Source organism: Diuraphis noxia, unplaced genomic scaffold (assembly GCF_037042655.1).
Source record: "Diuraphis noxia isolate RWA-SAM2 unplaced genomic scaffold, SU_Dnox_SAM2 contig0001, whole genome shotgun sequence".
NCBI classification, from domain to species: Eukaryota; Metazoa; Arthropoda; class Insecta; order Hemiptera; family Aphididae; genus Diuraphis; species Diuraphis noxia.
In genome coordinates, this window is record NW_028301711.1 from 93,404,722 (window position 1) to 93,476,810 (window position 72,089).

The 72,089-nt window shown below is 28.6% G+C and overlaps 1 protein-coding gene across 1 annotated transcript; it reads right to left on the reverse strand.

Moving 5' to 3' along the window:
• Positions 1 to 19,931: 19,931 nt before the first annotated feature.
• On the reverse strand, positions 19,932 to 21,289 carry Rsph9 (Radial spoke head protein 9). The gene is made up of 5 exons (XM_015514196.1): positions 21,063 to 21,289; positions 20,602 to 20,893; positions 20,374 to 20,536; positions 20,154 to 20,303; positions 19,932 to 20,089 (listed from the first exon to the last, which is right to left on the reverse strand). The coding sequence occupies exons 1-5, from the start codon at positions 21,287 to 21,289 to the stop codon at positions 19,932 to 19,934; spliced, it is 990 nt and encodes a 329-aa protein (XP_015369682.1).
• Between the last annotated feature and the right edge of the window lie 50,800 nt (positions 21,290 to 72,089).

Here is a 72,089-nt window from a genome sequence, read left to right on the forward strand (position 1 = left end):
TTTTTAAGTTTTTTACTTTTTTGAATGACAACATAGAGTTTTAATTTCATATTCCAAAGCAGAATATTTTTCTAAGTATTTTAATTCATAAAAATCGAATCTAGGACGAGTAGTTTTTGAGTTATAAGTATTTAAAGTTTAGATTGGCAAAGTGGAGAGGTACGGGGTTACCCCGCAAAATGTTTGTCCACTACTCCGCTTGTCTAAACTTTAATTACATATTACTCATAAACTACTAGTCCAAAATTCGATTTTTATGAATCAAAATACTTAGAAAAATATTCTGCTTTGGAATATGAAATTAAAACTCTATGTTGTCATTCAAGAAAGTAAAAAACTTAAAAAATGATAAGGATAAAAAATATTTAAAAATATAATTTTTTAATAAAAACGTTGGTTTTTTAACAACTTGAAACCATGTAAAAAAATATCTTGAAAAAAGTAAATACTTTTCGAGATAAATAGTGTACCCACTTAAAAGAATCGCCCTGTAGCATTTAAAGAAATTATATTTTGACATTTTTGGAATTCTATGACAATGATTGTAATATAGCAAGAGCGCGTGACTAAATTGAATGTGGAAAATTCATAAAATAATTCATATTATAATATATAAAATGGGTAAGAAACTGTAGAAACTATATATCAGAAGCGTCATCAATGGTTTTAGAAAAAATAATAATGATAAAAATTATTAAAATTATTAAAATTATTAAAATAGTAGGTAATGAAAATGTAGTTTATACCAATTACGTAATATAATAGGCGAAGGTATATAAACATTATTATTGTAGTGTTATAGTAATATTCAACTGAAAATTACGTCCTCTGCAGATGACGTACCCGTATAATTAAAAACAATTTTAATTGGATTTAAAATTGAACTTGATTATTGTACATTTGATTGACGTGCAGTTCAGATCAAGAACTTATCTCATATCGACTAATAGACACTACAATAATTATTTAGTATTTAACCAGCTAATGAAATATCAAATAATAATCATTTTCGGTATAAACTATACGGGTATATAGTACATAACCTATGCTATTTTAATGGCCCGAGACGGTTTTTAAAATCTATACTACGTTGAATTGGTTAATGACATTAAATGTCGTTTAGATTTTTTGTTTAAGTAGCTAAATATTATTGATATGATAAAATATAATGCGAGTTTTGATTATCAATGAATGAGTTAATGACAAAATAATTAATATGTACTCGTAACAACACAATTTATTATAATATGTTTATTGGTTTACATCTTACGACCTTTAAACAATATTATAATATCGGTAATGTTATGTATCTATTACTGGAAATTATTATAATTATTATAATAATGTTAAGTGGTCGATTATTTTATAATTGGAAGTCGTTATGAATGAGGACAATAACGCGAAATTAAAGCCGAGCGCTACGTGGCGTCTGATGACTTGATGATGATTGTGTATCGTAAGTTCAAAAATGTTTTTGTTTAAAATATATACCTATATATATATATATATATTTCAGGATCCATAGAATTTATACATAAAATCAGCATAATAAGATTTTTAGTTGTGACTTAAATAGCTTGACAATTTAGTATAAATTTCTTCATAAATTATTATTACAGAAATCTAAAAATTTCAAATTTATAAGTCCACTTTTTTACGAAGGTACATTTCAATTTCGCCAAAACTTAATACTTAACAAAAATAACTGTTTGAATAATTTTGTAATAATTAAAAACATTATTTTTTTTACTTAAAGTTTTACGTTACTGCGCATAATTATTGATTACTATACATAATGAAATTTTAAAAATAATATATATACTTATTTCAAGTAATACAACGAATTTATTTACACCGTTCTACGTAATATTGATTTATAAGTTAATAAAAGCTATAATATAATAATTTTCTATGAAATAATATTGTGATTATTAGTTATTACTATACTGTATTAAAAGCGATAAGTTTTTATCGACAATATTAGTTTAACCTATTATAATAAAATAAAAATATATTAATTATTATTAATTAATATATCAATTAAACATTCAATTTAACGAAGACTCTAAACATCTCGTTTTCCGTTCCTATTCAAAGGTTTTTACCGTTGACCCAGAATAATACAATTTAAATCAATCACATAAAATAAATTATTAGGTGTACTCAACGCCTTAATTTGCACTGCTGAGTGACTTTTTCGATTTTTAATTATTTAAATTTAAAGTACACAGAAATTGGGTCACGTCCTAACCGACGAAGACCACTTTGTTCTATACAGTATGGTTACCATAGATTTTTTCATAATAATAATCTCTTTGCGAAGAGCTCTGGCTATTATGCATCATTTCCCACACCTTTTTATTGACGGGAAAAGTTAATAATAATTGTACTTTATAGTTCAATCGATAACCTTTTACTTATAGATTCGAAGAGATGATGCATAGAATTTTTTGTTATTAAATTGGTGTTGAACAATGTTTATTTTGAGTTTTCGTCGAGCACGTATCTTTGAAATAGAAAAAGGGCTGAACGTGCTTCTGTGTATGTATAAAATTCAATATATAGTGTGTACAATATATTTTGATTGGACGTCGAACTTTTTACATATATAATTCATATGCGTTCGGATTGATACGTTCTTTTTTCGAAATTTACAGTATATAGCTACACAAATGGAAACAAACAGACATATTTTTACCTGCACACAATCTGTGAAAAACATTTTGGTACACAACGAAGACAAATATGTTTATTCAATAGTATCCAGTGGATATTCGTCAGTCACCATTGCCTTGAAAGAAAAATAGTGACAATAAAATTATTATACATCTTCATTTTTTGTCGGTTTGAAATCAAATTAATAAGTTTTTTTTAACAACCAATGGTTATTATAAAAAACTGTATATTAGATAATATTTAAGTTTCATAGATCTATCTAGAGATAGCACCCGAGGAGACAAAATATTTTATTGTTCTCCAAATATTCAGTTTGTAGGTAATTTCCAAAATTCTATAACTTTAATCATATTTTGTTTAATATTTATTTTGAAAATTATACTTAAATCATCGATACTTTACAATATTTTAGTTCATAAAATTGATTTTTTTTATAAATTATTCAATAATAGTTAAATTGTAAACATTTAAAATCATTTTTTTCTACGAAACTGTTTAAAAATTATTATTTAAATTTTTCAACATACTTTTATCAAACTTATCTACTCATCTCAATGGTATTTTAATTATATATTTAATTCCATATCATTTATTATACTGAGTATTTTTTATTTTTTCAACGATATTATAGTTTCAGGTCATAACGCGGTAGTTTACTTAACATTTAAACAATTAAAATGCTGACACAGAATCAAAAAAGTTATAATTTTTTATTGTGTTTATGAAATAAGACTTTTAAAGATACATTTTGGTTAAAAAAAAAAAAATCAAAATTATATAAATTAAATAATTGTATGCATGAGCAAAAACTCAGTAAAAACTGTACCTAATAAGTAATTATATAGGTATACAAGTACCTAAATTTTATTGGCAGAAATAGTCTTTTGAAAAAGAACGAGTATTGCCTCATCCTCACTGCAGTTTTTGAGTAGGTAAAAGTAGTTTTTAATCTCTCAAACACTTATTAAAATGTTTCATAATTATGTTTTACAGCATTAACAACTATTGCCTACATAATTTTAAAGCGGATGGAAAATTTCTTTGACAAAACTTGGATCTGTGTGAATGCACTGAAACGCCGTCGACTGTTGCCACTGTCCATAGGCGCAACTAGACCTCTAAAACGTGTGGTGCTATACTATTAAAAGCATAAAATTGATGTTATTTTATTATAATTATAATAGTTATATCTAAAATATCAAGGGGTGCTAAATTAGAACTTGGGGGTGCTAAAGACCCTTTTTCACCCCCTAGTTGCGCCAATGGGGCTCACCGAAGTTGCTCTCTTCATCAACTTATTTATTATATTATAGTGTCTTCGCACTCCCTACTCTTCTACCCCTCAAATCACCCACATATTCCACGAAATTCATTCTAAAGACAGTAAAGACTGCAGTTATAATACTAAAATATTTTAGTATACTATATACTACCTATGTATAATATGTATATTGCATACTTTAATATTATTATAAACGGCATGACGAGCACATTTTTCTGGAACATAATATTATTAATATATATGCGATATTATTTTAATCAGAGGATCGATGGATATTGTTATTGTTATGTTTCGTGTGTGGGCTGAGTCGGTAAAATTCAAGGACGGCACAATATTTATAATTATTTTATACAATACTCAATACATTGCTGCGATATTATTATTATTATTATTGTACGTTTAAAATAATATGTAACAAATTCACGTTCGCTACGAAAATATTATAATGTGTTTACACAAAGACACAATCGCGGTGCAGAGGCGGGTCATCGTGCGCGCTTAACATAATATTGTTATGTTATTTAGGAATGGCACATTGAACGTAGGTACATCAAAAATAAAATACTAATATCGGCTAGAAAACGGTAAAGCAAAAGAAGTATATTTTAAACAATCGATTTTCCGCCGCCAAGCGCGTCGCGATGGCGGACAACATGTTACAATGTGCTTATAATATTATAACAACCGTTGATTCGCATTGATTTTGTACCGCGATACCTCTATAATATTTGTATTTCATACAACCAGTACTGTAATAATTATTGTATCGTTGGCGCGGAAAAATACCTGGTATATGGTTTGTTAATGGTTAATACTGATTGAATACGATTTCGTATATGCCAATTCAGTCGTGCGTAAACCGATATACACGATTTAATTTTTTTTTTTTTTTTTTTTTTTTTAGGTGTGCCTCGGTGGCGGCGCAGCGGTAACCTTTACCTTATAGATATATTACTGACATGTTACACTATTATCATTGCGTGATATAAATATCATCGTTTGGCCGTCAACCGTTTTGGATCCATTTTAAGCAAAAAAAAAATAATGTGTAATAAACGCAGGGTTTGAAACCGATTACCGGAATTTCTCGGAATCTCCTGGAATTTAAGGAAAATAAAACTACTCATCGTTATTGTAAAACTATTTTATTTTATCGGTTACCGGTCACTGTAATGATTTTTCACTTAACATAAAACGTTATGCCGGATTCACAGTTACGTATAGTCATATGTATCGTGTCGCGTGAGAACGTGGTATAGCTATGGTTATAACTGGTAGCCAATGTGGTTTAAAAGTTGAAAGTCAATTTTCGGGTTTATCGGTTTCGACTATTGGTTATTATATAATATCAAAAAAGTTAATTCGAAACGAAACGACACACGATGACGTAGCTGCAGAGAATCCGGCTTTATTACCTATAACACAACATTATGCTTTAACCGGTTAAGAACCGATTACTGATATTTATATTTATCCACGAGTAACGACTACCGTTACTTACGAACTATGATATTATGTTAAATTTATTTTAGCTACATAAATAATGATAAGCTCGTATATCTACTATGATATAGTTTAATAAATAATAATTAATAACCATACTGCTTAAGTGCAATAGGTGCATGTAACAATTTTTTTTATAAAATCGATATTCAATCGGTCGTCTGTTTCCGATATTTGTTTGAAACAGTTATCGCTTAATCGGTAACTTATTGTCATCTTGAATATAGGTAGTACTGGCATAATAAGCTGCAGATAACATGGCCGGTACACGGTATCAAAAATTGTTATGGTTACCGACAATGTCTATACCTAACGGTTTCAAGCTCTGAATAAACCATTACAAGAAAAATAATATGATACACATTAACTACAAGTCTACACGTCATAAACGTTTTGTATCCATAAAAGCCGATTAACTTATATAGTTATGACTAGGGCTCGGATTTCAATGCATTTGCATATTTTTTTTGGGATATCTTACGCGATGCTTTCCAAGCTACAAATATGTTTCAAGTACTTCGCAATCCAACCACAATAATTTTTTAGGGCATTTTTTTGCTTTTTTTGCATTTTTAGTGGATTTCATCATTTTTAGGGCATTTTTAGACGGTTTTAATGCATTTTTTAATTTTTTAGTACATTTTTGACCTATTTGTCGTATTATGACTAAAACATTTTACATAATATTATGTATTGTTTCCTTTTATATTTCATATGTTTTTGTCAATTATTAATTTATTATCATTTCGATCAATCAAATAATATTATGCATATTACCCATCGTAATAATACCAAGATCGAAAGGTGCCCAGTCCCTCTATTTTGGTTAATGTTAGTTTTTATCACTTGTAAAAAAATGGCTTTGACCTTGGACTTTTGACTTAATCGTGTATCATCAAATTTTGAATGTGTTGGAAATATACATACAACTACATCCGTAAACTAAAGACCATAACATACGGCTGCAGATAGTATCCACTATTTACTTATTAACACGGCTAAAGATCGATGGTACACTTTTTATATATCAGAGATACTTCCTAAGATTACTAATGTGAGGCACATATACATAAAATAAGCGAGGTGTGCACTTTTTCAAGCCAAACGAAACGGTCGTCAATCATGACTATGCAGTGATAGCAATCATATTGTTATTACCATTATGATAATTTCAAAAATACATATAGACCTATTATAGGTACATCTGTATCTATTATTTAAATAGGATATATTAAAATAATATGAATGAGAGGACCTTGACGGTTCATTGTACTCGAACACTGCTGTGACATTCAGTCAAAACCGGATTTCGTTATGATCAATCGATTGTCAAACGCATCATTCATTAATAAGGTTTCGTTTCTTCAACGGTCGCAATATCTAGATGGAGTATCGTAGTACTACGCGTTCGACGTCCGGGACTCGGGTGTGGAATAATTAAAATAGTAATAGTAATAAAAATAATAATAACTATACTCGTATAATAATGACGATGATGATGATAGTAGATGACTTAAGTGTTTTTTTCTTAGGGACTATTGTGCGCTGAAAATCTAAAATTATAAATCACCCGACAAAAACGGTGACACGTCCGTTGGTACGAAACGATCCATACTGTTGTATAATTTACAGCTCGTGCGCAGTGTTCATATTATGTTATTTTAGGTAACATATAATTGGCATGGTATAAATGATAAAAGTAATAATAATATAACATGATATCCTCGCTGTGATCACGGATGTTGTGTTAATAATTACAGTGGAGGATCATAATCATAGCAGGCAGGTGGGCATTATGCCATTATGGTACTAGTTGAAAAGTTCTAAGCCAAGACTAAAATATTATTAATTATTAAAATATTAAATTAACAAGGTAATATGTATTCGTTTATCTTGTAAGACTAATTAATTAACAAAATTCATTGGTAGGTACTTGGTAATTGGTATATCATGAGTTTTGGTTCATCTTACCACGTAATACTATATTATATTAAAAAGAACTATAAGCGCATGATTATTGATCGGCCCTATATTATCGGCTACTCGAAATCTGTAGTACCAGTAATGATATTGTATATTATATTAAGATGAAATTATATCCCATATCTCTATGATATATCTTTAACTTTGTGCATACGTTTACAATGCATACCTATACAATGTGTAAATTGATTGATTATATTAATTCAATTGACTCTATTTATGTGTCGCTGTCGATTCACCAAGCATACTCGTCGCTCGGTGCTCAGTCATTGGTTTAAATATTATAAATCCATGAGCTAATATTTTTCGGTATTTCACTCTCTTTCTAAAGTGAATAATACTAAAACATGGTTCTTTTTTATAATGTATTTTGTATTGCAGCATAAATGATTAACAAAAATGTTTAAAAACATGTGTTCAGTGTCAAATAACGAACGTGGTCCGAAACATTGAACTTTTGATATATTAAAAAACATCCTTTACATTTTTACAATTTTTGTTAATATCGGTTGAGTAGTTTTTGAGTCTACAGGCCTCAATCAAAATATGCACATTGTATTTTATACATCAATAGATGTATCATTAAATAACTGTATGCAAATTGGAAAAATACTACTGTATTTTAGTAAGAACAAAATAGGGTATTGAAAATGTTATGCCTATACAGGAGTAAGGTATATTTTAATAATTTTTAGATATGGGGACATTTGTTTAGTCGATAATAATTTTGAAATTATAGATTAGTTAGATGCAATGTATAAGCTATATGCAAGTCTACGAAGGACTTGTTCAAGCTAGCCTGTGAACAATAATCGTACATTCGTACTCGTACATCATAATAATATACTATAGTACCTAAATTGTGACGTGCCACAAGCTGTTATAAAATTTAATGTGATTTTCGTCGTCATTGATGAGAGTGAACTCAAACAATTTCATTACCGTCGGACCTTCCACACAATAATAATATTATGTTACACGGAATATTATATTAATATATATATACCTATGACAATACCTATGCATAATATTGTTGTGTTGCCACTGATCTGGCTGTGGTGCTAGCGAGCTTCGCATAACTCTTGATAGTGCGTGGGTAAGGGTGGAGTAGGGGAGAGACTTGACGAAATGCACATACAGCGACAGCGAATTGCGTGTAAGTCGAGTAATAATAGTATGATGTATTGTGGCTTGGCGTCGTGTGGTTGTTGCAATCATTCGCGCAATGTGATTGAGTGTAATACGCACTGCCCGCTGCCAATAGTTCCCTGAAGGGTGACCGCACCCGGGTTGCAAATGGCAAGAACTTTGCCACACAAACACGTGTCCCAAATCAACTGTATCTTCCCTCACAGTTAAAAACCTACAAAAAAAAAGTCACATTACGGTCTTTGTTGCAGTGGGTTAATTAATAATAAAAAAAAAAAATACGTAGGCATTGATAATAAGTACGTAATATATTATTATTAAAAAATGTGGTCATATTATACACCACACGCACTAGCCGCTTCCTATTGTATTATCTTTGTGAAATCTGCCACGCCGTCCCGTTCCGCTTTCGGCTCGATCCCTCTCTTATTAACACTCGTCCAATGTCGTCGGCGACCGACTGACTTTGCAGCGATTTTCTGCAGGTCTCTTGACCCCGATAGTTGTCGGGTTGGAAAAAGAAAACATCGTCTTCGGTCGGTCGGGCGGGTCGCGTAATACGATTCGACGGGTCGTTTTACGGGAGACGAGGACTCGCCGTGGTATAGGTTCAAGGTGGTGGTGACCCGTTCTGTAGTCGCTGGCACGCCACTTTTGTTGTTTTAGACCAAAATATATAAGAGCAACACCTTGACCGGAATCGCTGCCATTGCGCTAAAATTTTCGCGACATTTTTTTTCTGTTCACTTCTCTTATTCCACACTATTAACTTTCGTACGACAAGAAAAAAAACATTCTCTCCACCTTGCGTATCATATTACCATGTCAATAATAATAAAAACAAATAACCTCATAAAATAAAATTAGTTATCTATTTCCCTCTTCAGTCTGAACTGATTCCATGATCATATTATCAAAAGCTATATAATTAAACGATTTACACTTAGGTACGTCATGTTGTGCAGCTACATCCGGTGTTGATAAAATAATAGTGTTGACAATAAGACTATAACGAGACAAAAAAAATCACCGAAAATCATAACAAACAAATATTATATTAATTACCCTACAGTGAAGCTGGTGTTTCGAATTATGAGTTATTACCATCATCATGATAATCATTAATCATATTATTATTATTATTATTATTATTATTATGGATACCTTTGGTAATTTTCATTCGAATTAAGTATGAAATGAGTCTGTCATCGCGGCACACTTCAAGGGCGTTCTCGGCACACTGGTTGAAAACCACTGGTCTGCACTATCTAGTGATGCAGTTACCAAGGTAGTAGTCCTTTGTGACTTAGAATTACCAGTTTTTCCCATTAAAGCCCAACCAAACGCAGTGTCCGATACCAACTGGTTTAGTCAACAAGTTTTTCCGCGTAATAACGTATAGGAAAACATCTGCACCAAGAAGGAGGTCCACTGGTGTTGGTGCGTTTTATTTTGGATCTACTAGTTGGTATACCTCTACCTTCAAAATGCAGCAAGCAGTGATGGTGACCTCCACATTCCTGACACACTCGTGTAATTTTTTATTTTCAACTAGACTCTCATTAAAACACAAGTAGAAATGATTCAAATCTTTCATCGATTTATGTCGTTCTAATGGTGACTTCTGTCTGAAGACTGGACACGCAATGAGAAAATATCATAAAACATTAAACCCTCAAAAAAGTACAGCGGCACTCTTTACTAACTGTCAATATCAAGTATCTCGGGTGTAATTTTAGACAGAAAACTAACAGGGAATTCACATATCCACCTCCAAACTACAACAACGCTACCAAGGGCTAATAGTTCTATAATCATTGATCAATTGACAAACTGCACTAAGCTGAAGATGTTCTCTTATACTATACAAACAAATCTTTCGTTCGTTACTTTTATACGCAGCCCCTGTGGGGGGGGGGGGGGAGGGATTGTGCTAAAACCCACATTGGAATTTTTTTGTGTGTTTGTGTACACGATAAGTTGTCGAAATAGATGGAATTCGATTTTCAACTTCAGTAGCTTTTCCGGTTGGAGTTCCGGAATTTATAGTTATGGTGCGTTGGGGATGATTTAGATATTGGTGTAATAACAAAAAAAAATTACTGTAGACACATGAAATTTTCACTGAATGTTTATACTGACATTTTCTATACTTGATAAAATTTTATAAATATTTCAAATCTTTCAAAGTTATTTATAGACGATTACAATTTTCAATATTTTTAGTTTTTTCTTTAGTATTTTTAAGTTCAAATTTGGATGAAATTACATATTAAATACCTCAAGAATAACAATTTTAGTCATATTGTTGTAATTTAAAAATATTTTTTGTGGCTACTTAAATGTTTAGCGTATACATATAATATTCTAATATTAATAGTTAATATCGATAATGATTTATATTAATACTTCATAATACATTGTATATACCTACTATGAATGATAGAGTGAGTTGAGTACATAATGAATCTAATTTGATTAATTTGGAATTTATTTTATAGCTACCTATATATATAAATATATTTTTATTTTTTTTGAAATAATAGCAATATAAAAAAAATATATTACCTATAATATATCCTAGACTGACAAACCATATCCACTCAGAATCGTTTTTCGTATACAATGATATTATATCATTGAATTTAAATTATTACCATCCATTACAGTAACCCACTTGTTACCTATTGTACAGCAGAGCGACATCCATTTATTCGCTTTATTTTTTACTAAAATCACTTTTTACATTAAAAAATTAGGTTAAGATTATTGAATTTTTTTTTTGAGCGGTGACTCCTGAAATTGAATTGAATTGGTACTTTATAAGAGGGATTGATACTACAAATTGTCACTGAATTTTTAAATTTGTATTATTTTTACATAGCTGTATCTAAAATACATAACATATATCGATACCACGCATCTAGCGTGGACGTATATTATTTCATATTATTTCACCTAACACGCGTGTATCACAAACTTTCATCGAGTCTGCTAGACAGTAATGTAAACATACGTGAGGTGAAAAGTTTTCGACAAAATTGCGACGTTGTATACATTTCTATATATTGTTTCGATATGCAATATTCATTGTTCAATACTGTGGAAAATTCTGAAGTATAATAATATAATATATAACATCATAAACCCGTATCTAGTCTCAGGGGCGTGTGCGTTGATCTAAATCCAATTATTATCATTACATTTTCGCAAAGTTTTTAGCGCTAAACAGGAATACGGATTAATATGTTGAGTATATGTGTGTGTGTGCGTGTGAGAGGGAAAATAGTTATTTTCCCGTGGTGTGTTTGCATGATATTTGGTATGCAAAATACTAATATATGAACTTTTTTTGTTTATTGTTCATAATTCACATCATCTACAATAGAAATATACTTTTTTACTGATAATAAATGCATTTTTAAATACGTTTTCTTTTCTTCATGTAAGCCTGAAAATAAATTTCAATGAAGTCGTAGTAGTTTGATACACGCGCTATATGTATAGAAATGATTAAACTTAACACTTTTTTCGCTGTTTCAAAGTATAAAGTTTATGTATTATTATTTATGCGGAAATGATTGCCACGTTATTTTCATATATACGATTTTTTCCCAAGAATTTCGCAATTCTAATATATATTTTAATCACACTTTAGCTCGATTTTCATCTCACTGAAAGTCTGTGGAATATAATACAGTATAATATAGTATGCAATATACTGTAAAAGTACTTTTACTGTTGTGCAAAAAGTGCAAGACCCTGAAAACTGCCAAAGACAGGGTGCAAGTTAAACTAGCCTGCATCATAGTCGAATAACAATCAACGGAATTCATATAACTTCCACACTACTTACGCCAACTTTAGAAATTTATAACATGTTTGTTTCTTGTATGTATCATCGAGAAATCACGTTTTTTGCAATATGCAATAAAATATTATATCATATAATTAGTCTTATAGCAGTTTATATTTTTATAATAATCAAAAATCTACCACAGAAAATAATAAAAACAATGTTGAACATTTTAGTTTTTATTAAATACTTTTAACAGGGCGCAATATAACTTGTATGTGTATTGTCTCGGTGGCCAACCAAAGGTAAGACATTATATTATATAATACCTTAGGAGGTCCGGTAGGTGTGTTCAATATTTTAATGTGACTATTTGAGTTGTTTTAATAGGTAGTAACTATTTTTAAGATTGAAATATTGTAGAAAAACCTATATGTTAAAACTCGGATAAGACGGAAACAATACATTTGAATCTGAAATCCTCTTTATACTAATTTTATCATTAAGTTCAGTTGAAAAAATATGTCATTAAGACTTCATAAAAAAAAATAAATAAATAAATAAACCATTGATATTTTTTTGTTTTAAATATAAAATAATCAGTAAAATTAGGGCAGTATATAGTTAAGTATATAATTTTATATAAGTATTGTGATTTCACAATTTTGTCAAATTTAGTCAAATTTTGACTTTTCAATTATTCAAAGTATACCTAATATTTCATATTTGAAGCTCAATGTTTAGATTACAAGAAACGATTTCAAAATTCAGCATTTTCAAATGAGAAATTACCATAAAACCAAGTCCTAAGATGTTTCTTTCATTCTTAAAAATGGTATTTTATCTTTTGGAGTGATTTACCAACGTCAAATAAAACCATGAGCACGTTTTCGGTACTGAAAAATGTCAGTACCTACAAAATAGTGTCTATCCCGATACTGGACGAAACTGAGATCAGAAATTAAAGATGATAATAATATGCTACCTGTTGTAATGGAGTAATAAAAATTTTGTGTTTCATTCAATCGGATTTAGGTTTAAGTTGATTTCCGTTTACATCTCAATTCTCAGTATTTACATTTACATAATAATTTATATGTAAATTAGTTTCTATAGCATTGTTTTGTGTAGAAAAAAAATACTATGTTTGATATGATATTGTACAAATTTAGACTCAAACATCATAATATTATTATCCGCGTACACGGTAAACAGATCGTTATAATAATTATTATTTATGGAAAATAATAATAATATTTCTCAAACAACAACATGTTACGATATAGTATCGTGTAATAATATATATTAGACTGAAGGCCGACAATATAATATAATAATATAACAATACATCGCCATGTCTGGTGACCGCTGAGTGGCAGTGTTCAAATGTTGGACTATTTTATTTATCATCTCAATTATTTGTTATTTGTGTTTGGCCTAAAAACCTCTAACCTAGTAAATTAATAAAATAATAACCATGCTATGTGCTTATCGTTCAAAATCCAAAACTTAACTGAAACAATTAAAACAATATTAAATAATATTTATAAAATGTTTCTAAAGTATTTCAAAAACATTATCCATAATTTTTCAAATGCTGTGTGGTGAATAGCTGAGTTGTAGTTGGTATTTTTTTATTTTAGAAAATTTGCCAAAAAAATATTATCTATTGATGTTATTTTAATTTTGTGGTTATACAATAGTTAATAAGAAAAACTATGTAAAAAGTCTGAATTTATTGTAAAAAATCGTCTCAAATTCGTGCATAAAAAAACTTAATGTTAACACTCACGTTCAGACATTTCTAATGTGAAATGCTTACTAAATATTTTATATTTTCAGCACCTTATATTATATTCCAAAAATTTGCTTAGTATATTCACTAATTTTTCAAAACATATAAGAACTAGATAAAAATTAAAATGCTTACAATGCCCTGTTTGTAAGAAGTAGAACAAATATAATATATTATGGCTGACCCACACAATAAAAATAGTTACAGTCGAATATTGAGAAATTTATTCAAAATTCTGTTCAATTCATCTTGTTGTTTTGATTTTCCATAAGTAGGTAGATTTTGCCATTTTAAGGTAAATATTATGATATTTACTTTTTCAAATTTATAAGGAATAACCATCAAAAGTGAAATAATTTGCATTTTTATCGACTGGTTAACCATATGACTCATCAAAAATTCAATTGGGTTTGATAGCATCGACATTTTTTTAAGACTTTTGGCAAAATTTTTAATAAATAATTATTAGTATACTCATTTTTTTCCAAATAACAATATACATTTTTCCACGTTTATAGGCTATTTGGAGAATAATAACTCAAGTTATAGATCTTATTAATTTTGTAATATAAGCAAATATATATAGTAAAAACAAATGTTTAAAAACAATCAAGTGACGTAGGTTATTGCATTTAAAAAATAAATGTTTCACTTATTTATAATATGTTTTGAACTTTTGGGTTTATGCCCTATATAATAATATTATACTGTCTCAAGGAATTACCGGGCGATTATAAACTCCACCGATTTACAGGTAGTCGATTTTAGGGTTGGATTTATAGCATGTAAATTCCACCGATACATTTTGATCTGAAAGCACGTACAAATTCCATAGATCGACTTTTCATGTTTCAAATTTTTTTGCAATAGAATTAATGTCTATAAAGCCCGAAAACTCAAAATTAACACAATTAGCAGATTATATTTTAGACTACTACATTAAAGAAGATAGAAGAAGCATTATTTCCACCAAATATTTGGGCTCAATGTAGCACTGAATTGAATTTAACTACGAATGCATGCGAGTTGTTTCACTCACATTTAGCTCAATCCTTTGCTAACACACATCCAAATATACATTACTTTACAAAAGCTCTATTAGATATTCAATCATTCTCTTACATTAAATTCAACAGTATTAATGAACCTAATAACCTTAGAAATTCACAATCAAAGACATGCCAAAAATATTAATTAAACACCATCATTTCGTCATTCAAGGCAAACAATATTACCATTATGCAATTCGTCAAAGCTGCATCTAAACATTACCAAACCAAATTTTAAAACCATACACATTTTTTTAAAACCTAAATTTTCTTTAAGTAATTAGTTTTTATTCATTTATTTTAATTAACATTATTTTAACTACGAACTACTGATCACTATTAATTGTTATATTATTTATTTTAATAATATTGTGTAAAAAAAGATATAAGTATCTGAATATAATATATATAAATAATAAATCTGTACATAAATTATGTAGGTATACGTATTACTTACGTAATGTTAATAATTATATATTTTTCTATTATTATTTATTTCTATTTGATTTTTATATGATTTTTTTTTTAATTATTGCATTTAAATACAATAAATATATTATAATTAGGGCCTGGATTTAAATGTACTTAAAACCATACAAATATGCTCTAAAAAATAGCCAAAAATGCCATTTATATTTATTTTTTATACAAATTGTTATTTTAATTTGGAATTTATTATTAAAATATATATATTACTTAAATTACTTTATTGAAAAAAAAAAAAAATTGGAAAAATTGACTTGATGCTGCTATGAAAAAACATACCGGTGGAGTTTACATTTTTTTTCAGGTAAAATAAACGTACCGGTGGAATTTACATGAAAAAAGGTCTAAAAAGGTCGCAATCGGTGGAGTTTACATGCGAACGAATTACCCATTGCAATATTATCTTCTTAGGTAATAAATATATCATAAATCTGTTGTTTTTTTTTATCACTCACATAGAAAAGAGCTACATGTATTTTGTTTTATTTCTGAATTTAATTAAATTTTTTGGTAAAAATGTTTAAAAAAAAGTTGCTTTCTAATGTTTGAAAAATATAAAGATACCTAATTTATACAGTTTATTTTCTTGAAAATGTTGAGCTTTCGACATTTTATTTTCATTAATTTCACGATTTTTAACAGTTTTTTTAGTTTATAAATAAAACTGCAAAAAACTGGTTTTTGTACAGGTGGTGGTTCCCACTCTACGGCTAATGGGTATATCTTTACGGACATCCTGGATGTATATAATATTAAATAATGAAAATTATTAAATTTAAGGCTCAATATAAGTGTCTAGTAGCATTAATGTATAATAGAAATACATAAGAAATCTGTATGATGACGGATTGTAAATATTTTAATTTTTTGTATGAGAGTGCGTAGTGTATATTGTACTATTTTAAGAAAATGTATGATTACAACAATAAAATGCATGAACATACCTAAGCTATTTTTCTGTTCAATAAAACAGTAAAAATAGAAATAAATCATTTAATTTTATGAAAAAGTTATTTGCACCTGTCAAAGATGGTCTCCTATTAAGTATGTGTATTAATCTTTCAATATTAATTTCACATTCCGTCATTGACCATAAATTTTAAATCCAATGTTGTGGTATAATTTCATTACTGACCAATTCTTTGCTGAGTTCTGTTAACACAATGCAATTTTTTGCATCGATCTTATACCTACTATATGAATTCAATCTATAGAATATTGAAATTATGTTTACCGAAACTGTAAAATAACCCTTCAATTTCTACGAAAGAATCTGCCCATTAATTCAATTCATTTTGTTGCGATATTAAATGTTATGCCCCGTGGGTTACTATTTGAAGCGGAGTCTCGATAGTCACTCGGATTGGCTCCACTTTAAACTGAGTTTATATTCGTTGTCATGAGTATAGTGTATCAAAATCAAATAACCTTTTTCTAAATTTCTAATCAATATTTTCAATTTTCCTTTTATATGATTTACAGGCGCTTGCGCTATAATTACAGTTGACAATTTTTTTTATTAAATTGTATTTAGGAAAAAAATAATCGGTTAATAATAAAAAAGTATATTAATTATGTAAAGTAATTTATTTTTAGAAATTTTTGTTTTTGTTTTTTTAGTTAATTAATTCGAAATATACGTTTATTTATTCAAACAATTATTTTTAATAATGTTCATGCACTCATAAGTAAATCTTAAATTATTTACTATTCATATATTTTGATCATATATTTTTTTAATATACGTTAAATATAACTATCTAATATACATTTTTTAATTTTCATCTGGCAGGTATTTCTATCACACCCTTTATGTGGATTAAATATTTATTAATAATACTATACCTACTAATAATAATAAAAACAATTGCACGATTATAGTTACAGCACCGTTTTGCCGGGTGTTTCAAGCACAGGTCATTAACCCGATTCGTCACTAAATACAACCGGTGTCGTAATAAATGATTCCTTGGAACTTATTCGAATGTTACGAGCACGATTTATTTTCGAATACTTAAACACTCGATTTTTGAACGTATAGCTCTAAGTACCTGTTATTGACTGCGAGTCATCAAATAGATCAAACAAGAAATGCTCAGGAATAAAACTGTACATTTTACGGTAAATCGTTTTACTCAACGACCGTCGTATCCAGTAATATATGGATATTACTTAAATTATGATACGTCATAAACGTTTGTCGGAAAAAAATTCGTGATAAAAATATTATGGCAGGAACCTATTCAAATATTGTGTAGGATAATATTGTTTTCTACGAGTATATTTATTTTATAATATTATAAAACGTACCATACCTGGTATACGTTCGTACAATATGATTTCATATTATATCAGTTCCGTTGTTTGATTAATATTGTTGTTGGTTGATGGTAGAGGATGGGACATTGATATATTTATTTTGTATAATATCATATCAGGATTTTCAGAGGTCAATGCGATCCGTTATTATATTGCTGGTATGAAAGTCCACGAAATCTTACCAACTAACGGTTAAATTGTGTCCTAATACACCTAATACAGTCGACATAACTCGAACCTCGATAACTCAAAAAACCACGATATCTCTTATTTTTTTTTAAGTCCCTTGAAGTGTTTTTAATTTTTGTTTGAGGTATGTAACATGAAAACTTCATAAAACGAATTTCTTTTGAGATTTAAATTATCGAGACTCGACAGCATGTATGCAATTTAACATTATCAAAATTATTTTTTGTCCTTTCACCAGTACTACGACGCCATGGTCATTGAAGCAATAATATATGTTACATCATACATATAATTTACAGCTACAGTTAGAGGCATCGAAAATAATTATTTTAAGAAGCGATCGCTCGAGTTAAGGGGGGGGGGGGGTTATTTATAAGTAAGTTTTCAATATCTACAATAGAGAACAGTTAGTGGGTACAGACCACAGGGTTATTGTTTTGAATAGTTGCTTCAAAGAATAAAAAAGTTCACGGCACCACTGACTGCAGTGCGTAACATCTCCAATATTGCACATCGCAGTGTCTTAGGATGCAGCTGCAAAGAAGTATAAGGACATTAGGATACCTGATACTTGGCTAAAGACGATTTTGGAGAGTCATTGAAACTATCGCACTGTTCCAGTCGACGTCCTGTAAATTCTTGAATTTTTATCTTTTTATATTTTGAATTAATTATAAACACTTAAATTTTGTACTGCTCAGCTTCTGACGGTAGAATAGGAGGGATTATATGCTCTTAGAAAAATCTGTTAGGCTCATATGTGACCTGCTACACCACTAAATATAAAATGTTAGCAGTAAAATAAAAGTTTTTGGGGGGGAGGATCTATCACCTTCATCCACTCTTAATTACACTCCTGGTGTGATTTAACTTATATAAAATCATTTATAATATACATAGCTGATACATTACACCGAAGAACTTAGTAGATTAATAATTTGTATCCTCAAATTGCAGTACTTGGGTTTTAGAAAAATATTTTGTACACCTTTCATCGAAATATTAAATTGCGGCACCTAATTTTTGTTGCAAATAGTTTACAATAGAAAATAAGATATATCAATGCTGTGAATAGAATGACATTATGTTATAATCTTCGAATTATACCGTATATACGTTTCCTAATAAAAATAGGTAATATATTATTGTTATAATTACGCATACATTATTAATGATATTTTTACATCCTAAATAATATTAAATAGATAAAATACGTGATTATTGATTTTCTTTAAATGGAAAGTGTGTACAATTATATTATTTTTATAAAATGTTTAAAAATAAATTGCAATTTGTCCACCAATGTGAACGTAATGATACTTCGCACGCTTAAAATGTAGGTATTGTAATTTTTTTCTGTGTTTCTGAGATTTTTTTCATTTTTTATAAGGCGAAAGCAAATTACCTGAAATGATTGGAAAATTTGAAGTTTTGGCTGTATCCTATAGCTGAATCTCGTGAATCATCAATGGGTGGATAATTGGTTTGTAGATTAAAGAGTTTGATATAGAGTGGAAAAGATTGTATTTTAAGAGGTGAAGTAATGTTATAATAATTATTATTTAAGCCGGGAATTTTAATAACATAACGAATAAAATGTATAGATCCATATAATCTATATAAATTATAACAACTCTTACTGAAGTACAATTAAAATTAATTACAAACAACATTTTAATATACCTATAAGAAAACGATATGACATTAGATCATAAACGGCAAATCTAAGTTTTTCAGGCCATATCCGTTGTAGAAGTAACCATGAATACCAGTATTCATATCTTGGACATAAACAGCACCTGGCCATAGTAAATTGTGAATAATAAAATATCGATTTGAGTAAAGCCGAGAAGCCCAACATCCTATTACAAAATTAAAAAATTCTTTGAACATTTTTTTTTGGAAGTTATAAGCCAAAAATGATACCTTTTGGTATATCATTAACGATTGATTGTAAAAAATCAATTGATGCATTGTAATCTAGTCGTACGTCACTTTTTAGATCTTTAGGTTGACAGTACTGTTGATTTATGTGTAAAAAATTGTTTTCATTCCCAATCGCAGAATAATCTAAGCCTGAAAATACATTATATTTTAATTCGTGCAAATAATTTAAAACTTTAATTTAGTAAAAAGTTGTAGGTACCTTTGAAGTAAGGAGCTTTGGTTATGTTTCCATCAGGCAACTTGTACAAAAATCCTCTTGGTACTATGTGACTTTCGTTGTCAATCATTTGAACGGTTATGGCTAGTCTATCCTCTTCTTTTATTGAAAGTTTTAAATTAGAAGAATCATTAATAGCAGATTCCTAATAAACATCAAATTAATACATATTATAATTTTATTCTAACAAAGATTAACTCTGGTCTATACCGTTTCTATAATTTCGTCAGTTTCTGCAGTGACTGATACAATATCATTATAAGTTAAACTTTCTACATTATTCATATTATCTTCTTCTCCACCTTCTCCATAATCATCAAATTTTAATACTACATTGGGTGCTATTGCATATTCTGTTGTTTCTTGTGACTTTTTATTTGAGTTATCTATTGTTTCCACATATCTTGGATCACCATATAACTTGGTTTTTAATTTTTGTACCATATCTGTTTCGAGTGTTGACCAATCGGTTGGCATTATATCCCATTCCAACATGTTTTGACTATTATTATAATAATAAAATTAATCGTTAAGCAAATTGTTGAGTGGGGTGTATACTATATATATATAGTATTTCATTTAAGTAAAAAGTTTAACTTCAATATTGTGATGGACTATGTAATAACTATCAGCTCCAAACTTCTCAGTAGATTATACACTCGTAAACTTACGTATAAAAAAATATTCTATTCTCAATTAGATCCTTTTGGTGACCATAAGCAATATAATAATCAATGGATGATGTTTCGATACGGCCCCACAAATATACAGAATTGAAATGATTTTCACTTTGTAATTTAATTAACGAATTGTACAAAATTGGTATACTGTCTTCATATATACAGCAACCAGCAACTTTCAATGCATCAATTAAACAATGAAAAAATTTTACGTCCATGTTGTATTTTCAAATAAAAATAAAAAAAAATGTTCGTCATATAAACAATATACTCTATGTTGTTACTGATTATTGTTTATATTTATAATAAAGATTCACCATTGTATAATTAAACTACAGTTATCAAGCCAACTAATTTAAACAACTGATTTTCGCCAGTATAAAAATATAAAGGATTAATTTGATAATATAATAGGTATTTGAATAATCGTGATTACCTATAAAATAATTATAAAATAGATCTCATCGTTAAAAAAAGCGAACCAATTTGAAAAATATCCTAATTTTATCTCCAAAATCATACTGCTGTTTTACATTTCTATATTTTTTAGGATTGTGATTTAAATATTTAATGGTATTTGTCGAAATCAAGATTTTTGTATTAATTTTAAATAATAATAGTGTATATATAAATTTAAATTAACAAGTTTAACTGCAAATTCATGCTATTGTTATTTTGAATGTAATTTTTTTGTAATTTTAATATTCAATATGCGAATAATATGCTAATCTAAGAATTACAAAAAAGTAAATATATAGCAATTACATTAATTACAATTTTTGTAATGGATCGGTATTCGGTATAAAATATACTATGCATAAACAACGATAATTATGACTTATATAAGACTTGATTTGACTCATATAATTTTATCTAAAGGATCTCAAAAATAGGCTAATCATTATTTTGAATTTATAAGCTTTTGGTCGAAATTGAATATTTTTACGAATAGGTAATTGCAAATGTTTTCTTTTTAAATCCAAATTTACCCTATAGTCATTGCTATTGATGTGGACTGAGATTTGTAGAAAGTAAAAGTCGAGTATTATGAGAGCTGATAATACTATTAATAAGTGAATTGAATTCCTCTTTATTGCCGCTCCAAATTATACAAGGCTACTTGTTACGGTAAACATAGAACCATTCGAACATCTTATGGTTGCGATGTCATCGATGTATATAATATATTATATTAACGGTGTTCAACACGCTTCAGTATGGCATAAAAGACAGATCGAAAGGTTTTCTTATTCATTTTTAACGGTGACCGACCACAAAACGTCGAGAGGCGGAATGCGATTGTCCACGTGGACCTAAGGGATCTTAAAACGTTTTTGTACCTACATATCAGTATTTTACAGTCGAATCTCTATAATTGGTAATTCAAATTATTTCTTATTCATTGAAGTATGTTAAAGTTGTGTTTCAACTAAGTATCTCAAAAAACACTTAAATCGAATTTAGTTTTATTTACTTTATTGAGATTAGAGTTATCAAGGTTCGATTGTATTATAATTAATTATAATTAAAAACAAGTATTTTACAAATTAGTTTGAAATATATTTCGATAGTAAATACAATTTTATAAATTATATAGTGATCAGTAAACAATCGTATGACTTTTAATATTATTTTAGAACCAATTTTTTAATTTTACTTGATTTTAACATTCTAGTATATTATTATAATGTACATAATGCCTATAATAGAAGCAATTAAATTATGGTATAATTATGAAAAATGATAATACTAGCAAAAATTTGATTTAAAACGTTTGGTTACTATAGTCATTAGTCGATACATATGCTCTATTTCTCTAATGTAGATGGGATCAGTAGAGTTGTCATAAAATATTTTTTGAGTGTATGATGGTAGGTACTCTGCAGCATAGTTTTATTGAAAAAGTTTTAGGTGCTAGAAAAAAAAATCAAAAGGTTTTCTGTTACTATCACCTAACTAAATTAAGTTCCAAAACTTAACTAAACCTAAAACTTAACCTAACCTTGGTATGATAAGCCAATAAGGAAAGCATTTTAATGATAACGAAAACGAATTTTCATTTTCATTATTAGTACTATTACAATTTTTCATAAAATTATTTTTGCTAAGTTTCACTTAACCATATAGAATTTTATCGCTGATTCTATTCGACGATAAACAACGAACGTCGTCGCAGTTCACTGTTTTCGCCGACCGAAAATAATTTTTGTCCAACTATTTGGTTTTCTATAAAAACATAATAATCGTGTAGTGGCTCACATTAATTATTTTTCACAAATTCGTTGATAATTGAGATTATAATTATGACAAAACTGTGTTATCGGTTTAAATAAAAGTTTCTCTCAGATTATAAAAAAAATGGAAGGTCCCCTTAGAATTATATTTTTAAAACAGAATATTCAAAAAATTATGTTTACTAGTTACTCATCAAGTTCCGAAACACAATTATCCTCCAATTCACGAGATATTACCGACAATCCCATTAACAGTAATTAATTTTATTATTATCGTGGTGTCAATCTTCACCAAATACTTAACAAAACTTAAAACTTTGTCTTCATATTATGCATTGCAGTATATAATAGATCTTTTCTTAAATGTATTAACTGAATTATTTCTCGTATAACATTCAGTTGTTCACCATAGTGAAGTTTTACTTAAACTAGAAACCATGGGTCTCCACGTAAAAAATATTTTTATTAAATTTTACAATATGGCATCTCTCATTTTCTCATTACAACAAATGACATACGGTGTATCCAAGGCCATGTAAAGTCAATTTATATCAAGGAGCAAATATTTGTAAGTGCTCCTCTCTTACTCCTCTCTTTATATGGGTGTGATTATGATGGATAACCTCCCATAACAAACCAGTAAGGGAAACTCCAAAAGCTGGTGGCTCTAATCATACATTTTTTTATAACCATACTAAAACTCCATTAATTAATACATAAATATAACTATTCTTAGGCTAACATATATTATTTAATAGATTCAATTTTCGTACTTGAGTAGTATATACTCAAGTACTTTAAAAGTAGGTAGGAGAAATGTATCATAACGCATAAATATAGAACCGTTCAACAGTGCACTGTAGTTATAATATTAAGAGCTAATTGTTGTAGGCTATGGCCTTTACAGTATGATTGATTGATTGGGTGACGGGAATACGTAATTATCATCTTTGGAAGTCTAGAATACGGACAGACACATTTTATAGATAACATTATATGACCAAATTATTAAAATAATACTTTTTAGATGAAAAAATAATATATAGGTATAAATGTAGAGAATATATATACTTACGTCTTAGTATGCGCCAATAATTATAAAACAATTATTACATTTTCCATAAACGCACGTTTAATAAATATGTTTTTAAAAGAAAAAAAGTAATATTTATTATTTATATGAATCAATAATGGTAATAATAATTATAGATAATATTATCTTATAGGCAATTATAGCACCTATGAGCATTTATTGAAGAGTATCTATTTGTGTTTTTGGGAAGCATATATACAAACATAACATTATGAATTGAATATAATTATTATTATTAACATGATTACATTTCAGTCATCGAATAGACATATTCAAAAACAGTTACCTTAGTATACAGACGCTAGCCAACAATGATATCGTTTAACGTCTATATCAACTTTTTATTCCCCGAGTCTCAGAGTATTTTATTTAGGCATATTTACATATTTAGAGAGTTTTTTTCATCAGCTGCACATCCCATACGACCAACGCTGCGCTCTCCTACGAATAGTCCTGGCTAAACTTTATATAGATACGAACTCGTTACGAACTTCGTTATAATTACTATAATATGGACACCATTACAACATGTACAACATAATGTCCATGAAGTCATCTACAACGAATGTTCATCGGCACGTTCAAATACCGACGCGCGTGCATAATAGTATCGTTTAATATCCAGTAACTTTTTAGACTCCGTACCACCACAAATTTATAATAATTTATCATGGTAGTGGCTTTCGGCAAAATATCCGGTTAAGGTACATAAAACCATATGTAATATACAATAGAGATATTTCTGTTTACTGACGAACGCATTATTCTTCTTATTGTAGACGCACTTAATACTTAGTGCCTACTAATACCGTATAAAATAATATATTATGAGTACCTTTAACCCAATAACGCTGAATATATCAATATCATAAATATAGAGTTTTTCTCTTTTTTTTTTTCTCAGAACAGGCTATCGGAGAGGACTCGAACTTTTCGAGTATAATATAAAATCTAGCTAGCACACAAGCAGGTTAGTGAGTTAATACATTTTATAACAACAATATTATAATATCGACGACGACGATGATAATACAAACGAGTGGACTTAATACGAAAATGTAAATGAGATTCTGTTGACGGAAAGTTCGAATATCGTCAGACTCTTATAAACATTTTATAGTAGGTAGTAAAATATTATTATCATATTCGGTATTGGCGGTATCGACGCTTTTCCTTTCCATCCCAATATAATATTATAACGTTGTGTCTTATAGTATTATTTCGCTCAGCTGCAAAGTATTATAACTATCAAAATCGAGAAAACCGTATATAACTTAAATCGCTATTTACAATACTATGAATACATTTTAGAAAGTATTTTTAAAGTCTAAGTCATCTGTAATGTATATATATATATATATACATATTATATAGTACCTATATAAATAATAAATGTATATATATGTTTAATACGGAAATGTATATAATAATTTTGATACTACGCGTCTGTTATATAGACGACGTAGTTGGTGCACTTATCACTGGAAATCCACTCGTACCTCTCGTTGTGTCGATTGATGTCTACTTAAAATTCAGTTTTCGTTGTGCTCGAGTTCATGTATTACAAAAATATTGTACGTTTTTCGATTACGAGAATTGAATATTAATAAGACATCGAACTGCAGAACAAACGGATGATTACAACGCGTAGGTATATATAACATTATATACTACGAACAGGTATTAAACTTCAGACGGATACTTCTTTTTTTTTGACTTTATTTCTAATGCATAAATAAGAATCCTATACGGCTATACACCAATTCATACTTATTCGCCCATTTTTTTTGGAGTACCCGCAATCGATATATAATATGCTAAAATCCTACTTCGTGTATTCCGACTCCTAGATTAATGATTAAGCTGGCGGGTGTAATTGTGACTGAATAATTAATATTATGCTGGTGATAATATTTCACTGAGAACCGTTGGGCATACTTTGTATATCATATCTTTTTATTTGGATTATGATATCTTCGTATTTTAATTGATTAATTGCTTATTATTGTTTATCTATCCAATTTTTATTTGATAGAAAAATACAATGTATTTCTTTCGATATGCGTGATATTAAAAAAGATGGTTTTATTAGATGAAATAGTTTTAACAATGGCCTTTATGTAATCTTTCTGTGAAATTTTGTCTGCGTTTTTTTTTAAACTAATGACCATTGCTTTTTTTTGGGGGGGGGGATGTTATTTTTCACTTTTGCTGTGACAAATGTCTGTGCTATCTCTGGTTGACTAGTAGAGTTTTTTGTGGTTGTCTCGTTTATTATTGGCTTATTGCTCTCTTTAACCGTTTTATTCGTTAAATTTTATGATTTCGAATTTATATTGCTCAATTGTATTGTGTTTTGTGTAGTTTTTGATTTCACAGTGAATTTGTAGTTGAGTGATGTACTGATATTTTTAATTGGTGTTTTAAGTGATTTGAGTGGTTCGAGGGCTCATAATTTGTTTTGTTGTTAACCCTTTAGGAGATATTGGAGATTTTGGAGAATTCATATTCCTCCCCTCCCCTGATTATTTTATTCTTAAAATAATTTAAGAGCCAATTTCTTATTCTTATGGATTGTTGCTGCAATGCGATACTGAAACTTTATAAATGCGTGTGCTCATGATAAGCGACTGAAATGATAAACAAAATGTACACTCAACGATAGAACTGAAATCTAATAATCTTATGAACATCAATTTTGGTACAATTTAAGCAACCTGTGATTACTGTGTGGTCAATGAAACACACATTGCAGCGATCAGCAGAACACAGGTTTTATATAATTCTTGTATTAGTAATAATAGGATTTTAAACCTTCCACACAGGTTCACTATCGAGTCATATATACAATATTTTGTATAATGGAAGTTCTAAAGTCGCATCGGATGGATATTATTATTTTAATTGCGGTGATAAGTCATACTTTGTCGTAGGTAAACTGCTCGTACATACAATAGAATTTTAATTGATTATTTTTTTTTTAAATTAAATACCACTCCAGATTATTACGATGGCGTTTTATTATAATGGCATTATTGTAGATTGAATTTAAAAGTGGTAGGTATTTATTTATAAATTAAAATAACAATGAATATTGTCAATCCAATTAATAATGTATGTATTCTTATCTATTTATTTTTTATTTCCCAGTATTATCAATCATTAATTCCACTTGCGTTGAAAATCTATATGGTTATTCAAATCGACAGTATATAACCAATGTCCTATAGTATATACAATATATAATCTGTAATTGTATAAATTATAAAACAATTGGATTTAGAAAAATTTGAATCCACATCAGAAAAGCTACATGGAGAAAAATAAATAGTATAAAAATAATCATAACTTATACTGTTTGTCAATCGGAGGCTCGAAAAAATAATATATTCTAAAATCTGTAGCTGCCGCAAAATTGTTGGTCATTTTAAGATAAGTTAAATTTTTTTTTTAATCACCTAACATTATAATCTAACTTAACTAGTAAGTTAATTTTTTAATGAACTTTATATCTTAACTAAAGATTATAACTTAATCATACATGCTAATAACTTTTTTTCAGATAATTTTATAAAAATTCGTAAGTAGCCTTACTCATTTAAAAATTATTTTTTTACAAACCAATTTAACCATGGAAAAAATTTCAAAAAACAGATTGAAAACACAATATAAATAAATATACAAATGTATTATACTAATAAATATTTCTATATTTAATACTTAACGATAAAACATAAACATAACATATTGCATGTAAATCATATTGTCTTAACCACTACCTAAATCAATAACAAATAGTAGATGGTATAGAATGCATTTTTAAAAAGATATTAGTTCATTTGAAATTTACACAGTCACAACTGTGTGATTTAAGCAGCGAATAAAAAAAATGAATCAATTTTTTCAAACTATTTTTCATTATAACCAACCTTAAAACTTTAGAAATAAAATTGATAAATATTAACTGATAACTTATATTCGTAGTACTTTGAACGTTGAATTAACTTGAGTTAGTTGTATCGTCGACTTGTCCGTATCTCATTGAACCTACGTTGTGCTTTTTTTTAAGCTATTTGTCATAAATTAGGAGCGGCGCAACGACGAATAATGTAAATATTGTAAACAATTTACGTCACGTTATAACTTGTATAGGTAATTATTCATATATTTGTATTTTGTCCATACAGACCGAGGCCAAAAAAAGTCATATAATAATATAAATATAAACTTGTTTGCAATGGTGTTTTTTTTTAAATCTCAAACGCAATTTCGATTTGATAATACTCCGAACAAGATATCAAACAAACAAGAGATCGAATAGTTCATTTTACCATATTCTACTGTAAACTAAAATAATATTAAGTTATTACGTATTATCGATTGTCATCTCGAACGAAAAAATAGGTTTTCTCGTTGTAACACCGTTGCTGTGCTTTTAAATCGACAGTCAAATTTGTGCAGCGTCATATTATTGTTATTATTTCGTAGACACTTGACCGCTTATAAAAAACACTCGAGTTGTCAACAAATTCATTTCGTGAGCTGTATGTCAAAAGTTGAGCGAATATTGGGTGAGCTTCGCGTGGAGCCGTTTTTGTTTGTGGTTTTCTAACCTGTCGATCAAATAAAAAATCATTGAATTCCACCAGTTATTAAAAATAGATCTGATGTGAAATTTATATACGTCAATTTAATATAAATTTGGTAGATGCACTGAGATTATATTATTCAGTAACATATTACCCATATAAGGACACTCTCTGCAGGAACGCCTCTCCGTTCCCTCTTTCAATAAATTAAATTTAAAACTACGTTATTTTTTATTTTGATATGGTATCATGTGTCACTTAATTTCGATTATTCAAGAAACGTCGAAAGATATGATATATGCATTAATAAAAAAAAACACTTGAATAACATTATTCAATTATTATTTAATAATGCTTTTACTTTTTATAGATTCATCTGATAGATATTCCATTATAGATATTATTAATAATAATATAAAATTTATAAGACAGTGTGAAAAACACTTAGTAAATATAAAAATGTATATTGAAAAATACGAGTACATGGGTAAGAAAAATAGGACATATTATGAACCCATATATATTATTATTTTTTTTTTAGAGAAAGTCTATTATTAGAAACGGATAATAAATATATAATAATAAGCACATATAAATTGAACTACCTATATTTATTTAAAGCTTCAAGTATTATATCAACTATTATATCTATTGAAGTATACTTGTGTTATAAAATATATTAACCTTTTTTTTTTTTAGTAAACAAATTTACGTGTGTAAAAAAAATCGATACATTTTTACATATCAGTCGAAACGGTTTTACCGTTGTCGTTATTAATTCGTTTTGGCTACACAAATATTCGTCTGATCGTGCGTGGTTACAATAATATATAATTATTATTACCTACCTGTATTTGCATCACATCATTATGACCCTTCCCGTGTATTTGCCATTACAACAGTGCCGTCATCTGTAGATTTTCAAGAGGAGAACATGGGAGGTACTCAAATATTTTCTCGAAACAAATTTAGTGTTTTCCGTATAGGTGATGAACTGATGCACTTAAATAATAATATAGACTGTTGGATAATAATTATAATGGCGTGAAACAATTACGTACTGTTATGGCTTTAAATGAGAATGTTTGAACCAGCGGAATCGTGCAAACGATCGACAAACGTTTTTCACAAAATAAATTCAGGTAACAATGTCGAATAGATTGTATACATAACCTATAATTATACTCTCTACTAATCTGATATAAACCAACACATAAATGTGCTCGACATAGAATATAACGTAAACAGCTTCAATTCAGTGTACCTACATCAAAAGCCAGACACCACGATCTGCAGCGTTTACTGATTTTATTGAACTATTATGGTAATTTTTGTTAATAAACGCCATCACTATAAATTAAGCATAATATGTCAAAACTCAAAAAAGGTATTACAGTTCATTAATATTGATTTAAAATTTTATTGAAATAGGTAGCAATAGATTTAATATGATTTCATAGCGTGGTAAACGTTTAAGTTTAGTTAATCTCGGAGCGCTTGGAGATGAAAACCAATAAATATTGTTATGTTGTCCGCACTTGTAAAACCTAACTATTGAAAAAATCGGTAACTAATGCCTATAACTTATTGTGACGTTAATATTGTAACAGAACTGAATATAATATAATTTATTAGTAAGTAGATGATGTTGCAGGGTAACTGATTTTAAACTTATAAGACGTAAGTACCGACCTAACATAAATCATTGTGAATTGGTTAGTTTCATGATACGGTTGTAATTGTTTAAAATTAGATAAAATATGTTGATAATGGCATACTGAAAATTAAATATACTAAATGTTTAGAGCTAAATCTTTTATTTTGTTTTAAATTAAAATAAAATTTTTACTGTCAAAAATACGAAATTGAAGATCAAAGCATATTTTTACTACTCCAAACAAAAAAATAGTCTCCACAAACACACACACAAAAAAAAAACTCATCATTATTGTTTTAATTGAATTATTGATTAAAAACTAAAGTGTTATCGAGTCTGCTTATAACTATATTCTTTTAACTATATTAGTTGGCATTAAAATGTTTGGTCTTGAAATGTAATTCACAATAAGGAAAACACTTAGGAATTATGCAATTAAATTTCGTTAATGAATGATGATGTATTATCCGTAGACATGGATATAATGAGTAAAAATAATTAAAAATCGTTAAAAAAACATCTCAATACTGCTCCGTACTTAATAGGTAGGTAGGCGAAAATTTAAAACTACTTAATATAAAATAACACAAAGTATAGAAAAAAGTACTATAGTTATTACTTATTTATTAACAGGAACACTGATCGATGTTGATAGTATTTTTTTTGAAAAACGAAAATCATTTAAAATAACAAATTTTATTAAAACATCATACATACGTAATAATAAATAATAATAAAAGTTATTTTACAATACAACAATCAAAAAATTATTTTGCAATACAAAATATTATACGAATCGCCGCATAGCTATTAACCAGGAAAATATTATACAAAATAAACAACATAGACATTAGTATTCAAAAAAAAAAAAAAAATGCGACGTATATATCATATTTTTTTTTTATCAATACATTATTAATGCATAATAATATGTTCATCATTTCAGATACGCAATACACACTCTTTTATTTTTATTCTGTACACAGCATATTAAATTTTAATAACTAAAGATCCATTCATAAAATTATTGTGATTTTGTTTTGAAAAAAATGAATTTAATTGGCATGGGTGTATTCTACTTTTTTTAGCCCATATCAGCATAGTTAACTTCTGTTATAAACTAAACATGTTTAAATACCATTTAGTGCGTATTTCGTGATTTTTCAGTGCATATAGCCTATATAGATCAGAATAATTTCTAGAATTAAAACGTATTTTGTGCAAAAACCCGTAAACGCCGCATATATGTTACGCGACATGCTATATTTGTCTATAATGCAACACAGTCTTATTCATAACACCATTTAGTCATTATAATCCCAATTAAACTACTTTCGAATCAATTAGTTTCATTGTAGCTGGACAAGGGGTGAATATTGTAAGCTAATTTTCGGAAAAGATTAAAAATATAATGCTTACAGATTATGCAAGTTTAAGTTAATTTCTACTTTTCCAAGTGGCAAGTGCCTATACACAAAGTACAACAGTTTAACAAAAGTTGGATAATATACTGTACGAAAATCATAGGTTTAAGACGTATGACCGACGTCTTACTACGTACGGGACAGAAGAGCTTATGATTTTTTGAATTTTTCTACGATCATAAAAATATCAAGGTCAATATAAAGCATAAAAAATAAAAGGTTATAACTTTTTTTTTCAATGATAATTTCGAATAGCAAAGTTCTTAATTATTTAGTCATGTACAATAAAATATAATTATGCGTAGGTACCTACATTATGTAATATTATAGAACAAATTTAAACAATTGACTGTTTACATAACACGATCTTATAATACATAAACATTATTGTCACGAATTCATGATCGACGATCAAATATAATATATTAATATATATATAGGTACTCAAGTTCTCGTAATACGATATCGGATAATCCTATATCACCTAATATAATATAATATGTTGTGTCGTATATATGTGTAATAATGATATTGTCATGATTGTGTAATATACCAACATATAATTTTATGATGTGGAAAATAAAATTTTGCGTCTATGAAAATAAATAATGACGTGTTTAATGTTTTGCGTGCGGCAAGTTGTGGAAAATTACTGACTCGACGAGTATTTTTATTTTTTTTGCAAGTAAAAATATGTAATCCATTATTACCGAACTATAAACAACAGTGTACTGCACGACAAACACGATGAGTCATGAATAATAATATTATAAAACAATAATAGTAACGCGTACAAGGTAGGTGTACATAATACTTGTATAGAGACGTCTAGGAATTTGTGAGTATATTATTCAAGATTCACGAACAACATAACGTCATGATAATAGTATGGTTATGATATTAAAGTATTATTTATAATATAGCCACCAACTATTTGTTACTTTTTATTTACCTTGACTATATTATACTTACCTCTATATATAATATTATGTGTACCGAAATAGAATGAACACGAGTTACTACTACCGTTATTAAAATAATATTGTTGTGTGTTGTGTAACATTTTACGATTTACATGATATTATTATTATTACGACTGTGGCACTGAGCATATTTTTCGTCCACAAACTTAATTATTATTATTATTTGTACGTCATTCACGTGACGATAAAAAAAAAAAAAAATAGAAAACTGCGCACGTGGACAGTATTTCTCTTGTTAAAATAATATGAAGGACGTCATGTCAGTGCACTGTGTTTTGGGGGCAATTAGTTTTCAGTTATTTAAAGGTCGTCGCACATTGCTTGTTCGGAACGGAACAGAATCGAAATATTATTCAATCGGAACTGTCGGAACCGCGAAACGAATTTTACCGGCAGATTATCGGAATAATTCGGAATTACACGGCCAAAATTAGGGTCTGAAGAATTAAGACGTTTTATATTTTTGTCGGTTATTGTATAACCTCATAATATATTGAGTGCCTACTATTGGATACTCGTATTATTATACAATTGATTTTAAGTACTTTAAATCATCTATTTACAACCAGCTATTTGTGTTGTAACAACATTTTTTTTTCCTCCTCCCGGATTTATGCTCTGTGTCTATTGTGGGTTGAATGTTTACTTCAGTTTCGTAACATTTTATGTTTTAATAAGTTTTAAAAATTTCGACTGAGTCAAATACAAATTGACTGTAGTTGATATTTTTATAATAATTTATATACAGTTTCTGTATGGTTCCTAACTAATGTTTGGACTCCTATTTAAAACTATAATATCTGCATCATTGTATAATTTTTCCTTAGTTAAGTCCAGTTAGTTAATTTCCATTTTGAACTATATAACGTGAATACTTATATAATGTTATTGTAATTCATTAACAAATAATATAATGTGTTTTCATTATCTTGGTTAAATTGTATTGCTGTACTCATCACTTATCAGCTATAGCCAAAGATTTAACCATATTGATTTTCCGTAAATACATTGTATGCCATTAAAATTATTATAATACAATTAGAAGTTATCTGTAATAATAGCCTAATGTAATTCATTAATTCATTATGTACATACAAGGTTGTACTTTTCTGTACATTAATATTGAAATAATTTTAATTTTTTATTATTTCGTAGTGCCGTTGGGTATTTATACACATGAATATCATTCGAAATACAAATGGTCATTGGGCGCACAAGTAAATACAAATGCATATTTCTGTGTATCTCGTATATCATAATGCATAGATTTTAGGATTATATTATTTATTTTGCATATTTGAATAAAATTTTATATAAATTACATATTTCTGGATAATTTCATATATTTGATATATTTTACAGTACCCATTCATTAAAATAATAAAAATGTTGTTAAAATTTAAATTCATTTGCAATAGTTCTTTGATATTCGGGTAATTTAATTTGGTAGGAGATGATATAAAACCCTATCACTGTTCTTATATCCATAATATTTCAGGAGAGTTTTTCTATGCTTTTGACAAGAGGTTAAAATATGACTAACGTTCAACATGTTTCGAAATATAATATTATAGAAACAAAACAAAAGAAAATAATATGAACTATTAAATGTACAGTCACCGATGTGTAAATATATGCGATCGACTGTGTTATAATATTTTATTGACATTTAGACAATAATAATAATATAATAAAAGAAACGTCTTTACTCGTTGGCTACAAATGTGTTGTTAGTAATAATATTTTTTTTGACCTAGTTTTGAATGATTTATATATATATTATGAAAAATCATATACGTTCAAATCAAAAAAACTACAATTGTCTATATTATAGTATTTTCAATTTTGCACAACAGGAGATATTTTTATTGCGGTAAGGATGTATTATCGTGGCTGTAGCCATTTTCTTCCAACAAATAATTAATAAAATAGTAAAATACTAAGTTTAATATAAATAAATTATGTATAACAAGAAAATAACATTTTTTTTTGTCAGGTATTGTGTTGATCTAACACTAATAAAATAATTGGTATAAATAATTTATACATAGTGAAAAAAAAAATTGACTATAATATTATATATTTTTTATAACTATAGGATATTTCAGTGACAAAGGAATACCTATTTAAAGAAAAGGAAAATTAAACATAATATGAATAATTATTCTACTTTTTGTAATGACTCGGAGACTAGCATTTTTTGATAGCTGATATCACAGGTATAAAGTATAGGTGTCATCTGAGTATATCTTAAATTAATATGAGTTTATACTTTATATCTATGGCTGATTAGATAGCCGATACCGGAGTGTGATCATAAACCAATAAGTGCAAAATGTGACTCTATCTTTATAATACGGAATGTAATACTAAAACAAAGGCTAAAATGTTGAAGGACAATGGAAACCAATCAATTTTTGTGGAGGAAAATGGTCAGTGGAGGAATATGGTAACGCCCATTATCGCAGATGTTTGCTTAGTTATTTTTAGTTATCCGAAAATTCGACAACTCTATATTATACAAGAGTGGCATACTTGGGAAAAATATAAAGATTCACTCGTCTAATTTAATAAATGACATTAAAAAAAAAAAAACAACAACATAAATTGATACCTATTTAATAAAAACTAACATTTAACAATAAATATTCTTTTTAGGTAATTTAAAGCTATTATATTTTAGATTACAGAGGCGGCTAAGTGGTAATAATTGCACCTTAAAAATCTTATAGGTAGGTACAATATATCGCCAAAACATTTAAATATGCTGTAAAACATGAGTTTAGTCATTTACCAAAATGCTTGAAATAATTTATTATAATATGATTATTTTGATCATATTTTTGATATTAATATATATTTAATTATGAATTTATTTATATTTAAATATCATAACATTTAAAAACAGCAAATATAAATTGCAGTGAATAAAACATAATATATCGTAATTTAGTGCACGTTCTAATATTCTATTTTTTCTTAAATCTGGCATCACCATATTTTAGTTATTTGATTGAGTAATAAGGTAATACTTATATTTGAACACCACGAAAAAGAAAACAAATTACAGTAGTGTGTTGTATATGTGAGGGAAGGGGAGTTAAAAAATAGGACAGTCGACATTTCTCTAAAATTCAGAATATGGCTATACCCATATCACACCATATCCATTGAATCGAAAAAATTATAATTTCGATAATTAATATAATATGTATAGTATAATAATATATAATAATACAACACCATAAGAAAAACGCGTTGAGGTTATCGGCTGTTTACGCGGGTATATATAGAGTATAGACACATATTATGTACAAGGTTAAAAGCACAGAGTTGACATAAAGTCCTCGTGCATAGAAATATTGACATAATATAACATAAGCCTTTGCTTTTTTTTATATAAGTATATAATATTCTATGTGTTCTGACAACGGGAAACAAAATTGGTATGATGATCAATTACGAATTTTGTGGTAGTAGTTCGGCAGCTATTGTAAGGCGTAGTTTTTCTCTTGTCCTAACCAGAGTCTCTGCCCACAAATATTCATGTTCATAAGCACAAAGTCGTGTTTTTTTTTGGTTTTTCACTTTTTGGATCTCAAATTATATTTTTATACCTACTTAGATAATATGAATGCGTTTCAACCTATCTTATTATAGGTAATTTTTATCCGTGATTGTTTGTAATAAACGTTGAAAAATAATGTTCTCTATTAAAGTTTGAAGTAAACACATTTTTACATAAGAAAAATATTTATATGTAGCATACATTGATTGAATTTAGAATGACAGGACTGTAGTAGAAACTTTCCTTAAATGGTTTTGTGTAGAAAAATACAGAACATACAAAACAGTAAAGACTAAGCTTTTTATTTTGACTACCCACGTTTAACAAATATCTAATATTTTATGAAATTGGTTGTTTCACTTCCAACACAAGGAATGTAATTCTCATTAATGAAAACAAATTGACAATTAGCTACGTATCACAGATATTTAGCACTTGCGCTAAATTTCAATCCATTGTCATATTACTTAATACAATAATATTATAGTTAAGATAGAAACAATGTTTCAAGAACCTTACAATATAATATTTGATTAGAAAATAATATATAATTAGCTAATAATAGAATAAATAAAAAACAAACAAAAAAGCGCGTGTTGATGAAGTGAGACTTTAAACTTCATTAATGGTTAATAGTATGATGACTGTTCGGTGTACAAGGTAATAATAAACCTGATAATGTTTTACTTAATAAATTGTGACACTATAAAATAACAAAAAAATAATATTGGTCTTTTGTCAGCTAAACAAAATAGTTACCTTTTAGCTACTTAGGATAAAAACTAAAATTGCTTTCTAAGTTTCAAAGAATGTATTGGTAAACTTTTTTGTTGAAAGCGATCCAATAATTTTTAAATCTAATAAATTCGGATAGGTACACCAACGTGGGTTGAGAATATAGTGATAAAGCATTAAAAACATATTAGATACCTATAAATGATCAACAAAAATATTATCATATTATATCATATCATTCCATTTTATTTATCTATAAAAATCTTATTCAGGATATTAGGACATTAAATAAAATAAAAATGTGAGTCAAATTGCTTCAGCTTTTCATGATTATTATGGTTTCCAATTCCAACGAATAGTTTTTTATTTTTATTCAAGAGATAATAATAATCAAAATCGTTGTTAACCTAAACTTATCTCGAATTGATTCCTCTCAAAAAGCAATGGACACACCTTTCTCATTGCCTATATACATTGATCCATGTAAAACGACATGTCTTCTCGTGTGGCGTTTTCAGAAACAGGATGGAATTGTATTACATGGTCATGGCTACCACTGCAGTATAGTATATAATGGATTATATAATACGTTTAGAAGTATAATATACGTCAAAGTCCAGAACCATTTTTCGTATGCAATTACTCATCATTAAATTCATATTTAAAATACAACTAATAAAATGACCTACTCAATGAAGAGCAAGTTTCAACACCAACAACTATTACAATAATGCATGTTGTATGATTTTTTCAAATATTAATTTAATTACCTAGTTAAGTGGAAAATGTAGTTTAGTTTTTAATTGTACGTTTTAATCGTGTAAAAAACATTATTTTATTGAATACCTAGTTATAATATTATATCCACGCCACAAAATATATTGATACGATCAATTTTATAAAATATAACTTTGTTAGAGTATATAATATAATATGTTTCGATTATTGATACTCGTTGGTCTAAAAACAACCACAATAGCTTGTAGGTACCTAAAAATTCCATTAAGTAGTTCAATACATATAGGTATCAATTGTTAGTTGTTACAATTATTATGTATAGGTATACGCGATAATTTAAGGCTTCTTTGAGTTTGTCAAAGAACAATCATGCTCTTCTTACATTCTCTCGTTCAGGTTCGTCATAAATCGTCACGTGTTACTGCGGTTCACTGTCGTGTATAGATTATTTCATACAATTTACAGAGTGTCTCTCAAAATCCAATACAGTCTCGCCATACTAGTCCTTATATTTGCATAGTAATGAATAATGATATATTTAATACACACACACACTTCCGCTAGTCAAGTGCCTCCCGTATTTTTCATTGTATCTATTCAATTTTAATTTATAATTTATCTGTTGAATCTAAGTGTTCTCAGTTAGTGCGTAGCTGAACATAAAAAATACAAAACACTACTTTCCGAATGTAGGTATCAAATTTTCAGAGATTTTTGAAAATTACACACAAACATTCCAATTTAACGATAAATCCAAATTCAAAATATCAATGAAAAATTATATTTACTTAATAACAATAACTTTTCGTTCCACCTTTCAGTAGTCACGGATATAGTTGACCCTTAATGTAAAATTGTTCCGGAAGAATTTCGATAAAATAAAATAATCCTGAGTATAAAGTTAAAAACCTGGTTTGAGTGTCTATAGTAAGACAGTCACTTTAAGTGAAAATCAATTTACGTGCAATTTAGTCACTTGTGAAGGCACTCCGTTGGACATATAAAAACAGTATATCAGGTAAACAATCCACATACGGACACACGATGAGGAACGAAAATTCCAAATTTCAAATTCAATTGGTGAAAAATTAAGCAAATTTATAACTCTGAAATTTTATATTATTTTATTGAAAATAATATTACTTATATGATAAACGATAAGTATATATTTTTTTAAAGTGTTAGATTTGTGAGGTAATACATTAGTATTATTATATGTGGGCAAGCAATTACATGTTCAAACTAATAAACTAAATTGCTTAAACAAATAAGTAGATATTATTTTGGTGCTAATATAATTACTTGAAAATTAGATAATGAAAGTAATATCATTGATTACATATAAATATGTATATTTAATCAATATAATAGTGATAGCCGATAGGCATATACTGGTATTATTCCACAACAGCGTTTATATTATACATTTATGAGTATTTTTCAATTTATTCGGCATTTCGACCGATATGATTATAGTGTTCAAACAAGGATGAGGACTGTACTTTTTTCTACAAATGGTAACCTATAACCTGCAAGTTTATGGTATATACTGGACCGTCTAGGGCTTGCATATTGTGAAACAGAATTAACACAGTACGTAAGCCTAATCTAACATCATGCATTTGTAGTAATGAGTAGGCTTATCTGGATTTCAATGAAAAGTATTTTATGGGTGCTCTAAATTTTTTTATTTACATTATTTCTATTTTAATTTTTTTATATCACTACACTATACGAACTTTAGTGAAAATTAGGAAATTCAAAATATTATATCAAAACTTATTGTTTTTATAACATTCATTCGTATCAATATGTTCTTATATTAATCTAGAGATTATTGGATGTGGTGTCCACATCCAAAAACAATTTGCAACTTATTGGTCAGATAGAGATGTATCGCGATCAATTTATTTCCAATATAAGTGAGTGCTTATACTGTTTATTTAATGTGTGCGCCAAAGTTAAACACCTGTTGAATTTCATGAGGACTCGTCACTAGGTTATCGAGTAACGTTAATAATTAAGGAGAAGAATTTATTATTTGTGTTACTATTATTATTATAATATAAGATTATTACAAGCGTTGACGCTTCGACGTTCGTGGCCTCGGGTCTGTTATACATTGTGACTGCATCGCGAAACTGAAAGTTTAAAACTTCCGGGCACGTTTTCCGCGAGCTGACTTCGAGGTCGCACATTTTCATTTTCTTTGAAACGTTATAATATAGGTAATAATAATCGTGATAAACATATTTTATTATGATGTCTGTAACATTAAACGACGTCTCAAAGGCATCGGAAGAGTTGTGCTTCGCCCTCAATGGATACATGTACGTGACTGCAAGTGACTACGCCGCAGAATTCAAACGATTTAGGTGGTTTGTTCCCGTAAGGCCAATGCATGTCAGAATCATTTTAAATACATTATCACATTGTGCAAGTATACATATAAAGTACGGTACCGAAAACAGTCTTTGACGTTTCTCAAACAGTTTTTCTTCGTTCCTTCGCTTTATACATTCGTATAAAATAGGAAGGTAGTAGGTACCTATTGCAGCTACTCCAGTGTATACTGGCCGGGATGGCGGTATAGCAGTTCAAGCACCCTCCCCCCTGCCCACGTACATGTATATTGAAGTATATGTATATAAATAAGTATACAACTTTATAACACAAAATATAAACGCAAAAGTTTTTTTTTTTTTTGATCTTCAAACGTTACGAACTCTAACCCATATAACCATCCTCGTCGTACGATCCTCGGGCACGTTATGAACTTTAAATATTAACATTTCCAACTTTCAACACAGAGACAGAGAGTGCAATTCTCTGTGCAGGTTGTTCTGGAATGGCCATTACTAGGATGTATATACAGAGTGATTTCCCAAGCATGCTCGCCCTTATTTTCCTTAATCAATTATTAATTTATTTGATATTTGTATTGAATTCCAAGTTTTAGAATTTTAAGTTCACAATATGAAAACTGATTTTTATACTATTTATGGAGTACCCCATAGGTGTTGTGAACAAATATTAATTTTTTCAATATATAATGACATTATTTTATTTTGATTTGGTAATTTATACAAATAAATACAACTGGTAAATCAAATGATTATTTTCTGAGTTAATGCATAGTGTTTGCTATGAATTTATTATAGTCCATTAAAAAAACGTTTGCATCCAAAAATAAAATTATTATGATATTTTAGTCAATTACCAACCTCTAGATCAACTTGAACAACTTTTACAACTTATAAAACTGTAATAAATTACTATAATCATCGTAGCACTAATACATCTAAATATATATATTATATATAATTATAACGAACTGTTATTCTAAGTAAATCTATTTATAATATAACTATATAGTATTAAAGTAATATAGTAATATACTAATATAGTTACATAACTTATTAAGAACTATTCGTTCAAGTTAAGATTTAGTTGAATAAAAATTTCAAAAATTCACCTCGTAAAAAAGAGTGGTTTTAATTAAAGAAAAAAAGTGCTAATCGCTAAAGTAGGTAAACTCTTTAACTGACATATTTAATTAATTGAAAATATGGTCTCCAATAATTAGTATATGCGTATTAAATCAGGATATTAATAATTTCATTATCAGAGAGAATATGAAGATGTGAGTGCTTAATGAAATACCGTTTACCAATTAGACATGAATCCAACTTATAATTATATGAAATCATTTAATCGACAACGCGCTGAGTGGCTAAATATAATATATATTGTATATTTTCATTATAAGAGTAAAAATTAACAGACAGAAACAGACTCAAGAATCAAGATATTAAATATTTAGGCACTCATCCGTCTTGATTTCCAGCACATGAGAAAAGATACGGGTGTATTTTATTTTACTAGAAATTTGATATGTTATAATATTTGATATAATTGTTGCATATAAAAAACGGTGTTAGGAATTTATAAGCAAAATTTTTTTTAATGTACAGTAATATAAAAAAATATGCGTGTACAAGTATACCTTGTATAACATTTTCGAGTTTTCGCATATTATAATATATGTCCAATTAAGGCAAATTAAATTAAAATTTGAGATTCAAAAAAATATTGAAATATAACACATCAATTTAATTCGAACTTTCAATAATATAACGTAGGTGGCAAGTAGAAAACAGATTTTAATTTTTGTTTTAAGAAATGCTTCACTTCTCAAAAAAAGAAAAAATAATAGTAATAATTGATACAATTTAAAAATGTTTAGTATTACGTATAAGGTATGTATTCAAAAAGTAAAAAGATATTTTATTTCTGAAATTTAATTTTGATATGACATCTAATGACATTATTAATAATTTATGTTTATTTTATTTACAAAAAAGCTTAAACTTTGAAATAATGAGGATAGTCACGAATTGTAACATCTAGCATCAATTTATTATGTACGAGTATACCAAATAAGTTATTAAAATCGATTTCGCTGAAGATGCGTGGGCACATAATTTTATCTTTACCTAACAAAAATATTGGAATTTTTCTGAAATGTTTTTCAACAATTTTCACGATACACTTCACGAAAACATTGTAAATGTTTGATGTTTTTTACGACTTAATATCCCGGTAAATTCGCTTGGGTCCCGTTGAAATGCACGTCAACCAGATCGGTCAAAGACACTCATAACTCAGAAACATAATAACGACAATGCACAAACACTTAGGTACCCATATCGTATTTCTGAACATCTGTTTAATACTATATTCATGAAAACCGGTACGTGCCATACCGAGGTAATGACGATTGTAAGTTGTAACCTCAACTCACAAGAAGTAACAATATAAAAACATAATATGATATAATATTATTATAAACAAATTGTATATGGTTATACACGGAGAATATTACCGTAATTCGTGTATTCCGTCCATCCCGTACTTATGAGTATAATACAAGACCTCTATTAACTCTGCAGTGCAACATTAACAGATATTGATCCAATAAGTCAAATAAATTTGTTAGTGGACTGTTGGACGTTTTTGAAAATATTATAATATTATGTACAAGATATGAAGACTGTTCAATTTATATCTCGTCTTTTTTATATTTTTGAATTAATATCCTCGTCAAACCAACAGCGCTTAGAACAATAGATGCATAATAAGTATGCTAGCTGGTACTCGTATGAATACCGGCGTTTAATAGTCAGTGTACATTTCAATTTCAAACCTTCAACAACAACCCACCAACCATAATTGAAGGAACAAGAGTACAAGACCATGGCGACGCGACGAACCAACAAAAAGACTATTGTCATGACGATGTCTGGTTTTCCCGGATACTGACAGCCAGACAAAATCTGCTGATGAAAATCGATTATGCCGACCGCAGCTGCAGTACGCAGAGACTAAAAAGTATTAATGACAGAAAGCCAGACATCATGGACACCACCGATGACGTGTTTCAAGTGTCCTGCACTACACGGCCGACAACAATTACTTCGATTTTCTCAAAATCTTGTTTTGTAATAACTGTTCAAATCATAAAATTTTCAAAATATATTTCTAAATCCGATAATACTTTTTACGTGTACTTTAAAAAAACATCACTGTCATTATATAAATGACATGAAAATTGTTAAACCAATTGATTTTTTATTTTTGAAAAATTTTAATAATAAGTTTTATTACATGAGTATAATTCATAATTTCTTCTCTCCTTGTGCATCCTCTGATGGACTCTCAGACTATTTCTATGAGTGAATGATATGTCACATACATTACACGAGTAGGGGTTTTCTCCCGTGTGCTTCCGCAGATGGAATTTCAGATTAAATACATGAGAGAATTACATGTCATATACGTCGCACAAGTATGGTGTCTCTACCATGTGTATTCTCTGGTGGCATATACGATTTTCGCTTTAGTGAACAAATTTTCCCATTGTGTCGTCACACGAATGTGGTTTCTCTTCCTTACGCGTCCTCTGATTTGTTGTCAGGCCATTGTACGAGTACATGATTCGTTGCAAACTCCACACCTATTTTTATTATCATGCTTCATCCCACCATAATTGACCTTGTTCATTCATTGCTGTGAACTCCGCCGAAAATATCACCATTGTCACATTTATTTTCTTTGTGCCCTGCAAATAATATATAATATACCAATTAATAAATTATCTACGTTTAACTTAATTGTTTTATGTTATAACCTGAATTGCCCGGATACGACCTAATAACAGGAGAAGTTGCTAGATGTCTTCCAAAAAAATCCGTAGTTTTTCTAACTTACATAATAAATTTAATCATAAGACTTTCCTACTTTTCAATGCTATGGAAACTTTCCCACATTATTATGTTCACTAAATCTGGCAAGGCACCTAATTTCCCTGCTTCATTTAGACCAATCAGCCTTTTGCCCTTTTTCTCTAAAATTTGCTAAAAACTCATCCTTATCGATTATCCTCACACATCATCCTCAATAATGTTCTCCCTCAGTCCCTCACTCACAATCTAGTTTTCGATGCAAGCATAGCACAATTTACCAAGTTCACAGAGTTGTTGAAACCATCTCTTTCTATCTAGAAAAGAAACAATACTGTACTAGTGTTTTTCTTGACATATTTCAAGAGTATGGCAGTGCCTGGGGCATCAGAGTTTATTATTTAAACTCCGGAAATGGCTTCTTTCAGCACTATTTCTATTAATAAAGTATCTAGACAATCGTTAAGTTAGGTAATCATTTTCAAATTCGCCACTGCTCAGACTTCTCAAATATCTTAACAATTGATGCAGAAGTATCACAGGGTGGTATATTAATCCCCTATATTATTTAATATTTTCGTTTCCGATCAACCCCCCGCTCGCTGACACTCTAATAGCGGATTATGCAGTCGACAAAGCTATTATATCAATGCACGAAAATCCAAATATACCTCGAGTTACTCTTCAACTCCATCTGGACTGGAACAAAAATGGAGGATCAAAATTAATAACATAAAATCAGTCCACATTACCTTCATACTAAACCAAGGACACTGTCCCAACGTTATCATAAATAATAATACTCCAATCCCCTCTTCTAACACGGTAAAATATTTAGGTATTAATTTCGGCAAACGCTTAACATGGAATAATCATATAAAAACTAAAAGAATTCTTCTAAATTAATTCACGCTCCCGCATCCTCAAATCACTTGACTCTAACCAATTAAAAAAATTAAAAATTAAAATAATAATATATTATACCTAAATCTCTTTTAAAACCTATCTGAACTTACGGACTACAACTCTGTAGAGCAGACAAAAAATAAAATACCGATAAAATTCAAACATCCTATAACATTTTACTCCGCAAAATTATAAATATCCCTTATTTCGTTTCAGATCATAACGATCTTCATATAAAAACAACTAACGAAGAAGCCAACATTTTCTAGAATAGATTTCACCTAAAACTTTCGAATCACTACAATCCACTCATAAAAGATCTCTTTATCACAACTCATCCTGGAAATCCTCAAGATAGGCTGATAAGAACATGGTGTCGCGACTTTCTTTAAATTAGCTAACGATGTATATTTACAACAGTTAAAGTGTCATTGATAGGTGGCTTCTTTCTTGTCTGTTTTTTTTTTTTTTTTGTGTGTGTGTGTGTTTCTTACTCAATGTGCTTAATTTGTACAGTTTGCATATTACTTAATACAATTTAAAATTTAAAAAAAATATGTTAAACCCATATCACTCATTATATAATATATGTATACCTTATAGTATAAGGTCTATGGTTAAACCCTTAAACCAACTGAAGTTTTTTTCTTTTTGGTTACTAGGTAATTTTATTATTCTGTAAACAGTCGATTAGAATTGATTGACATAACCAGATAGCCAATTTTTCGTACTCCGAGTTTTTTTAATTTTTGGATTAATTGAAATAAATTTATTATTATATTAAAACAAATTCATATTGATAAATAGCCAGTTTTTTAAATTACCTTCATACATTTTTCAGTGTTATACATACCACCTTTTATTGATTACTGATTCGAATTATTACTGTGATGTAGTCCTGCGCTGAAAGTCATTCGCTACGCACGCATCGCTCGTACCCTTATCTTCAAGTACTGCAATGTTGAAGTTTTGTATTTTTTTTACTATTCTTCTTGACCATTGGATATTGTTTTATACTCACACTAGTCACACTCAATATAGTATTGTGTAATGTTATTTATTATATATTTATATCGATCTAACTTGAAATACCTATTTATAATATGATATATGATATTAAATCGATTAATTGGCGATATTAATGTTTACAATTTTATCTACATAAGATGATGATATCTTTGAGTCGATTTCGATGTATGTATTATTTCAGCACATGAATGGGTGATAAGCGGATGTGTTATAACTATGCAACAGGTATTATCCATATGATAATATTATGTACATAATTACGTACACTTTTCAATATGTATGTGATATATAATGTAGATAGGTACACCACATGCATAATATTATGTTAATAAGTATTGGCTACCAACCTCCATTCAAGTACGAAAAAAATGCCGTTATATCAGCCACAAAAATCAAATATATTTAAACGATACCCGTCATGAAAGAAATAAGGTTATTTGAATTTTACGTAACGATAGCTATTTAAACAGAAGAATGATTTGATTTTATGTGGATTATAAATCGCTAACTAATATTGTAGCATGAGTAGCACAAATAGCATAATAGAGAAGATGATAGATTTTAGAGTGTACACGAAAAGGAGAAACTTGAAAAACAATCAATTTTACGATTTTAACAAGAAATGAATAATAATAACAATAATTATCGTGTCGTTATTATGGTATAAAATTTGTGTACACACTTTACACACTGAAATTGGAATACCTGTGCCTAGAAGGTGCTATAAAAACGGAAATACGTATACCTACGCGTAAACGAAGAAAAATGGAAACTGAAAAGTATCACGGGAGTAAACATTATTTGAGTTTCAAATTAATTTTTAACATACCATTCAATTGCATTTCTATTACGTTAACACTTTCTAAAATAATAAAAATTATTTATAGAGAATATTATGTTCTCGAAACATATTTACCGATTATTTCGAGGATGGTTGTGAGTTAAATTTATAATTATTGTTGTTTCTAATTTAACACTGAGGCTACGGAGGACACAATATCAGCTCGGTGGGCAACTTCTTAAGTTTTGCTGGCCTCTTAATGAAGGGGGAAGAATGTTTTGTAGATTTTAACGAGTCACGAGCCACGACTGGACCAACTATAATTATTAATTATTATATTGTACTCGCTGAATAAATTATGAGATATGACACAAGGAAATACTACAATTAATATAAGACAATAATACATTTTAAACAGTATTATAATTTATAAGTTATAACATCGACAATCGTAGGATGTATGAAAACATATGCCTCGAAACCGAAAAATTTGAATCGTGGACTATAATAATAAACTTTCCTATGAAACAAAATAGTGTACCTAGAATTTATTTCTGAGTTATAAACAAAATATATACCTCTATAATTTAGATTGGATTTTAGTTGAAGCAATATTTATGAAGGTGAGTACTTTTTTTATTAAGTACTTTTAATTTATTTTATTTCACAATAAAAATCTTAATCAAACGAACTTCCAAAACTTAGAACATCTTAATAATCATGGTAAACTATTCAATTAGGTACTTACTACAGATAATACGAAATATTCTATAAAATAAATATATTATTATTGTGTTTTTCGAGTCGTATTATGCCACTAAATCTATTCATAATTTTAATATGACTCGGTTATGTTAACTTGTGGTTTAGACTTTTGATAAAAAATAAAAAAAAAATACAAAGCCATATTATGTTATTATGATTGATACTTTAAAGCTTAGAAGTCCTTATAAATTATAGTCATCATTAGTTACTTATTATACATGTAACGTAAAAACACGATAATGTTGTAATTTTATTGTAGTATCACATACAAGAAGCATGTAAAAGCCACGTGCTGCTTCAACAACACAAATACGAGTATTATGTTACATAAACAATAATATTGTATAAAATCGACTATTATAGCTGCATCGTATTTTTAAAAGTTTAAACATTTTTTTTCGAGAATGAAAATGATTTATTATGTTTCTTTACATAGAGGTCCCCCGCGCGCATGTATTGTCTCATACTTACAAACCTACAATGTAAAAAATACAAACGTGTCCTTATCGTATTATTTCATCGCTATACCTATTTTATCATTACTAACAGTTGTACTGTATTTCATCGTATTTTGAGATTTAGTAAGACGTATTGTTCGTTCGTATGTATTCAACCGTTATTTCGTTATGGGCTATGGCTAGTGGTATAAGACGTAAAGCGTTATCGATTTCGGACAAACTCAACATTTTGAAGAAGTACGATGAAGGATTGACTGAGACAAAAAAATACAAAAGGATATTGCTAATGAACTGGGGATACCTCCTTCCACTATAAAAACTTTATTGAAAAAACAGACATGAAATAGAATAAAGCAGCTTGTTAGGTGGCAGCAAACGACAAAAATTAAAACACGGGAAGTTTGAAGAGTTGGAAAATGTTTTATTGGAGTGATTTCAACAAGCACGAAGTTTAAATTATCCAATAAATGGAGGTGTCGTCACGGAAAAGGCTATGGATATTGCCACACGTCTCAACTTAACCGAATTTAGTGGATCGACTTGTTGGCTTGATGGCATTGTGTACAGGAAAATTTCATGTGAGGCTGAATCTGTTAGTAATGATGATATAGCTTCATGGAAAAATAACGTGTTGCCTTCATTAGTGCGTGATTATGATCCTGATGATGTATACAACGCTGATGAATTCGGATTGTTTTTTAAATTTAATTTTTAATAAACAATAATAAAATATGTAATAGTAATATTTTTTAGATTCTGAACGAAGTGATGAATGTATTGATTTTACAATGATGTGTGTTTTTTTTTTTTTTGTGTCTGTGTACAGCATAACTAGTCGAAATAATTCGATTTCAAACTTTGGGGGTGGTTTCCGATGTAAAATTGAAGATCCTTGGTGCATTATAGAGGTCAAAAGTAAACATTTTCCAACAGTTTTCAAAAAAATCGAGAAAAACAACAAAAAAATGACAGAAAAACGGGAATTTTTACGCAAAATCAGTTTTCGACCAAATCGATTTTTTTATATGGTTGTAATTCAAAAAATAATCACTTGAAATACTTGAAATTTTCACCAAATGTTTATGTTAGTGTTCTCTATATACAGTTTAATTTTCAAAAATTTTTGACTTTTTTTGAGTTATTTATAGACCACTGAAATATTCAATATTTCTGAAAATTTTTTTGGAAGGGTCGATAAAATTTTTTTGGCCCTATCAAAATACTTGAAAATTGAATACAAAGTTCCTCATAAGTTATTCTTATAGTAATCAAAAAATTATAAAAATACATAGGCACAATTTTTTTTATTAGCATTTGAAGTTCAAATATTGACTTAATACGTAAAAATTACGGCAATGTTCAAATTATCTTAGATAGAAATTCATAAAAATTTTTCTTTTTTGATCTAAGATTTGAAAATTTAATACAAAGCTCCTATCATATTTTTACAATAGCAGTTGAATAATAAAAGAAATGCGTAGTCACAAATTTTTTTTATAAGCATTTAAAATTCAAATTTTGACTAAATACGTAAAAATTACGGCAATGTTCAAATTATCTTAGATAGAAATTCATAAAAGTTTTTCTTTTTAAATCTAAGATTTGTGAATTTAATACAAGGCTCCTATCATATTTTTACAATAGCAGTTGAAAAATAAAAGAAATATATTGTCACAAATTTTTTTTATAAGCATTTAAAGTTCAAATTTTGATTAAATACGTAAAAATTACGGCAATGTTCAAATTATGTTAGATCGAAATTCATAAAAGTTTTTCTTTTTAATTCTAAGATTTAAGAATTTAATACAAGGCTCATAATATACTTTTGCAATATCAGTTGAAAAATAAAAGAAATATATAGCTACATTTTTTTTTTACATGCATTCAAATTTTAATTTTGATAACATACGTAAAAATCACGAAAATTCGTAAATTATTTTATTCTATAAATTCATAAAAAATTTTCCTTTTATACCTAAGATTTGAAAATTTAATACAAGGCTCCTTACAAGTTTTTCAATCTTTATCACAAAAAAAATGTCCATCGGAAATTCAAATTAAATTTTTATTAGCATTTGAATTTCAAATATTGACAAAAATTCGTCAAAACCATGAATATTTGCAAATTATTTTGTAGTTCAAAATTCATAATATTGTTTGTATTTATATCTAAGGTTATACAATTTAACACCAAGTTTTCCATAAGTTTTGCTTCAAATAGCTATAGAGAAAATTTGAAGTGTCATTATAGGAAAAATGTTTTGAGCGTTTGAGTTTTAAATTTTTATGAAATCGCGTAATGATAACGATTTATCCTCAAACCAGGTATTCGTATATCTATGATAATATAAGGTATTATGAATTATGATAACTACACTAATTAATTATCCGTGCCTTATGCAAAATGCGTCTTAATTGAAAAATAAAATATTTGTTTCAAAATAGAATATATGACAATATTTAAATATAATATATCCTAGACTGACAAATCATCTCCGTTCAGAATCGTTTTTCGTTTACAATGATACCTATCATTGCATTCAAATTTAATCCCATTCATTACAGTAACCTACTGTACAGCAGAACGACATCCACGACTTACCCGCTTTTTTAAATTTAATTCAGTAGCATAAAATATGGGTATATGATTATAACTAATTTATAAGTGTGTTTCCCATTAAATTATGTTTAATAATAAAAAAATAAACTCAATATTTCAATCACTTCATTTTTTTTTCATTCCCGCATACGACGCTTTCCCGCTTAGGACGTTCTTGGTCCCTTGAATAGCGTCTTAAGCGAGTTTTACTGTATTATCGCATTAAATTTATAGCACGTGGATTTTGTTTTTAAGTTTTTTTTTTTTTTTTGATTGTTTTCCTTTAAATCAAACGCCCAAAAGCAAAAATGTGATGATTGGGGAGAGGGGGACACGACTAAAAGAATAATATAATCGGGACAGTGACGATTCGAACCATTTTCTTCCGACAGACGAGTTATGCGCATGATGACGACTGCAAATATATTGTTCAAGACTTCACGGTCAACCATATTTTTCATAACTACGTGTAATTATAATATGCCCACGTACACAATAGCGCATTAGGTCTACGTTTTTTTTTTTTTTTTTTTAATTATTTTTTGTTTTAAACAGACATAATAATAATATAATATAGATATTGTTTTAATTTCTACGTAATGCAAAATATTTTTAGAAGTAAAAAAAAAAAAAATGAACAAGCAAAATATAAAATAAATAGGTATTCCACAAAATATAATATTTAATAACAACATAGTTTATATTAACACGTACAAAATGTGAGGTACAATATTATGCAGAAGTGATTTTTGAAGTATATACTAACCAAAATGATTTCCAAAAATCAGAATTTAAATTAATGCTTCGATAAGGCATAACAAAAGGGTTGATCATTATTTTTTGATCACCGTTATGAGCATTGACATGCAACTATAGTATTTTTATGTTACTGGAATATTGTTATACCAAGTAAAGTTGTATACTTGTAGGTTGTAGTTATTTAAGGGCAATTATACCAAATTGCATTAATAATACCTAATAACATCTATGTTTTATGATATTTATTTCATGACTTTTATACTTGGATAATAAACTGATATAATATCGTCATATAACCTAACCTAAGTGTATTTTTGTAATGCGTTTGAAATAACACATGTGAAAAAAAACTTCTAGTTACTTAAAATAATATTAAAAACATGCGAGTGTCATTCTTTGTGGATTATGATATTGTTAGATAAATGGATTTAGATTTTAAGAGGATGTCAGTGTAATAATATATATTTTATCTGTCATACATAGATAAAACTCATTAATGTAATTATCATCTTAGAGTAAAATTGCCTGTCACGAAAACTATTGATAATAATATTTTACATTTAATTATTATTTTACTTTAAAAATAAAAAAATAATTTGTAAATTTAAATGGATCTCAAATTACTTTGTTATAATAATATTTAGACAAATCAATATAATATTATGTCATTCACTTAAAAATAATATTATCATTTTTTATCCTATAATTTTTGTAGTGAGTAAAGCCTTACTCTTTGAGATATTAACTTAAATACACAAAGTAAATATGATTAATGGATGCGTCTTTTCTATGTGCTCGTATAGGTAGGCAAAAAAATAGAACGCAAATAGTGCGCTGAAATCTTTTTAAGTATTCTATCTGCGATTGTAATACAATCATTGTATTATTATAATTGTTATAATTATTTTTATCATTACTTTATTATAGCGTTTAATTAACACGTGAGGATCAGTAAATAGTAAATACTAATGGTGACCAACTCTATTTGACATTAATTAATTTAAAATGTTTTCTATTCTATACATCTAACTCTCTTCTCTCTCTCTCTCTCTCTCTCTCTCTCTCTCTCATTTTCAATTAACATGTTTTATTATTCGTCCGATGTATTACTAGATACTAGATAGTTACTTTCGTTCTTTCTCCAGAATTGAGTGCAGATTTTAAGTTTAACCTTATCGGCTCAATGGTATCTATTTGAATTTATACTATTTTCGCTTCTTTTGTACTCGCGCAACAATGTTTTTTTCTTCATATATATATTAAAAACGAAAGTGAATATCATTTTATTGACGACTTCTTACAAAATATAATAAATCATTTTATTTTTAAGCTTATCCTTTTTCAAAGGCAGACGATTATTAACGCTCGCATTCAAATAATATTATGTACAGACATCAAAAAACATCGTTCTATTTAATTTTTTTATTTTACATATATATACAGGGTGATTTTTTAAGCATGCTCGCCCCATTTTTATGCTTAAATTATGCATATATTCAAATTTTGATTTTTGGAATATTTAAGTGTAGTTAAAGGCGATATTTTTGAGTACTTAGATTTTTCACAACTTTTAAGGAGTATTCTGTAGCGATACCAACTTTGGTTTTTCAAATGACAACCTATATGTTTTAAAGCAAAATGTGATTCAGATAATTTTTCTGAAAATTTTGACATATTGCAATCAAAATTCGAACGAAAACTTCCAGAGTTATTCTACTTGAAATACTAAGGAATAAGGATAAAAGTCTAATACTTAAATGCCTACGTTGTAAATGGATACACGTACATATTTCGCATTTGTGCTATTGTACACTATTGTTCGGTATTTTATTATAAGTAGGTATACCTATGCTATACAAATATTAACGTTGCCTATAAGGTATAGGTAACATGGATAAAATAAAAAGGATATTATTTTATTCATATTTTCTTTTCTTTTGAAAATTGTCAGATGCAATATTTGACCATTTAGTAATAAGTAGTGATTATTAACAAATATTTTATTTTTATATTGTATACCGAATTATAATTATCGTATCCATTTACAACGTAGGCATTTAAGTATTAGACTTTTATCCTTATTCCTTAGTATTTCAAGTAGAATAACTCTGGAAGTTTTCGTTCGAATTTTGATTGCAATATGTCAAAATTTTCAGAAAAATTATCTGAATCACATTTTGCTTTAAAACATATAGGTTGTCATTTGAAAAACCAAAGTTGGTATCGCTACAGGATACTCCTTAAAAGTTGTGAAAAATCTAAGTACTCAAAAATATCGCCTTTAACTACACTTAAATATTCCTAAAATCAAAATTTGAATATATGCATAATTTAAGCATCAAAATGGGGCGAGCATGCTTAAAAAATTACCCTGTATATAATTTATTTTTTTTATTACAAAGACGATATTTAGCAGAAATTACAAATGCAGAATTTTCTTTGAATATAACTGCATACAAAAAGTAGGTAGTAGCATCCTCTTAAATTCGATTCAACAGAAATTTTAAGTACCTATAAATAGTATAATATAATTTAATAAATTTAATATACACAAGGCCATTCATATTTACGTTTCAATGATATTATTTTCAAGTATAAAACATTTAATACACTCATATTATTATTATGTTAAGTTTGCTAAGTTTTTTTTTTTTATAATTCCAAAATTTAATTATACCAACTCTTCGATTATATTGTTGTAAAATCTTATTATTATCAAAATATTTTGATTTTCCAATTATTAACTCTAGCCAACCTTTTATTAAATTATGGTAGTAAAATTGTTTTATGTGTACACTATATTGTACCTGTATAGCACGTGTTAGTGATGGTGAATTTCAAAATATATTTTATAGACGCCAATGACGTTATGATGAATTATAAACGCTTATAATTTTTAGAGGAGTGGAATGATGCAATTGTAAGCAAGTAATAATATATCCTGCGTATTCTGTAGCCAAATTTATTTTTAGAAAATCATGAAATTAAAATAGCGGAAGTCGATGGTAGCTTTACGCAATTACTGTATGCGGTAACCGGTGGTTGGATATTAATATTTTGAACGAAATAATACCTACCTACTTATGTTTATATATATATATATATATATATATATATATATATATATATATTACATGATATATACATATTATTCAACTCGATAATTGTTTCGATATTTCAAAAAAACATTTTGACATTGATTTTAAACGACCACGCATAACTGAAGTACGGGTAACTAACCTTACCTACCTATGTGCTGTAGGTATATAATATGTGTGAAAGAATATTTTTTTTTACATCTATTAGGATATACGGGAGTGGTATGATGATATTATATTATTGTTGTTATCATACATTGGTTCATTTGCATAATATCATGTTTTCGTATATATATATATTATATGAAACTTTTCCGTTAGCGAACAATAGTCTGTTTTTATTGTATAGGTACGTATAGTTTATTTTGACTTGGACTTCGTAATTACATTTAACCACATACGAATCCCACTTTGACACATCAATCCCCGATTCATTTCAACAACGTGGGATTTTATTTTGCTTTTAGGAAATATCCGCTCGCATTCCGATGCGGAATCCGACGCACGTAGGTATGACGTGTGAATAATATTCAAATATGACACGATTAACGGTCTCTCATGATATATAACTACACGCGTATTCCTCGATTTACCACATTCTATTCACCCTAAACTGTGTACGCTATTGATATAAACCATGCTATACCATCATAACCGTTAAGATTTTTGCCATAATAATTATTGTTATTAACTAATATAATATTTTTGGGAGTATAATCGTTAAAGAATAATTTAAACCAGATAAGATAGCTAGATCAGTCATAGAATAAAATATAAAGGTGCTCAATGCAGATACATTGCAAAGCGGTTCACTATAATATAATCTGATATCATGATTTTGTTGAGAACTGTTACAATTTTTAACACTATCAGTTTCATCATTGAAATATTTGAAAAAGGGTATAAATTATTACGTTCCAGTTAATTTTTGAAACCCACTGTGACTTTTCCAGTCGTGATATATACAAGCCTGGGCATACACGCGTTAAAAAGTTAAAAGTTAAGTTAATTTTAACTTAACTTTTTACAATTTAATTTTCATAAACTTAATTTTTAACTTAACTTATTTTAATTGATATAAACTTAATAAATAACGAGTTACTTTTAATCAAATCCGAGTTAAGTTAATTTATAAATAATTAAATAATAAATATAGTTGGCTATATTCTCAAACAGTTTTAGACTTTTAGTTTCCTGAAAAAGTATTCAGAGCACATTCTTAAATACCATGTTATTTTTATTTAATAATTTAAAAAAAATGCATAATACTTGTCAGTTGTCTGTATTAGTGTGTTAATAAATCAAAAGATTGTATTTGTTTCGGCATTTTCAATTTTGTATTTTTTTCATACCTACTACATAATTCTATTAATTCAATACCTATGTAAAGAAAAGCTATTGGCTATTTCCTGTGGTCAATAATATTTATGATTCTTATTATTTATACAGATATTATAAATATATAAAAATAAAAAAGGTAACTTAAGTTAATAAGTTAATTGAAAATGTTCATATAACTTTTAATTTAACTGAGTTAAAAAAAGAATTAGAATAACTATTAACTTTAAACTTTTTAAAATGTTTTCCATTAACTTAACTTAACTCAGTTAAAAATTATCATTAACTTGCCCAGGCTTGGATATATATATGTGCTGTAATACATAATAATACAAGTAATATCGGTTGGATATTTCTAACGGTGGCTGACAGTCCATTACAAAACCAAAACATTTATATAAAAATAAATTTGTAAAATTTTGTAAAATTTAAGTATGTTAATATCACAATTACCGATACATACCGATATTTGGCACACAATATTTGAATTACGAATACTGAGCATGACCGTTTGGTATGCATTGTTAGCGTAAAGCATAGTAATGAGTTTGTGTAAGTTCAATGTGATCACGAGCTGTCTAGTAGGACGTGCACAAACTTCAGTAAATTAGGCATAGATATACAACATTACAACAATAATTACAATTTTTGAATTTTTATTTCTGGTAATAATTTTCTATAATTACGTATTTTATTCAAATTTAATGCTCATATTTAACTATTTAGGCAATTAACTCCAAAAACAAAACGACAAGATTTAATCGAAATGCGCTCGAGAATTATTTTTAGTATTCATTTTTCACCTAACCTAAATGTGCTAATGAGTTTCCAATAAAATTCTGGGAGCTGATATTAATTTGGCGCGTTCTCAGCAACCTCATCCACACCTGTAAAAAATATTTTGAAGAAGTAGAGCACTAATGACCTGACGACCACTAGGTAGCGAAACATATAAAATAAAAAAAACCATTGTTGGAATCAAAATTTGAATTGGAAGTTCTGGGTAAATGATTATTTTTAACATTATAAACATTTTCATACGTCATACTGCCTAAGCCGTACCATAAGGTTAACTCTCCTCTCTCCTAGAATATTCGCAGATAACGTATGCTTAGAAATTTAACATAATTTAGAATTATGGTCTACTTTATGATATTCAGAAAATCAGAAACCATACCCTCCCACACGTAAAATTAGTTTCGAGTAAGACCTTATATTTAACTAATTATAATATGGAGTATACAGTGGCCTGCGGCCTGCCAACCTGATAATGGTCTTAAAATGTCTTGCACACATTTTGGTACAAACAATTAAAATACTGTTATTACGTGGTTGGTTACAATTGTAACGGATACGATGTCCGAGGAATCGGTCGTCGTCGTATTTTTTCTCAGATTAGTCTTTTCTGATATAATCGATATTATAATGGTATGCAATCTTGGGCGATGTTACGATCGACCATATTACAGCTGCATCGGGTGGATGTAGTATAATGCGACGGTGTCCTCATTGCGCGTAATAGTTGGTAATAATAATAATAAATTAATAACCATTAGTGATGGTTACATTACGTCTCGGATATCCGAAAAACAAAAACCGGAGCTCGACAACAGCGCAGTTATTGTACAGACAATCGCTTTTCCGCCACGTGTAATTTCAGCGCGAAAACTAGTTCGGACGTCGTCACGGCTGCATTACGATACACCAATACACCATGCAGTGACCTAATAATATTATTATATTATGCACAACTCAATACCAAACGCTACACACACACACACACACACACGCATACATAATTTGATATTATACTCAGTGGTAAGCGCTGCACATTCACGTATTATGAGTGTTTATACAGTAATACTATTATGTTACATTTTGAATGCGATTCACGATCCTTCAATTAATTTTTGTTAATAGCTAGGTAGGTAGGTCGTAGTTATAATTGTTTTATTCCGCTATTGCTTAATCGATTACATTTTCTATTTAGGTTCCGTTTCGATAATTAGTTGAAGATTATTACCATAGGTATATTATGTAAATAAAAACTAGGTAGGTATAAAAAAAAAAAAAATAAATAAATGGCTGAAAAACAGTCATTACCTATCAAACCTAAAATATTGATCATACGCGACAAACTATATCGTCGTCATTCAAAATTGCAAGACACAACATTAATTCACATCATATCATTACAATAATGGCAAATTAATGAAAATAATTAATTCAAGTTAAGTTATTATTCTGTGCGTTTAAATTTTTTAAAAATTAAACTTTTCCACCAAAGCTCATCATCTCTAAAACTGCATTTTTTACTTCCTCGTGACTTAAAAACTATGAATCAATAAACACGACATAATCCACTTTCTTGGATCATCAATCTTTTTATATGCATTTGAAAGTTTTTTGCTATTTATCTGGACCAGTATTAAGTATGATGCTTCATGTTTATCGATAAAAAAAATAATTAAATATGGCAACGTTGGAAAAAAAATGAATTGAGCATTCTCAATCGTATTTTACCGGTTATGACGTGTTATTAATACAATTCTGAACCATACAGCCTGCAGTTAAGTGCTTAGGTACTTTATACACCTTAATAAATAATATATATCTAAAATCTTAATAATCTGTAGTTGAAGCGATAATAGTAGCAGATAATAACCGAGATATTATACTACTCGTGCAACAGGTCATGTAAACTTCGTAAAAAAAATTATTTCTAGATTTTTTGTAAATATTATTTTTATAATGTGTCAATTGCCTCTCGTCACACCTTCTCCACAAACGAATAGCTACTTTAACCACTGTGTTCATATCAAATTACACATACCTAAATAATATTATATTATACACGCGTATTGTCGTTGTTTAATAGTAGGTCACGCGAAGTGTACGATTACCATAACCACATCATAATAATAGACTAGTTATTTGTATATAATATAATATATACGTACACAGTTTGTGTATTACTTGCAGTGTGCGCCGACAGTATAATATATATTATATACGCTCATAAATTTATGTTTATATATATACTATAATTAATATTATAATTGAAATATAAAATAAAATGAAATAAACGTCTCAGTTCCAGAACTTTAGTCCGATGAAAAATGTTAATAGTTTGATTCGAGCCGGGTTCGCAATATTCTTTGACAATGTTCTGTTAGAATTCAGTTAGATATCAAAAATCCATTCCTAATTATTTTTTACAGCTACACAGGTAACGAGAAGATAAGTGATAATAAATATACACAACTTGTGCGTAGGTAGATGCATGTGGTATAAAAATTTAAACTATAAAAAATATGCAGGCATTAAATAGTATATAGCTTAGTTTTTATATACAAATCGTTTTTCGTACGTTTTCAGATACATTTCATCGCGCATTGATTACAACAGTAAGTCCAAACTCTATATAAATTATATTATAGTGTTGAATAAAACAATATTTATTGTTACGGTGACACAGAAATATAATATAATATATATTTGTGATAATGTAAAACCTGATTTTCCAGTACGATCTAAACTCGAACCGAGCTGTCAATTTAGTCATAAATACTTTTAAAACATATTATTATGACTATGTCAATAAAATTATAGGTAACGGAAACATATTAATATTATATTCACCATAATTATATAATTTAATCTTAATATCTATCGATGGTTTGGTAAAATAAGGTACGAATTTTGATTTCGTTGGTATTTTATGAAAAAAATAAACTATATTAACCATTCGGTTCAAATATTTAAAAATTTCAGTTCAATTTTTGAACCAAGTTTTCTGTAACACCAATACATTATTTATTGTATCATAATATTATCATAATATCTAAATATACATTTAAAAACATCATTTGTTCATGAAGTCGTCTAGATTAAACTACACTGAAACGAAAAACAAAATTATAGAATTCACTGATAATCAAATTATTTAATTTAATTATGAACACACTAACACATAATATGTAATTTAGTGTTGTTTAACTGATGAATTAATTAAATACATTTTATTTGTAATTACTAATAATGTCAATACTTACATAAATTAATTCGATACATCTGTATTGTGTATAATGCCTATATTGACACTACTGATTATTATAATGCAGTGTTGTATAAATACTGGTTAATAATGATCAATAGTCTATCTACTGACATTGAACTAGTTCTAAAATGCATACAGTCACCACAATTCGCAGGGGTTCCAATGTCACGCGTGTATACCTACAATACGATTGTTTGATTGTTTTCGTTGTTAATGAAGTGAAAAACCAAAATTTAATTTCAATATGAGTTAGATTTGTTCGATTTATCCTAAGGCAAATCCATCATAAAAAAACATTTCAATTTATTTGCCGTTTTTCATTTTCATATTAATGATATATTATATCATAATATTTATAAATTTATTATATTTTGTACATCGTTAATTTCCTCTAGATTATTACGTTTAATATAATTTATCAAATTTCAGAGTCTCACTTAAATTTTGATTTATGCAAAACACTACATTATTCGATTTACATCTTTCACGTTTCCATCGAAGTAATATTAGTATTGACGAGGAGTGGTAAAGCCGCCGTGAAAATAATGACTACAACACGTCTGTACTCAATACCCACGACTTTGACAATACAATATGACGTACCTACTTGTACATAAATTAAATTTAAATTATAATACGATACAATAATTTTGTTCTGTGGTAACGGTAAACATCATTGTACGTTTTAAATGGAGTAAATATTATACAATAGATTAAGATTATAATATATAATTTGTAAAAGCTCAAAGGAGCTGTGCACATATTTAACTAAACACCTGCAATTATTGTCATTTCTATTAACATAATATTATAAATAATAATACAATTTAACGGTTTTATACGGTGAGAAAATAATTATACATCGTGAAATTGACATACGACATTCTAAATATATATACCTATATGATAATAATAAATTTAAGAAACCTAATAAAATGTATATTCAATATTTCTGTTCAACGTTTTGAATGTAATTCTAATGTTATTAAAATATAATGTTAAATAAATTTAGTGTGGTCTATTACAACAGCTATGGTTGTAATATTTTTTTAAGCCTGAGAATTCAGTTTTCTTCATTACCAATTTTTTTTTATCTATTTACATTAATATTCATAATCTAATTTAAATAATTGTACATACATACATATACATCTATAAGAATATAATAAGAAAGATATGATTACTTAAAATAATTTCTTTAAATTACTTCACAGATTTAGATAATATTAAATCGCAATTAATATTTGACACAAGATATAGGTACTCACAAAATCATATATGAATATAATATATATTAATTACTCTCAGTTATTTATTTTTTTTTTTTTGAAAACTGCCTGATAGCTTTTTAATTATAACGATCAATGATCTTTAACAATACATTTCAGAGGTATACATAAATATAACATACTAATGAATAATATTTTGTATATATATAGAAACAAAAAACATGTTTGGGTTATCACTCCCAATGGAGAGGCCCGGCCTTAGTCTAACATTTTATACTAAGTTATATGGTTTTCGGCGTTTGAGACGCCTTATGTCTTGAGAGTTGTCAAGTAGCTGAATTGCTGCTGGAATGGTGTGTTGATCTAGCCTTATCTCGTGTTTTCGGGCGAACTTTGTAATCTCGTCCTGGACGGAGGGCATCATCAAATCTCGGTGGATAGTGTCATTTCTGTCGTACCGGTACGCTGCGACAATAGTGCGGAGAGCAATGTTTTGACAGCATTGAATAATCTCAATATTGGACTTACTGGCACAACCCCACAGTTGTATTCCATAGGTCCATATTGGTTTAATTATCGCTACGCACAAAAGACGTTTGCTTGAAAGGTCTAGTACAGAGTGTCTTCCGATTAGCCAATAAAGTTTCCTCAATTTATCTTTAATTTGCAACTTTTTCTGTCGAACGTGATGCTTCCAGTTTAATCGCGAGTCAATGTGCATTCCTAGATATTTTGCAGCATCGTTCTGTAGGATGATCTTTTGATCCAACATTACTGGACAATAAACACTTTTACACAAAGTGTAATTTACGTGTACTGATTTGTCACATTTTGATTTTCCAACGCTTAGTCCAGTTGGAGACGTTGTTAAGTGTTCGTTGAAGTTGATCAGTCGCTGTCTGCTGATCTTCATCAGTTGCCAATATTATTATAATTATTGTTATTTCGTTCTCACTTCTGTTTTTTGTTGAGATATAACTTTGAATTATAATATTATAAAATGTATATATCATTAAAATCAATATTCGAATTTGTGAAATGTACCACCAACTCAAGAAATGCTGTTGAAGGGGAAAAAGTTTTGCGAGCGAAACAAATTATTCTTTGTGATAAAATTCAGGAGGTAAATTTAGTTTTTATAGCTAAACTGCAATCTAGCTATTATTTACCAATGTAATTTTAAATAGTTTTATAATTCACTGCTGCTTAATATGCTTTATTGACAACTGCAGAAGAATGGTTTTTCAATAAAAGCTCTATAGTTATACAAAGTTCACATATTCCAAATAAGCCTTATGAAATATCTGGAAAATTGACTGCAGATTCTTCAAATATTAAAATTGAATCGTTTTCTCACTTTTGTGCTGCTGGTGCTTCAGAAAACTGTAAACATGTTGTTGCTGTGCTTCTATTCTTAAATAGATATCATAATATGTACTCTAGAGTGTAACATGACTGTATTACCTACCTATGTCTAGAGTTAACTTGCTGTACTGCTTAGTTTTTCATTTTGATATGTATTTTATTAATAATTATAAACATTATAACCTAATTAGAATTATTTTACTTGTAGGAACAATTTGATGACGATGCAGGTACGGTCACGGCGACAAAAATCACGTATATATATATATATATGCAGCGTGGGTAATATACAGGATACGAGAATAATTACGGCGACAAACTGCAGCGTGGCGGAAAAACGCACTTCGACATGCTTCTAGCCGTCCAATAGCCGTCGTATAGGGGTTGATTGGAAACCGAGAGCTGCCTGGTACTAACACAGTCAAAGCGTGTCGGAAAGGTGGTTTCTGATCCGATACGGTGGGTCTTTAACTGATGTTCGATGGAGTGCGTCCGTGGTAGTTATGTAGATAAGGGCGCACTACTTAGTTTCTCTTGTTTTTTACCAATATTATATTTCTATCCGGACGGAAAGCGAAATTAAAATGGATAATATATTACAGTCTAATACCTTTTATTCATCGTTTTGGTCAGTTAACGCATATTAATTTATGGCAATGAATTAATTAGCTCACTACCCTCCAAAACGCTACGCACGCTCTATCGTTAAATTTTAGCGTAAAATGATCGTAGTGCTATGGATTATACGCTGTTGGTGGTAGTGTTGTGTTCATTATATGGTGTATACCTTATGGCTTATACCAATAATATTATAATATTGTACGAACATTATCACATACGAGAAGCACGTACAAGCTGCGTGCTACTACGACAACACCAATTATGTCACAAAGACAATAATATATTCGACTATAATAGCTGTTGTGTCGTTATTTAAATATTTCCGTCGTCTCACGAGAATCAAAACTATTTATTATATTATTAATATATTTAAGAGGATGCCACTCCCGCATTTGTTATTTTTCGTTTTAAAAGCGTACAACTTCATAGGTAGCCGATTTGCGTGTAACACATGTAATTTTGTGACGACGACAGGCTTTAATATTATAAATATTATAATAAAAAACGTAGGTACCTCACATACATTTAGTGATAAGATGCATTGTATTTTAAGATATTTCAATAAATTATCGCCATTTGAAGTAGTATACAACTGCTTCATTCCTCAACTTAGGGCGTATAATATAAATTTTTTTTAATTTTTGCGATTAAGGCTTAATATTTTTCTCATTATTTGGGAAAATCAAATAAAACTAGGGAAAAACTAGAATTTATACGCAAAATTAAAAATTTTTGATCAATTTTCCTATTTTATTGTCATTCAAAAACGAATAACGTGGATACTTAGAATTTTTTTAAATGTTTTAATTTTGATTCTTTTTGAACTATTTATAGTTTATACACATTCGACATTTTTAATATCTTTTTTTTCTAAAAAACATAATACAAAAAGTTTATAATCGACAAAAAATCTTTAAAATTTTATACTGTACATGAGTTTTTAATATTGTAATATAACACCAGGGAATTAAAATAATAAAAAAACGACCGTAAATTTAGTCCTTATTTATAAACTATATTATATAATAAAAAACTTAGAACTAAAACTCACAAGATCATTGAGATTCGCATATTATTTTGTGTTTAAAAATTCATAAAATTTACAAGTTATACAATTTGACAGAACATGCAATAAAGTTTGATTTTTTAATAAAATTTGATTTTAATTCAAATTCAACACATTCATTATAGTGCGACTGCTCAGCGAAGTATGTCGTCTACGCGTGACATGTTTTGGTCAAAAAAAAATACTGGTTAATATTATATTAATAATGTCATTCCGGTCCGTTCTCAGGCCAACGGGAATCGAATTCGACGGGCAACCTAAATACAGCGTACGGATATCGGTCGCATGCCACAATCGTCGTATAATATAATATAGAGAGGTAGGTACCTATTATTACGATGCCCAAAAACGGCCACCGTGGTCACATTATAATAAATTCCGCAGCGGTGATTTAATATTCTCGACGAATAATATTCGAATGTGCTCGCCATTTTTTTGTGCGTGAATATGTTATGAATATAGCCAGAACGAGCGTGGCGGAAAACAAACGAGTTGCTCGAAATTTATTCGTGAATTTAATCTAGGTAATATAATAACATAATTTTCATGCTATCCGATTGAACCTATTGCGGCCAAAGTTCAATTTCGTTAGAACATCGCACGAACCCGTTTGGCCGATTCGTTTTTGGGATTATTTTCTTATTTCATATTTTACTGTGTCCCCTTACCACCGTTACGCAAGTGTTCCATCGTATATAATACTCATCAAGCTCCTCCTAATCACTGTTAATTGTTATGGGTTACGTGAAATGTATATGTAATACTAACCGTTACCGTTATATAGGTACCAATGTTCCATTATAACAATCGTATTACTGTACAATTTTTTGAACCACACCCAATGTAGACAAAACGCACATTTGCATGCAAAAATATTCCGTATGATTTATGTCGAATATAAATTGAAATGACAAATGATAAAACACAAAACCTATTCATCAATTACTCAAAAATAATGTTATTGGCGAATTTTTTTTTTTTTTAAGTTATATACAAAAACCATTAAGAAGGATTTTGCGTGAATATGTTTTGACTACATACCTATATGTTGCACACGTAGGTTGGAGTAAAAAAACAATAACAGTGCGATGGCGTTATCTAATACGATGTTATAAAAAAATGATTAATTCATTGTTCGATATTGATCATATTCACATTAAAAATCTGCCCAACCCTAAATAATTATTATGTAAATTGCAAAATTTCTTATCTTGGTATCAACAAATCAAAAAATGTTCTTGTCTTGGCTAAACATTTTATTATCAAAACAAAAATATGTTTAGTATTCATGCTCGAAAAAGATCGTTATAACTTAGGTAGGTTCAGGTTAAGTTGGGAATCGCAGACGGATTTTCCAAACGTTAGCAAATTAATTAAGTGTAATAATATACATAAAAAAATAAAATAATAATTCAGACTGATCAGTATAGGTCCATAATTTATTATTATGGCAAAATATAAACTTCCTTTTTTCTCTTCTGATCAATGAATACCATTTAGTAATATCAGTGCATTATTTACTAGAATACTAAATACATATTGTTATTAATTTAGTGTTCGAATATATTTTATACAATTAAAATTGCATAAATGTGTACGCATCGGTACATAAAAAATTACTAATTAAAAATGAAAAATATGCATTAAAGTCGTTAAATGCATCACTTTATTTTAAAAAGAAAAAAAATATATATTCAATAATAAAAAAACAAATTTAATAAGCTTGTATTATTGGTTCTGATCTTATACAATTTGGTACCTATACGCCTCAAACTTTGACGATAAAATATTACATTGTGATACATATAAAAAAAATTAATCATAAGGCGAATAGATTGTTGTCGAATTCTCCATAATTATATAAATTATTGTAATATGTTGTAGCTGTGGACTTAATAGCAACTTTCAGAGCACTCCTTGGCTACGCCGACAGTAATAAATTTAAAGCACCAATCATTAATTATTGTTTGATAATGATTTTTATTCGATCATAAGACGCCATGCAGTCATGTATTCAAAAATAAAAATAAAAAACTGAAAACCTACATGAACAAAATGAATAAAAAAAAAAAAATCATTTCAACAATTTAATGACCGAGTATGATATTTATTATATCTATTTCTTTCAAAAGGGCTCCGTTCCATTGCCCCAAAATTCAACTTTTTGACGCATTAAACGATTTTATCTGTGGCCCTACCTATAGGTCTTAACTATATAATATTGTAACAGCGACAACACGCGCGCGCCTCGACCTTAGCGCATAAATTAAATTAATTTTTATCTTAAAATTTAATATTGACTCGTTTAATGATTGTTTTCGATTCACACAATCCAATTAATTATAAATAGTATACATTATACGTATGACGTAGCACAAGATCAGTATATATAAATATAATTATAACCAGCTGCGTTACAGTTTTATAAACAACCGACAAAAATATGATATTTTCACCTCTTCAACCTATGCAAGAACAGTCGACGGCTTAAGTTCTAATATTAATATAAGCATATTATTCCTCATCACCAACGATTCTATGAGCTGCAAAATATGACACATACAACTCGATAGAAGGAAAACTTTTCAATCAATAAGGAGTTGTTACCTAATGCTCACTGCAATATACCGAAACATGAAAAATCTTATTAATTCAGCCTCACTCTGGCATGTGCAATTATTATTAGGATAAAACATGTAGAAGAATCTTTTCCTTATTTATTTAATAATATAATAAACTTAAATCAAAATATTGTTATATTATTTAATTGTAAATAACATTGTTGATAATTTTGTTAGTTAAACAATTAATCGTAGTATCTAATCTAAAAGTTGGCCAATAACCATAGCTGCGTAAGCTAGGTACCTTGAAAGATTATAAAATAATACCTATTATGTAATAATAATTATATTCGATCGCGGTGCATTAGCCTCTCGCGATGGGTTGCATAATAATATCTTTCATTCCTCACGTATAATTTACTATAGAGATGGACTGCGTCCTTTAAATAAATTGTTAATCTGTGCGGCATAGTGCCGTTAATAACAATATTAGGTAGTCATGTGATTAAATTTGTGTTTTGTGTATTTGCACAAGTGATCTATTATCAGCAAAACGTATATAGACGATTTACGTACTACATATAACGTATGCCTGGTTATGGAAATTATGCAATATGCATTTTATTAAACTTTCGCAATAATATTTATTTTTAGAATAAATTGACCTATATAAAGTAATCAGATACAATTATACATACCTAATACACGCGATAATACATGTATAATTCGTTATAATTGAATAAATTTAAAATCGATTCATATCGTATTATATATTATTTTATAATATACTTAGGTATAAGTACCTATTATTGATATTATTATTATTATTATTATCATTATTATTGTGGAATAGATATATACAATAATTAATAAAGTGAAGTAATTGTTAAAATAAAAACTTTGAAAAAACTGTCTGGATATCTTGGATACGATTATATTATGCATTCTCGTCTATATATTTGGAGAATTATTTATGAAGAATTACAAATTAATGTGTATCGGGCATTAGAAAGTTTGAAAATATTGGATCGAGTCGAATACGAAAACAAAGTTTTAGATCAAAATGTTCACTAGGTATTCAAATCAATATGGTCATATATCATTAAAACTGTGTCCGGTCTCCCTACATCTGCAGTATCATTTCGAATTTTACTTGATGGGGTTAAATTTATTACTACCCCTTCTATAAAGTATAATATCGTTCCAATGATTTTGAATAAAATAGTTGTTATGCATTCAAAATAAGTGTTCAACAACCTGTAAAACAACCGACGAGAATAGGCTTCCGCCACCACATTACGTGGTAACTGCGGTATATCGCCGGCGTTATTGGACCACGGTGTACGATATCAGTAGTAACAATAATATCGTTATACCTATTAATATTGTGTTGGCGGCGGCCGAGGTCACGGCGGCCTAGAACTTGCGGGGGAGAGGTCATGCGGTGATGGTTCCCCCCGCTTCCACCAAAAAAACAATGTCAAGGACTGGGTCGGCGGCGGTGGCAGGAGATACCAGTCAGTCTTATTTATCATTACGACCGTCGCCGTCGGTATTTATAATGCGTTTTTTTTTCGCGGCCGCCGCCACAGCCGTTCACCTCGACGATCGTCCGTTGCGGCGAATGTCGGTCAGCAGCAAGCAGTCACGACGACAGTGTGCAGAGTCGTCGGCCGGCGATATAGGCGGAGGAAAAAAATTAATAAATAGACACAGAAATAGAATGAAAAAAAGTAGGAACGCCGTAGGTAGTAGAGTACGACGGTACCGCGACAATGCCTACGCGCGTATTATGATTGTTCGGTGGGCTGGTTTTTTATATTTTTTTTTTTTTTATTTCTCAAACAATATGACGCGCGACACATAATAGGTATATTATTGTTGTTTTGTCTCGTCGTTTCTCTCCGAGTCCCCGACGACGTTTGTAGGGCGGCGGACGGGTGGCGAGAGTGAGACATCCGCAGTGGCCCGCGCCGCTTCCGGGTGCGCTGGCCGATGTTGCGCCTCCGCCACTCGTCGCCGTGCCACCGCGGCGCGGCGCTTTCGTAACAACTCGCGATAATAACGACGATGACGATGACGACTATTGTTATTATATATTACTACAAATATAATAATAATAATGTTATAGAATGAAATTCAATGACGAACGATGACAATCGTGAGACGTTCGGTAAAAAGCAAAAAAATCTCTATTCGATACCGTTTGAAGTGGATAGGTAGGTACCAATTTTTTATTGTATTATTATTATTATATTATATGTTTAATATCTGTCCCATCCGATCAACCACTGCGACGCCATTCTCGATCTTTGTAGAGCTGCAATGACCCAATTTAATTTCGGGCCGTGAATAAAATTTCGCGTGTTGCTCTGACGTCCATATTGTTTATGCAGCATATAATATTATAATATAATTATGATGATTCTATAGACTACGATCAATTTATTATATAACATTGTTATTATTATTGTTGTTGTTGTTACGATTAAGCGAAACGAACCGATACAAAATTATTGCAAGTTCATTACAATTTTAAATCGGTTCATGTTTAATTCGTGTACATGTTTTTTCCGCTAACATTCGCTGACGCGTTCAATGTACACACAGTCGCTATAATAATATTACCTACTTCTCCGAACGAAATTTCCATCAAATTTGTTTTCTCGTCATATATCACACCACTGTTATGGTTGTAAATCAATTTTTGTACCTTAATATTAACACTCGACCTATCTGACATCTTAACCGTGATTTCCAAGAGAAATTTTGAAACAAAGTAGTATTCCACGATAATTTTCTTGCAAAGCACAGCATGCAATTCAGAGTGTTTTGACGTTCCAGCAGTGTCACGAGGTTTATATTTTCGTATAACAATTTTCAGATTTTTGAAATAGCAAACTTCCAAAGTACCAAACTTGTATTATTAATGAAATTATTACTTCGAAGTAAATAATAATGTTATTTCATTACATGATGTAAACCTACTTATGATCAATATCGGTGAAAAAAATTACTAAATTCTGATAGCAATCAACAAATATCATATCAACCGTTTATTATGTAATATATATATATATGTTTTAAGTCTATTTCGGAGTATAGAAAATATATTACAGATATTGGCAAACGGTACATTTAACCATTAAGAAATATCTATAAATGTCAAATTACGATAAACATGAATAAAATAATAACTTTTTTTCTGTGGTACAATTAATTGTATAATTGTTATCATTTATTGACACTGACAAGAAAATGTTTGCTCTCTGTTTACTTCTAAATTATATAAAGCAACTTATCACTTAATCATTGACGAATGTCTCTCACGTTAAAAAATGATACGCCTATTGTACATTATAACTTTTTGTATTGTTCATTATAATATTAACGTTGATGTGTTCCGATTTCGGTGATATTATTATGATTATTAACCGGCAGCCATAATAATAATAATATCTATTATAGCCATTATAGGTTACACATCTAATAAAAGAAAACGCTGCACTCTCGTCGTAGACATAATATCATATTATTATTATTATCATTATTACTATTATTCGCACTTACTATTACAATGGGCAGAATAATCACGGTAACAATACAAATTATTATGATGCATAGAAATAGAATAATATAAACTAGATTGATGGCCGTTTGCCCTATAAATGCTGTACCTAAATTATATTTTAACATAATATTTTTACAACATGAAACCGGTGACGTCGAATTCGAGACATTTAGTTTTGGACAACCGCGTTCGATCACTGAGCACATTTAAAAATATACAAAGAATAAGTAAAACAGTAAATTTTTTAGATATTTAAATTTAATCAAAACATCAGCTGTTGTTAATTTGATCAAAGATAACCTAACCTAACCTAACCTACACGTACATTTTTACTAACCATATTATGAACTTTCCTCAAAGGTACATTTAGGTACAATTGGTACATACAGGAGAAAAACAATGAAGTGACCTAAATAATATTCATATTTTTAAATTAGATAAAATTTCAATTTACCTACTGTTGTATTAAAAATGACAGAGTTATGCATTTATAATACGAAATCAACAGTTGTGAAACGACGTGACTTCTCTTAATGGTTATAAGTTATAACTATAACATTAGAGTGTAGGAATAAAGGCGTATTTTACTATTGAGTCATGTATATCGTGTGATGGTATCCACAGTATATTTATTTTACCTCTGTAGACTGATGTAATTGTAATTTATTAATCAATATTTACATGCATTTTAAATAAAATCATTTAACTTGTTGAACGGAAATTTTAAATTAATAGACACCAAGTGCGGAATGGCTGGGATACTGGGATGCTACAGCATCCCTTGCCCTAAAAATATATTCGATCTAAAATTTGATCTAATTTGTTTTTAATCTAATATTGTACAATTTTATTCGAATATCTGTTACCTACTAACTTGATACCTATTTACGATTTTTATACATAATCTAGATATTTTAAATTTGCTCCACATATTTTTGTTATTTGCCCTTTGAATTATGTAGCATCCCATTCCCTTTTTTACCAGTCCACGCCTGATAGACATCGATACAAAATTAAATTTTTACATAATTTCATGTCTTATATTTCAAATATTACGGATAAGTCAACTTAATATTTTGAATGGTTTTCATTAATATCCGTGAAAATATTACAACGTTTTTTAGCCACGAAGCTCGCGTTTTAATTGTGATCGATGATTTTAGAAATATTTTTCTTTCATCATACTATTTATTTAGATTAAAATGTAACTATAATTTTATAATAATTTCCATAACTATTCAGATAAACTCTTTAAAAATGTTTTATACTGACGATTCCAACCATTCAGAAGAACCACAACATGATGTGTACGGACTAATTTGACAACGGACATATATTATCTATTATAGTTAGTGCTAAAAGATAATAATAACAATATTATATATAATATATTAATTTACTGATATTATAATAAGGAATAATTACTATGATAATATTATTTTGTGACAAACATTTTTAATAGATACAAACGTCGTTCGTAGTGTTAACAGATACATTTTTTTTTTTCGAGCAACAATCACGTACGCATTTGAGAGTTATTCTTATTCCT

Bases quoted from the DNA above. Each gene is read 5' to 3' on its own strand.
- Rsph9 (XM_015514196.1), bottom strand. From the start codon at position 21,289: ATGGACGTAAAATTTTTTCATTGTTTAATTGATGCATTGAAAGTTGCT. The intron at 20,537-20,601 runs GTATAGACCAGA...GATGTTTATTAG, and splicing joins CTGACGAAATTATAGAAACG to GAATCTGCTATTAATGATTC. The intron at 20,090-20,153 runs GTATCATTTTTG...ATTTTGTAATAG, and splicing joins CGTTAATGATATACCAAAAG to GATGTTGGGCTTCTCGGCTT.